The sequence below is a fragment of the Ranitomeya imitator genome, chromosome 8 (genome assembly GCF_032444005.1).
Source record: "Ranitomeya imitator isolate aRanImi1 chromosome 8, aRanImi1.pri, whole genome shotgun sequence".
Taxonomy (NCBI): domain Eukaryota; kingdom Metazoa; phylum Chordata; class Amphibia; order Anura; family Dendrobatidae; genus Ranitomeya; species Ranitomeya imitator.
The window spans coordinates 183,194,204-183,265,476 of record NC_091289.1 but is presented as its reverse complement, the minus strand read 5'-3'; the positions used below and the strand labels follow the sequence as shown (position 1 = coordinate 183,265,476).

General features: G+C 45.9%; 4 protein-coding genes across 5 annotated transcripts in view; 2 read left to right on the top strand and 2 right to left on the bottom strand.

Moving 5' to 3' along the window:
* The window catches only part of PIF1 (PIF1 5'-to-3' DNA helicase), an 11,119-nt gene extending 1,905 nt beyond the window's left edge, over positions 1-9,214 (bottom strand). The window contains exons 1-12 of the mRNA XM_069738089.1: positions 9,087-9,214; positions 7,636-8,206; positions 5,989-6,118; positions 5,656-5,781; positions 5,160-5,313; positions 4,964-5,078; positions 4,669-4,775; positions 2,978-3,117; positions 2,579-2,685; positions 1,836-1,923; positions 1,295-1,440; positions 1,028-1,219 (exon numbers count right to left, since the gene is read on the bottom strand). Of these exons, the coding sequence (XP_069594190.1) occupies positions 1,028-1,219; positions 1,295-1,440; positions 1,836-1,923; positions 2,579-2,685; positions 2,978-3,117; positions 4,669-4,775; positions 4,964-5,078; positions 5,160-5,313; positions 5,656-5,781; positions 5,989-6,118; positions 7,636-8,202 (1,872 nt within the window). The 5' untranslated portion in view covers positions 8,203-8,206; positions 9,087-9,214. The remainder of the gene's footprint in view (positions 1-1,027; positions 1,220-1,294; positions 1,441-1,835; positions 1,924-2,578; positions 2,686-2,977; positions 3,118-4,668; positions 4,776-4,963; positions 5,079-5,159; positions 5,314-5,655; positions 5,782-5,988; positions 6,119-7,635; positions 8,207-9,086) is intronic.
* Positions 9,215-12,406: 3,192 nt separating this feature from the next.
* Positions 12,407-17,188, top strand: CFAP144 (cilia and flagella associated protein 144). The gene is made up of 4 exons (XM_069738088.1): positions 12,407-12,957; positions 13,961-14,020; positions 14,418-14,521; positions 15,131-17,188. The coding sequence occupies exons 1-4, from the start codon at positions 12,816-12,818 to the stop codon at positions 15,242-15,244; spliced, it is 420 nt and encodes a 139-aa protein (XP_069594189.1). The 5' UTR covers positions 12,407-12,815; the 3' UTR covers positions 15,245-17,188.
* On the bottom strand, positions 16,149-23,683 carry EBNA1BP2 (EBNA1 binding protein 2). Of its 2 annotated transcripts, none has more exons than XM_069738087.1 (10): positions 23,662-23,683; positions 23,199-23,286; positions 22,871-22,954; positions 21,369-21,532; positions 20,404-20,527; positions 19,360-19,449; positions 19,175-19,250; positions 18,142-18,223; positions 17,235-17,406; positions 16,149-16,366 (listed from the first exon to the last, which is right to left on the bottom strand). In XM_069738087.1, exons 2-10 carry the CDS (start codon positions 23,271-23,273, stop codon positions 16,316-16,318), a joined length of 918 nt encoding a protein of 305 aa, XP_069594188.1. In that variant the 5' UTR covers positions 23,274-23,286; positions 23,662-23,683; the 3' UTR covers positions 16,149-16,315. The 2 variants fall into 2 exon arrangements, with proteins under 2 accessions (XP_069594188.1, XP_069594187.1); XM_069738086.1 differs by having other exon boundaries at positions 23,414-23,672.
* A 58-nt stretch (positions 23,684-23,741) lies between these two features.
* On the top strand, positions 23,742-57,987 carry CFAP57 (cilia and flagella associated protein 57). The gene is made up of 23 exons (XM_069738085.1): positions 23,742-23,853; positions 25,587-25,767; positions 27,157-27,473; positions 27,634-27,920; positions 29,180-29,339; positions 29,429-29,581; positions 29,901-30,040; positions 30,566-30,731; positions 32,475-32,588; positions 32,659-32,871; positions 33,409-33,582; positions 33,824-33,985; positions 36,153-36,308; positions 36,389-36,482; positions 37,223-37,413; positions 39,851-40,024; positions 40,269-40,427; positions 40,605-40,748; positions 41,675-41,791; positions 42,020-42,154; positions 53,982-54,125; positions 54,382-54,517; positions 57,754-57,987. Exons 2-23 carry the CDS (start codon positions 25,611-25,613, stop codon positions 57,936-57,938), a joined length of 3,678 nt encoding a protein of 1,225 aa, XP_069594186.1. The 5' UTR covers positions 23,742-23,853; positions 25,587-25,610; the 3' UTR covers positions 57,939-57,987.
* Positions 57,988-71,273: the final 13,286 nt, after the last annotated feature.

Below are 71,273 nucleotides of genomic sequence, written 5' to 3'. Positions count from 1 at the left end.
CCCCTATGTACAAGAATATAACTACTATAATACTGCTCCTATGTACAAGAATATAACTACTATAATACTGCTCCTATGTACAAGAATATGACTACTATAATACTGCCACTATTTACAAGAGTATAACTATATAATACTGCTCCTATGTACAAGAATATAACTACTATAATACTGCCCCTATGTACAAGAATATAACTACTATAATACTGCCCCTATGTACAAGAATATAACTACTATAATACTGCTCCTATGTACAAGAATATAACTGCTATAATACTGCCCCTATGTACAATAATATAACTACTGTAATACTGCTCCTATGTACAAGAATATAACTACTATAATACTGCCCCTATGTACAAGAATATAACTACTATAATACTGCCCCTATGTACAAGAATATAACTACTATAATACTGCTCCTATGTACAAGAATATAACTGCTATAATACTGCCCCTATGTACAATAATATAACTACTGTAATACTGCTCCTATGTACAAGAATATAACTACTATAATACTGTTCCTATGTACAAGAATATAACTACTATAATACTGTTCCTATGTACAAGAATATAACTACTTTAAGACCGGGAACACACACAGCAAGATACGGCCCAGTATCGCAGGTTAAAAACAAGCTCTGAGTATGTTTAATAATGATAAATGTAATATGTGCAATGTTTGTCTATTCTGAAATTAATAAACGAATTTAAAAAAAAAACAAGCTCTGGCACCAGCACTCCGGAGCGGAGCATGCGGCTGCATAGCAATACATGGAGCTGCACGCTCGGCTCCGGAGTTCCGGTGCCAGAGCTTGCTTTTAACCAGCGAGACTCGGCCGTATCTCGCAGTAGTGTGACTCCGGCCTAATACTGCTCCTATGTACAAGAATATAACTACTATAATACTGCCCCTATGTACAAGAATAGAACTACTATAATACTGCCACTATGCACAAGAATATAACTACTATAATGCAAGCCTATCCCGATCATACCCCCACCTTGTCCTTCTACCCCTCACCTGGTACAGCGCTCGCTCCTTCCTCAGTCTGGCGTAGAATTGGAGAACATAGGGATTGGCAGTTACGGCTTTGGGATCAAAATCCATGACCCGTAGCCCCTCTAAGCTGCGAGCTCTGGAGAGCGCTACATACGCCTGTCCGCTCTCAAACACACGGGACAGCGAGATCTCCACACAGTCCAGCGTCATCCCCTGCAGAAACATCCCGAATCAGACATTGGCCACACAGCAGCACACCGGACGTTCCTTGGGCGCAGGACGACGTACCTGACTCTTGTGTATGGAAATGGCCCACGCCAGCTTCAGAGGTAACTGCTGTCGGCTCAGGAGGACGCCGCCGTGAGCCTTAATAACCCAGCGCTCCGGCTTCATGACCTCCGTGACCCCACACAGGAAACGCACTTTGGGCAAAGCTGAAGAGAGGAACAAGAAGTTCCAATTTGTGAGCAAAAGATGAGAAAATCAAAGAAGACTGAACACAGTAGGTCAGAGGGGATCAAGAAGCCTGGATTTAGGGCTGCAGTGGGGTAACGGACAGTTTAGTGACGAGGCCTCCAGTATGGATAGGACGTGTTCTCCGACCAGAATAGATACATTGTATCCAGTCATTCAAAGTTTAACTGACGCTTTAGAATTTGCAGCGGAATGTCTGTCGGCCTCTCGCTCCTCCTTCCATAGAATCCTAAAAGCACCAACTGTAATCTTCTATCTCAGTAATGGAAGGGAAGGGAGTACAGTCTGCGCTTTAGAACTGGGGGCAGGTGTCACTATTATCTTATGGATTCTCAGCATTTGCTTTATCACTTACGTCTTTCTGTCCCTTCAAACCCAACGATGACTCCTCGCGCTCCGTTCACTAAACCGCGGGCGACGTCCAGATTCTTGGCCAGCATCACCTGCAATCAGAGAATTAAGGGAGCGAAGTCTTCAGACGAAATTGATGAGGCCTTATACTCCAGTCACAACCAGATCTGCGGTCAGTTTTGCCGATTTCCTGTTGGCCCACAGATATTGGATATTCTACTGCTGCCCCCTCTGCTGGTTCAGCATCTGCAGAGCGTGCGCTGTTGCATTGCATGGTGGGAATGATTAGTCACAGTATGGGTCGGGGGGGATTGAGAGCGGGGTCTGTACTGATAATGGAAAACACGGACCCATTCAGATCACATGGTGCATTATGGGATGTTCACCAAACTGACAGGCCATCACAAATTCCAAATGGTACTCAGCAGAATTGTGAATGCTGCTCTGGAGCTGAGTGGAGTAGAAGACACCATCATTACAAGAAGAATATAGTGGGAATATGGACATTTTAAAGGGATCTCCAGCGTCAGTTTCTTTCACACGGGGAGTTGTGTCGGCAGAACCCTGACAATCGTGCACATATCTGCCGTCCTCAGCGCCGCAGGAGACCCTTAAGGAAGACCCTAGAGTAAAGCTCGGATCGTCCCTGCTTACAGTCTGATCTCCCACAACATGGACAACAGAGATTTTAGCATCTGCACAAGGACAAGGCTCCAGCACAGGAAGGGGCCCTCGCCGTCCGCTCACCTGCGCCCCTTTCTTCAGCAGGATCTGCTCCCCGACAGGACACTGCGCGTTCACAGTCTTCACCAGCATCGGGTCACTGTCCAGGGCGTCGTACTTGTGCATCTCCCCTGCAGACAGAACAGAGCGCCATGTATCACTGCAATCAGAGGGGGGATGGGAGGACTGCTCCGCATAGCCCGTTCCTTAAAAGGCGATGCAGACTTATTGCGCAGCCAAAGTTAAAAAAAAAAAAATGAACTAACTGTGAAGGTAACCATGGTAACAGACTACTAACACACTGTGTAGTCAGACCCTGCAGTCATGTGTTACTCCACTATCAAGCAGCAGCCATGATAGTGGCCCACAAAGGGCTGATCAGCATGTGCTCCACCATCAGCTGTATCAGGGTCCCATCCATACCAGGTAGTTGCTGTAATCTGCGCTCGTTCGTCAGGTCAACATCGTCCTTGTGGGTGCAGAGCCGCGTCGCCAGAATCCCGTCCCGTTCGATTTTGTGGTTCCCCGTCAGTAACAGCTGCCTCGTCACCTCTTCAGTGCATCTGATGGCAAAATGTTCAGTGCCCAGTGATATAAAGGGATTGTACAGAATTAGCAAAATAAGACCACTTTCTTCTAGAAACAGCACCACCTTAATCTACTGGTTGAGTTAGGTACTGCAGTTCAGCTCCATTGCAACGAATGGCAGTATCATACACAACCTGTTGATGAGGGTGGCGCTATTTTTACAAAATTCTTAATCTTTTTCAGTCCCTATTAATATAGGCCACAATACAGACTTCACTTAGGGCAGTTAATGGGGAAGTCAACATAGCGAGGCAGCATGAGGATTTATAAACGGACTAGTAAAGCGCTGCTGCCACTGACATGACGGAACAGCCTATGGGTGTGGAGCGAACTTCGAGACAGCTACCTGGAAAATCGTGATTAATAATAGGTCTGTCTGGCTCTAAAGGTTCTACATCATCATAATATTTTGCAACTACAAATCCCAGCATGCCACAAAAGCGAAACGTTGTCAGAGCAAACTGAGTCTTAGCCCTGCAAAATGCACCAGCCGCCACCATGCCCACCAACCCATCTGCCTTCACCTCCTCCAACAATGCACACAGTAACCCGTCCGCCCTCACCTGCCCCCCACAATGCACAGAGACCTGTCAACCCTCACATGTCCCCACAACGCACACAGTGACTCATCCGCCATCACGTACCCCACAATGCACACAGCGACCCATCCACCTTCACCTACCCCCACAATGCACACAGCGACCCATCCACCTTCACCTACCCCTACAATGCACACAGCGACCCATCCACTCTCATCTTCCCCTACAATGCACACAGTGACCTGTCCGTCCTCACCTGCCCCCACAATGCGCACAGTGACCCACCTGCTCTCACTTCTCCTTACAATGCGCACAGGGACACATCCACCTTCACCTACCCCCACAATGCACACAGCGACCCATCCACCTTCACCTACCCCTACAATGCACACAGCGACCCATCCACTCTCATCTTCCCCTACAATGCACACAGTGACCTGTCCGTCCTCACCTGCCCCCACAATGCGCACAGTGACCCACCTGCTCTCACTTCTCCTTACAATGCGCACAGGGACCCATCCGCTCTCACTTCTCCCTACAATGCACACAGGGACCCATCTGCTCTCAATTCTCCCTACAATGCACACAGCGACCCATCTGCTCTCACCTTCCCCCACAATGCACAGTGTGACGCATCCGCTCTCACTTCTCCCTACAATGCACACAGGGACCCATCCACCCTCACCTACCCCCACAATGCACACAGTGACCCGTCCACCCTCACAATGCACACAGCGACCCATCCACCCTCACCTACACCTACAATGCACACAGCGACCCATCTGCTCTCATCTTCCCCTACAATGCACACAGTGACCTGTCCGTCCTCACCTGCCCCCACAATGCGCACAGTGACCCACCTGCTCTCACTTCTCCTTACAATGCACACAGGGACCCATCTGCTCTCACCTTCCCCTACAATGCACACAGGAACCCGTTTGCCGTCACCTGCCCCGACAATGCACCCAGCGACCCGTTCCCCCTCACCTGCCCAGACGAATCGACTGCAGCAGAGCGATGAACTTCTTGTCCGTCTGTCTCCGCACTTCCGTCAGCTCCATGGTCAGGTTGATGCATCTCCTCCAGCTTTTGGTCTGTGGAGCAGCAAGATGCCGGTTATTAGCAGAGAGGCACAAATTGTTACTTTTCAGCTTCTTCCATTTGTCCGTAAACACAAAAGACACTGGACCCCAATGCATCACTTCAGCTCCCGTCAGGGGCAACATTTTGAGGGGTGATGAAACTTTGGAACCTGCCAATTGATGGTAATGAAGATTCCTACCTGGAAGCAGAACTTGGTCTGATTTGAGGCCCGAGTCACTGGTGGAAGTTGCAGAAAGTCTCCACAAACGATGAGCTGGATCCCACCGAAAGGCTCATCCCGCCCGCGGACCGCCCTGCGAGGGACGACAATACGGCTTAGTATTCAGCCTCGACACGACCCACACAGAAACTGCCCACCAGAGCAGCCTCCATACCTGGCGACAGCCTCCAGCTTATCAAAGAACTCCCCTTCCACCATGGAGATCTCATCTATGATCAGCTGTCGGCAGCTTATCCAGTGCTGACGGACCCCCGGCCTCTTGGCCAAGTCTACACATTGTTCCAGTGGAGCCTTCCCTGAACCGATCCCTAAAACCAAGATAAAACATAGGAAAGATCTGACCATAGAAGACAACTACCATCATTCATCATTGCTAAAACAGTAATATAAAAGGCTCCACTAGGGGGAGCAAAAATGTACACATTTAGATGTATGCAAAGAGCTCCCCCTAGTGTTGCTGCAGGTGGAACCAATCTTATCATGTGTCTCTATAGCTGATGCAGGCCATTGTAGATGCCATGAAGACCTTTCAGTGATGCACCAGGATAGCTCCCCCCATAGGCCATCGCAGATATATGTGTGTTTGAGATATATATATTAAAAAAAAACCTCTAATGGATTGATGCACCAGTTATTAGGTTAATTCTCACCTGCAAAGGCATGTAATGTGGTGCCGCCAATATGACAGGCTGCCACCCCGGTACTTGCTGTGGCATAAGTGCTTTTAGGGGGCAGAGCCCCGATAATCCTCTTCAGCAGATAAGACTTTCCTGTGCCTGGAAATAAGGAGAAAGATAATATATTAAGAATGGATCAGAAGTTCACAGATCAAGATATAATAAAAGCCTCCATTCTTCACACTGCAGGACGAATCAAGACAACTAGAAAAAAATATACAAAATAAAAATAATATTTATATCTAAAAGTAGTTGGTGATATATTTCTTTGCTATAAATCAATAATTAGAAGTCGTCTGCACCGACCTGCGCTTCCTGTGAAGAACACATTCTTCCCGCTGAGGACGGTGCTGAGAACCATGGACTGCTCAGTGGAGAGATGCAGCTGGCGGGGCATGGTCAGAGTCGGCTTCTTACTGGGACGGAGCTCAGAAATCTACAAATCAAATACTGAAGTTATGTAAAATACAACATAGATCAATAGATCTACTCACAGCCAATTCTGACCTTTCCTGAGGTCCGAGACATGAAACAGATAGAGGTGACACTATGCACTGCAGTTCTGGAATTCTACTCATCAGACAGTAAATAAATGTACTTGGTGTCCAGTGTCTTGTGTTTATGGAAGAAGCTGAAAAGTAACATTTTAATCTCAGGATCAGTAATGTAATGTATGTACACAGTGACTGCACCAGCAGAATAGTGAGTGCAGCTCTGGAGTATAATACAGGATGTAACTCAGGATCAGTAATGCATGTACTCAGTGACTGCACCAGCAGAATAGTGAGTGCAGCTCTGGGGTATAATACAGGATGTAACTCAGGATCAGTAATGTAATGTATGTACACAGTGACTGCACCAGCAGAATAGTGAGTGCAGCTCTGGAGTATAATACAGGATGTAACTCAGGATCAGTAATGCATGTACTCAGTGACTGCACCAGCAGAATAGTGAGTGCAGCTCTGGGGTATAATACAGGATGTAACTCAGGATCAGTAATGTAATGTATGTACACAGTGACTGCACCAGCAGAATAGTGAGTGCAGCTCTGGAGTATAATACAGGATGTAACTCAGGATCAGTAATGTAATGTATGTACACAGTGACTGCACCAGCAGAATAGTGAGTGCAGCTCTGGAGTATAATACAGGATGTAACTCAGGATCAGTAATGCATGTACTCAGTGACTGCACCAGCAGAATAGTGAGTGCAGCTCTGGGGTATAATACAGGATGTAACTCAGGATCAGTAATGTAATGTATGTACACAGTGACTGCACCAGCAGAATAGTGAGTGCAGCTCTGGAGTATAATACAGGATGTAACTCAGGATCAGTAATGCATGTACTCAGTGACTGCACCAGCAGAATAGTGAGTGCAGCTCTGGGGTATAATACAGGATGTAACTCAGGATCAGTAATGTAATGTATGTACACAGTGACTGCACCAGCAGAATAGTGAGTGCAGCTCTGGAGTATAATACAGGATGTAACTCAGGATCAGTAATGTAATGTATGTACACAGTGACTGCACCAGCAGAATAGTGAGTGCAGCTCTGGAGTATAATACAGGATGTAACTCAGGATCAGTAATGCATGTACTCAGTGACTGCACCAGCAGAATAGTGAGTGCAGCTCTGGGGTATAATACAGGAGGTAACTCAGGATCAGTAATGTAATGTATGTACACAGTGACTGCACCAGCAGAATAGTGAGTGCAGCTCTGGGGTATAATACAGGATGTGACTCAGGATCAGTAATGTATGTATACAGTGACTGCACCAGCAGAATAGTGAGTGCAGCTCTAGAGTATAATACAGGATGTGACTCAGGATCAGTAATGTAATGTATGTACACAGTGATTGCACCAGCAGAATAGTGAGTGCAGCTCTGGGGTATAATACAGGATGTAACTCAGGATCAGTAAAGGAATGCCGCTCTGTCTTGCAACCTACCAGACTGTTCTCGGATGATGCCGTCCTTGGACGTTTCTGTGGACATCGGTTTGCAGCGTTGATTCCACGGTTACTGAGCCCCTTCCCCTTTAAGGGCGTCTGACTGCTGAGTTTTGCTCGCATTTCATTGGCTTGCTCCAAGTCCTTCTTCTGTACAGGACTGATGGTCTCGAACACACGTGGGAGCCCTGACAGCAGACGCATGCGCTCATTCACCGGCTTCTCACTCTTCCCCGCCTCGTGCTTAATCATTAAGATTTTCATAAAGTGCTTCAGTTTGTCCGAGGGGCAGTTGGAGATCAGCAGCTGGACATTATCCGGCTGGAGCACGATGGAGCTCTTCCCATCTTGAATGAAGCGGGTGAAGATCTGGATCTGCCTCAGGATGAAGTTTTGGGGTAACTTCCCATCACTGACCTTCAGCACCAGCTCCCGAAATTCATTACGTCCCAGCGAGGTGAAGGCGTTACGAATGACTTTACGTTTCAGTGTCTGTCCAGATGCATTCAGATATTCGATGGCGACGCTGCTCTGGATCTCCGGGGACAGGTGGTCGGCCAGATTCATCTTCCTGAAAGAGGAGGCAAAGGTTGTCACTCAGCAAGGAGCTTGTGTGTTCTCCCCATGGCCTTGGGGGTTTCCTCCCGCACTCCAAAGACATACTGATAGGGAATCTAGATTGTGAGCCCCAATGGGGACAGTGATGCGGAATATGATGGCGCTATATAAGGGAGTAAAATAGATAAATTGTCCAGTGAGAAATAGGTGGGCACCATGATCAAAAGGAGACCCCCACCACCAACACCAGCTAATAGGGGCAGATCCCAGTAACGCAGTATTTTTCCGCTGTCAACATCCACATCAATCACAGAGTTGTGCTCTGAGGGCTTTACAGCAGCTTCTACCAGAGATGGAAAATTAGATAAGTTACCGGCATTTTATGCTTCATTTGTTGTGGAATTTCTGTCTTATTAAAGGGTCTTTCCAATAACAGTAAGTTGTGGCCTATTGTTGAGGGTCCCACCATTGGGTCCCTATGGATCCTGGGATTGAGGAGACCACCGGCCATTCCCAGCTGTCCGAAAGACAATGAATGAGCGGACGGTGCTGAATATACCCAACCATCACTTCATTCAGGTGGGACACTGCAGAGCCCCGATCTCAGGAACCATTGGAGTCCCAGTGGTGGGACCCTCAGCAGTGGGTCACTCATAACAGTGGAATACCCCTTTAATAATCCAGAAATGCCACTAAAAATAAAGACAAATTAATCAATTACCAAATTAATCCCTGTAAGTGCCGGATGAAAGGAATTTTACTATGACATGTACATGGCTCATATCAGATCTGGTGGCCACAGTGAGCCATTGATGGCGTCACATCCCAGCACTGACAGATACATTACACCCCACCAGTCACTACATGCACAGATCTGCTGGCAGCGGCTTTACCTCGGCTTCTGTACGCGGCGGCTCGCACACTCGGATCAGCCCCGCGGGTCTCGCCCTGTCCCCGGCTCCGCCGCCCGCTGCCGCCTCGTTTCTTTCTCTCTCCGGCTCTGATTCCCCGGATCCCTGCATCAAACGTGATATAAAGTTCAAATTCGCCGGCTCAGATATTCAACCAATCAGAAACTAGACATTTAAAGAATCAACCAATCGCGTTCCAGTGACGTGAACGCTATCGGTCCGTTAAAGCCCTGGATGTTTTGGTCACGTGCTCACTCCTCGGAAGTCGCGGCGTCCATCTTTGTTTAGGGAAAGTCATGGTTGTGTTTAACGTGACAGCTGCTGGCAAAGAAAAAGCACAAATCCTCGTGGCGCTGAGCAGATTCTTGTAGAAAACGCTGCAGACAATCCTTTGTGACTTTCAATGTCTATAAAATAAAAAGATCATGAATGTTGAAAGTTAATTGGGTGGTGGGTGGTGGGGTCATCCAACTCTTTCCAATGTGGGATCAGCCCGAAGAGAACCCAATGGGCCCTGCTCAGTCTGATAACGGCAATGTCTGTCACACCCATGGGACCCGGCAGTTTTTAACAGAATTACAGTGTAAAGTGTTACAAATTTTGCCAATTTTACGCCGTCACTGCCTTACACACCGGGTGTCCGAAAAGCGGTCGGAGCTCAGGCTCCTAATTCACAGCACAGCAGTAGTGTCAGATATTGCTTAAAGGGACACTGTCACCTGAATTTGGAGGGAACAATCTTCAGCCATGGAGGCGGGGTTTTTGGGTGTTTGATTCACCCTTTCCTTACCCGCTGGCTGCATGCTGGCTGCAATATTGGATTGAAGTTCATTCTCTGTCCTCCATAGTACACACCTGCACAAGGTAAGATTGCTGCTGGTGCAGGCATGTGCTACGGAGGACAGAGAATGAACTTCAATCCAATATTGCAGCCAGCATGCAGCCAGCGGGTAAGGAAAGGGTGAATCAAAAACACAAAAACCCCGCCTCCATGGCTGAAGATTGTTCCCTCCAAATTCAGGTGACAGTGTCCCTTTAAAAACGGACATGTGAAGGCGCCTGATGGTGCGTGACACCGACCGATCCCGAGCCATTAAATGGGCGATGACGGACTGTATCTTCATCCGCCTGCCCCCTTTCATGAATTCACCCCAGTCTCACTGCCAGGTTCAGGGCTGTCTACCTGTATTTAATTATATCTGCGTCTTTTAGGCTAGGGTTTTTTTTTTATTTCCACTGGCGTAAAGGGACATCATACTGGGTGCGTGACTGGGCTTATCATACTATATGGGGGGAGCCGTTGGGACATTATACTGTGTAGGGGACATTGGGGTCATCATATTATGTGGAGGGGAGCTGTGGGAGCATCATACTGTGTGGGTAGCAATGGGGGCATCATACTGTGTGGGGGGATTTGTGGAGGGCCATTATACGGTCTAGAGAGATCTGTGTGGGGGTATCTGTTGGGGTCATTATACTGTGTAGTGGCATCTTTGGGGACCATTATACTGTGTGGGGGGATCTGTGCGAGCCATTTTACTGTGTGGGGGGAACTGTGGAGGCCATTATATTTTTTAGGGGGATCTGTGGGGGCCATTATACTGTGTGGGGGGCAATGAGGGCATTATACTGTGTTGGGGATCTATTGGGGCCATTATACTGTGTGGTGGTATTTAGGACGTTATACTGTGTGGGGGCAGAGGGGGCATTACACTGTGTGGAGGACAATATACTGTGTGGAGGCATCTGTTGGGGCCATTACACTGTGTGGTGGTGGTTGTGGGGGCGTTATACTGTGTGGTGGTAGTGGGGATGTTATACTGTGTGGTGGTTGTGGGGACGTTATACTGTGTGGTGGTAGTGGGGACGTTATACCGTGTGGTGGTTGTGGGGACGTTATACCGTGTGGTGGTTGTGGGGACGTTATACCGTGTGGTGGTTGTGGGGACGTTATACCGTGTGGTGGTAGTGGGGACATTATACCGTGTGGTGGTAGTGGGGACATTATATCGTGTGGTGGTAGTGGGGACATTATACCGTGTGGTGGTAGTGGGGACATTATACCGTGTGGTGGTAGTGAGGCCATTATACTGTGTGGTAGTAGTGGGGACATTATATTGTGTGGTAGTGGGGACATTATACCGTGTGGTGGAAGTTGGGAAGTTATACTGTGTGGTGGTAGTGGGGACATTATAGCGTGTGGTGGTAGTGGGGATGTTATACTGTGTGGTGGTAGTGGGGAAGTTATACCGTGTGGTGGTAGTGGGGACATTATACCGTGTGGTGGTAGTGGGGACATTATATTGTATGGTAGTGGGGACATTATACCGTGTGGTGGTAGTGGGGACATTATACTGTGTGGTGGCAGTGGGGACATTATAGCGTGTGGTGGTAGTGGGGATGTTATACTGTGTGGTGGTAGTGGGGACATTATACTGTGTGGTGGTAGTGGGGCCATTATACTTTGTGGTAGTGGGGACATTATATTGTGTGGTAGTGGGGACATTATACCGTGTGGTGGTAGTGGGGACATTATACTGTGTGGTGGTAGTGGGAACATTATAGCGTGTGGTGGTAGTGGGGATGTTATACTGTGTGGTGGTAGTGGGGACATTATACCGTGTGGTGGTAGTGGGGCCATTATACTGTGTGGTAGTGGGGACATTATATTGTGTGGTAGTGGGGACATTATACCGTGTGGTGGTAGTGGGGATGTTATACTGTGTGGTGGTAGTGGGGATGTTATACTCTGGGGGTGTCCATCTCAGGTTTGGGATCTGTATATACAAGTTGTTCTGCGCTTCGTTACTGGCCAACCAGCAAGTCACATAAGCCCGATACTGACTTGTAAGTTTCCAGAATTTGTCAAATTTATTCCATGGTCTCCAAAAGACAAATATTCCGCAGATCGGCCCAAGCACCAGCCTTTCTCAAACAGCGGGATTACTCCCGCACGCGGAACGTTTGTCTTTTGAAGACAACGGAATAAATTCTACAAATTCTGCAGACTTACGAGTGAGTGCCGCGGCTTCTTCTGTTATTTGCAATGTGATGCCAGCTGTAGACCCAGCAGCACAGACTGAGCGCCCATGATGGGGGCACAAGTCGCTCCCACGCTGCCCGGTCCCTGTACAGCACTGTGCACACCCAGCTATTGCTGCAGATAATGATTCTGTGGGGTCGCTGCCGTGTTTATTTGGGCTGATAAATCATCAAAGTGCAGTAATGGCCCCCGGTCGGCCATCTTAGTACACCCATTAATCCCTGACAGATACTCATACACTGTGTGGTGGAGGACTGCACTCTTATACCATTGCTCAGGCTCATGTACGTCACGTGGCTGAAAAATACAAAAAAATGCTTACTACATTATTTAAGATATAAAAAACAAACTCAAATTAAAACGCTTTATTATGTTAAATAAGAACAAATCATTGATGAGTAAATATATAATGAGCGGTTATTATGGCTCCAACAGCGCAGGGAGCCGCTCCCCACACAACCATATATGGTCATACAGTCGCCATAGAAACCTCTCCCGAATCTGACCCTTCTCGCCTCCAGTATCCACCAGCTCAGGCACAGCTGTGGCCAGACCGCGGGGTCCTTGGTTGCTGTGGTAACGGGCCACATCCACTCAGGCGCCGCAAAGGACAGCCTTAACTGTTTCCTTGGAAACAGGACGCAAAACCACAACAAGTAACCCCTAATATGGCGGCCACAGCGACGGGACAGCGCGAGAAAGCTCCGCGGGACGAGGTGTCACTCAACGCCATCCACCGGGAGACGATCCGCAAGGAGAACCGCAGCCAGAGACTGGTCACCGAGTACAGCATCAACCCGCATCACAGGAGTAACGTATCCTGCTGTGCGCGGCTCTGCCGCAGGGTCTGAACTGTGCCCAGGATGCAGCAATACCCAATATGCTTTTTTTCCTGTATTGGGAAAAGGGGATTAATTAAAATGTTGTTTTTATTGTTTTGAATATTAAATAATACTTTTTAATACTTCTCATTATTTTAGTCACAAGGAGACTCGCACCCACAATGCCATAGTAATGTAGTAAAAGTCACAGGCTCCTATGAGGTCCAAGGTCTCGGCTGTCATAGCAACAGATCAGCCCCCCATGATCGTATGGTGCAGGTGAATGATTGGCCACTTAAAGGGACCCAGGGAAGGTGCAGGTAAATGGCCACTTAAAGGGACCCTGGGAAGGTGCAGGTGAATGATTGGCCACTTAAAGGGACCCTGGGAAGGTGCAGGTAAATGGCCACTTAAAGGGACCCAGGGAAGGTGCAGGTGAATGATTGACCACTTAAAGGGACCCTGGGAAGGTGCAGGTAAATGATTGGCCCCACCATGATACCTCAAGCACCAGGACCTGGTTAGAACAGTCATTCTGTGCGAACAAAGTACCTTTAAGTAGTGACAACAGAGACCAACCTCCAGTTGCTGCTGTGAGGCCAGTGCTGGCAGTGTAACACAGCCGGCATTTGTCCTCATGCGCTCGCTCCATAGATCTAATAGTCTGTCACACATAAGGAGTTATACAGGGGATTCCGCCTTGGACGTTGATAGTATGGCCCATAGACGGGGGGTCTCACCTCTGTGGCGCACACATTGATCTGAAGCGTGGAGACCCTCTAGTCCATCTGAGGTCGCCGCACGGGTCCCCGGCTAGATACAGTCTGAGAGATTTATGGCCTATTCTGCGCAGCCTCCTCCCCAGCACGGACCTCTAGTCTCATGATCAGGATGTAGATTTCACCATTTTGATAAATGTGAAGCAAATGTCCCTAAAGACATCTCTCCGACACCATTCTGACCCCACTGTTTTTTTTTTGTTTTTTTTATAGTGCATGCAGTGACAGGGAAGCCAATGGCGTGGCACGAGAACCAGAACGAGACCGCCGACGGTGAGTATTAAAGCTGCTGGTTTCCTGGAATGCAGAAGTCACCAGTTTCTTTACAGATTGGGCTCCATGGGGCAGCGGAAGGGAGCAGGTTTGTCCCCGGTCACTGACCTTTGTTCCTGGGGACACCAACCTTGCAGTTATTAGGCACATCACATCTTCATTGGACCGGGGGCAGGAGGCTCAGGATGGACGTTGCTATTGATTTTACCCTGAAAATGTAATTTAGGGAATTGTGTGATTACAACGTGTAAATATACTGGTGGTGTGTGACTGTACTGTAGCCACCAGTTACGGGAAGAATTGCATTAGGATAGGCAATGTTTCTATTCACTGACAGCCATCAGAGAATGAATATTTTTAATACATTGACTTTTGTTTTCTTTTAACATATGGACAGAAAACTTCCTGAATATAATCCATCACGCAGCTTTGGAACCAACCAAAAAGTATACGGAGCCACAAACCACGAGCCAAGAGATCGGCTGGATAACTCAACCTCTGGTGCGTATGGAACGCCCGACAGGGCCTAAGGGGTTACTCGGTACCGGGTCCGGTCATCATTAAAGGGGTGGTCACAGTGGCAGCGACCCAGTCCGTGGCCGTCCAAATTAAAGGACAGGTCTTTAAAGGGGTTATTAGAAATAAGAATGTTCATGACATCACCTGTGGTATTCGGTCAGAGGTGACCGATGCTGCTTAAAGAGGTCCTCTGGGGAGTGATGGCACTGCAGCAAGGATGGTATGGCTCCTTCCAGGAGCTGCCGCACTATTGGTCTGCACGGCCCCAGCTTTCCTCTCTCAGACTCTGTCTGCTTCCTCTCTCCTCTGTCAGACTGAACTGACTAACTCCTCCTCCAAGCCACAATATTTATCTAGGGAAGCTCCCCTGAAACCAGGTTCAGAGCTCCCCCTTCTGGCCTGCTCTCAGAACAGTGTTTCATGTACTAGTTATCTGTTAAAGGGATCCTTCCTCGCTTCCAAGCATGGCATCTCCCTCCCCAAAAAGAAGGCAACACCATTGTAACAGCCGGTTACCTGGGGAGTTACACGTATCAGCTCAGTTACCGCCAGGACTGAGAGTCAGACATTCACCTCTTTCTTCCCCTACAGATCGGCATTGACTGGACAGACAGGCGGCTGCATTATCATCGCCAGAAGACAGAGATCACAGCGTACATGGAGACGGCGTGGAAACTTAAAGAACAGAGCGTCAATCTGCAGTGAAGGTCCTGCCAGACCACAGTGTCTGGGAATACAGACACATTCACTTTCATTGCAGACCAGAGGTTTCTCACCAGTAATGAGCAGATTCTGATATACAACCTGTAAATACCTGTGCTGTCTATATCCTGTGTGTGAGGGTATGATAGGCTGAGACTTATAGTTCCTCCATATGACCACTTGCATCGGATAAAGCCATGAATATAAATCCTCAGAGTTGTGTTTCCTCCTGTTCCTGTGAAGTATCAGTCTATACACTAGAACTAAATAACAGTCTGCAGAACCCCGTTCTGGGAATCACTGGTGGTCCAGCCAGACGCCAGTGATTAGTTTAATATGCCTTTTCCAATAGTCTGATTAGATTAAATCTTGGGAAAGCCCCATTAAGATTAAAAAAAGAGGGATGCACAGAAAACCAGGGTCGATCTGGTACGAGGAAGAACCAAACAATCTTGTGTAGCCGGTTTCGGTCTTCGAGGGCTGCTCCATTCTTACATAGATTAAACATATTGCTGGGATACATCATTACTAGCAACCACTTCAGCCTTTCTCTTCAGGCCACCCGGCTGTTGAAAGATCTGGAGCCTGTTGCGTTCACTTAAAGACCCCACCACCCCCTTCATGTTTAGGATCCTTGAAAGTCCCTAAACTGATCGGACTTCCAGCGATTCTTATCCTAACAATTCTCCACTTACTGAGAATAGAATCTCTCTTTAAATATGGGAATGGGGAAAAACCTGCAGTATAAAGAATGGAGGAAGAACAGCACCATCTTAAGCTTGCTCATAATGCACCCAGCCCTCCTCACCAGTACCAGCAATATGTAGACCAGCTCCAGTGTTGGCCCTCAGTCACTTGGGGCCCTCAGTGTTCCAGACGAATTTACAGTAAAGTGCTAAAGCAGCTGTAGATTCCACCTGTCGTATTTAATAGAATCATAAAACTTAATCTATAAAAATGGCATAACAGGCGCAGCCGGGCGCTTTATCCACAGCCACGAGAAAGTCTGAGAATATACAGCTCCACCAAAAGGAGATCGGCAGGATGACAATGTCCGAAATCAGCACATCAGTCTCATCGTCCCTTATTCTTCATCTTCTGCCGAACGTTCTTACCCGGTCTCTTCTGCATAAAAAGAGAAAATAAAAAAAAAAGAATAATCACATTTATTATTGTGAAGCACTGCAGCATATAAAGGGTTACACCATAGATGGGTAATAAAAGCCCCCCAGCCACTCTGAAATATAATACACGATGTAGCTCAGGATCAGTAATGTATGTACACAGTGACTGCACCAGCAGAATAGTGAGTGCAGCTCTGGGGTATAATACAGGATGTAACTCAGGATCAGTAATGTAATGTATGTACACAGTGACTGCACCAGCAGAATAGTGAGTGCAGCTCTGGAGTATAATACAGGATGTAACTCAGGATCAGTGATGTAATGTCTGTACACAGTGACTGCACCAGCAGAATAGTGAGTGCAGCTCTGGGGTATAATACAGGATGTAACTCAGGATCAGTAATGTAATGTCTGTACACAGTGACTGCACCAGCAGAATAGTGAGTGCAGCTCTGGAGTATAATACAGGATGTAACTCAGGATCAGTAATGTAATGTCTGTACACAGTGACTGCACCAGCAGAATAGTGAGTGCAGCTCTGGGGTATAATACAGGATGTAAATCAGGATCAGTAATGTAATATATGTACACAGTGACTGCACCAGCAGAATAGTGAGCGCAGCTCTGGGGTATAATACAGGATGTAACTCAGGATCAGTAATGTAATGTATGTACACAGTGACTGCACCAGCAGAATAGTGAGTGCAGCTCTGGGGTATAATACAGGAGGTAACTCAGGATTAGTAATGTAATGTATGTACACAGTGACTGCACCAGAAGAATAGTGAGTGCAGCTCTGGAGAATAAAATAGTGTATGATATATCTATGGTGTCTGCTCTGTGTATGTACTGTAGGTTCCTTCTCTTACATTTGTGTTCTTGCCTCCCTTCTTCCCGGGTCTTTTGCCACCTCGTCCATGTGCTACTTTTGCTCGGAAACCGGAAACATCATTAAAACTTTCCTTTGTGTTCATCTTTGATCCTTTTTTCCTTCCTCCAAATCCAAATTTCTGGTCTTTGTATTTTCTCTTAGCGTTCGGTCTTTGTGTGAGGGAAAAAAAAAAGTCATCCATTAGTTTTACACAAAGACAATCCTATATATTATGTTTTTCATCTACAAGTACCTCACAAGGGGTAAAATATATCTAAACCAGAACCCCCATTGATCGGCCACCTGCGGCTCAATAGCTGCTGTAAAGCCAGAAATACCAGAAAATTGGAAGCTACAGTCACCCAGCAGATAGAAAGCCAAAGCAATGAACTGGAATGTAGGTTGGTGTGCATGCAGCATGTAAGTGCATGTTCACATTGGCCACTAGAGAATGCAATGTAGAAGAACGTGGTCAAATTCTGTACTGTACAACTTGTGGCGCCTCAGGCTGTAAACTACTGAGGCGCCACAAGTAGCAGAGTTATTACAACTAGAGTTGCGCGAATATGTTCGGCTCACACCTTATTCAGGAGGCTATAGCGCTTACCGAAGAAGCTACAGCGGGAACCCGGATGCCTGGAGCGCTACAATAATCGCATGTCCGGCGGCTGTGTGACAGTCACAGTACATGCATGGAGAACCTGTGTGTTGTGACTATCACAGAGCCGCGACACATGCAGCTGTGGTGCCGGACATGCGATTATTGTAGCGCTCCAGGCATCCGGGTTCCCGCTGCAGCTTCTTCGGTAAGCGCTATAGCCCGCTGAATAAAGCGCGAGCCGAACATATTCGCTCATGTCTAAATACAACCTGCAGATATTTTTGTTCGGTCTAGGGACACTCACCCTTTTTTACCCTTCCGTTGTACTCCATCAGATTTCTGTTGATGCTGATCGCCCTCTAGAAAATCCAGCTTATCAGAAAGACCTTAAAAATAAAATAATGTCAAGGATCTGCAGTAGTGAAGCACAGAGATTACAAATAGCATCCATAACCTTATTTTTTGGACATTCTGGATACATTCATTTAAAGAAAATGTTGTGCCTACAAGCACCACTAGGGGAGATCACTGCACGCAGATTTATAGAGCCACCAGTGGGAGCTCACTGCATAGATTTATAGAGCCACCACTAGGGAGAGCTCACTGCTTATAGATTTATACAGACACCACTAGACAAAACAGGTTGTCCACTATTTTTTCATTGTCGACATATCCCTTAGGATACGTCATAAATGATCAGTCGGGGTCTGACACCCAGCTTCCCCGCCAATCCGCAGTCCACAAGGTCAGCAGCCACAACTGCTCAATTGCGGAGCTGCTGCGTCTTTTGGTAGTGGCCGCGGCAGGGTACTGCACATTTGTCTCTTGTTTATTTGAATAGGATGTGGATGTGTCGTACCCAGCCCCTATCAGAAGACTGAGCAGCTCTGCAATCACGCAATTGCGGCCACAGACAAAGAGGACAGCTGATCGGACGGGGTGATGGGCGTCAGACCCCGACCGATCAAAGAATGAGAAGGTGGTGGAGCAAACACTGCTCTCTCCACTTATGTCAGTGGGAGCTTCAAGAACAGAGCATGCTCTCCCCAATCTCATTCTATATTGCCTTTGCTCAAGAGAGGCATTACTTGTGTTGTCAATGGAGCCCACAGAAGTCTATGAATGTGAATGAGCAAAGCCCAGTAATAGGCCTCAGAGTAGCTGAGGTCTTGTGACTCTCTCCACTTTTAAACAGGTTTCAAAAACGTTTGAAAGAACCATAGAAGTTGATAGTTATGTGAATGCCCTGCTGTGTGATACGGGGCCACACTGAGGTCCCACCACCAGGACCCGCATCAGACTCTTCCTGCTCACACTGTGTCCGCACAGATCTTTACCTTTCTGATACTTTTTGATCTGATGCATCATGTTGGATTTCTCCTTCTGTCTCTTTTGTAAGACTTCAACTTGCACCTACAGATGATAGCAGCAAACAAGACGAGTATGAGCAGCAGAATGTCAGACGAGTGCGCACGGACAACAAAGCCTCAGTCACAGCAAGACACCCGGCGCGCACGCTCACCTTCTTCCCATACTTCCTCAGTTGTCTCAGCTGTTTGGCTTTTTCAGATTTCTCCATTGAGATCTGTTTGGATTGAAGTTTCTTCCTGACCTAGAAAACAAAAGGGGGGGGGAAGAAAAAAAAAAATCTGAAGTGGCTGATAACAGGGAGCAATAGAATGAATTAATCTGTTCAGCAATCAGGTCTCTTGTTCCTGTAAGAAAGCATGAGATTTCTACAGGTTAAAGTTTCATCTCGTCCACTACCGATTTACAGAATAAAAGGGGGTGTTGTGTCACAAAGGCACAAGATCTTAAAAGGGTTGTCCATGACCATTATATTCTTTTTTTTCTACCCAACGCTCCTGCCGGCATCACGTTAATTGACAGCTGGCACCCTGCTGCCCATCACCGTGACATTGGCAGTCACACAATGTCAACAGAGCAGATGAGAAGCCGCTGCTCGTCAATGTGACATTTGCTGAAGGAGCGCTCTGTGACAGCTGAAATCGGCGGTGGGCACAACAGATAGGTACGGAGTAACTCACTGCCTGTTAGTTCTTAGACTCAAAGTAACAAAAATGTAATTTATCTTCTTTAAACGTAAACATCACCTATTCCTCGTCATGAATACAGGACATTACAACATCCTCACCACCACGTTATTTCCAGAGATTTTCTCCTTTGCGCAAACAAATCTCAGTAAATAGAATTGTAAACCTTACGGTTTTCAGTATCTCCAATTGCAGCCAGTGATTTACTTCCAAAGTATCAGCCTGGTCACCGCTTGTTATAAAGGGAGAGCTCCGATGCCTGCACAACAATGAGCCAAATACCTGTGTGCCCATCATGTGGCAGATTCTCATCCTCAGGAAGTCAATTAGTAATTTGCCATTCACTTACAGCAAGCAGAAATATTGAAAACTAATAAGAATCAACACAAAATGTAAAGGACTGTTGTGGAATCTTCCATTATACTCTGACTCCGATTTATACACAGAAAGCAAAAATAAAACTCTACGAAACTTCCAAATCTGCTCACACTGTTGGGAGGGGATCCACTAACCTTCTGCATGTGCTGGTCAGTTTTGGCCATCTCCGCAAAATAATCTTCAGGTCGTTTTGTAGACACTTTCAGCTGTTGAAGACGAGGCAAAGCGAAGAGAACTGCAGCCTGAGCCTGGCGGTAACTGAGGACAGAGGACAGAAATTATACAAAAATCACAACAGAAGCTGCACTCACTATTCTGCTGGTGCAGTCACTGTGTACAAACATTACTGATCCTGAGTTACATCCTGTATTATACCCCAGAGCTGCACTCACTATTCTGCTGGTGCAGTCACTGTGTACAAACATTACTGATCCTGAGTTACATCCTGTATTATACCCCAGAGCTGCACTCACTATTCTGCTGGTGTAGTCACTGTGTAGATACATTTCATTACTGATCCTGAGTTACATCCTGTATTATACCCCAGAGCTGTACTCACTATTCTGCTGGTGTAGTCACTGTGTAGATACATTACTGATCCTGAGTTACATCCTGTATTATACCCCAGAGCTGCACTCACTATTCTGCTGGTGTAGTCACTGTGTAGATACATTTCATTACTGATCCTGAGTTACATCCTGTATTATACCCCAGAGCTGCACTCACTATTCTGCTGGTGTAGTCACTGTGTAGATACATTACTGATCCTGAGTTACATCCTGTATTATAGTCCAGAGCTGTAGTCACTATTCTGCTGGTGCAGTCACTGTGTACATACATTACTGATCCTGTACTATACTCCAGAGCTGCACTTCAGCGGTAATCTCCCGGAGTTCCCAACGCCTCCCAGTGTCTGTTGCTTTACATCACTTATTTGACAATAAAAATAATCTGTCTCCTACACTGTCAGTACTCAGCTATGATGGTGGGGTGTCTCTGTAGATCGGCTTGCTGACTGTTTCAGCTGAAATGTGAATCTCTATAGTCCATCCGCGTCCAGACACACGATTAGTCCCCGTCACCGGCAGAGATCACTTACAAGCTCATCTCTCTTTTGAAATCGTCCTCTGCGTCCACATCAGTGTCTTGTGTCTCATCTCTGCTCTGCAGTGCTGGGTCTGGAACAGGGGCCGTAGTTACATCCAGACGCTCCACCCAGGACAGGTTTTTCTTCAGATCCTTCAGACTTTGCTTCAGGCCATTCTGAATCAAAAATAAGATATTATTGCACAGACAGTCCCAGAATTAACATTTGTCCCAACCTCTGAAAACTTTAGTGAACCTAACAGTAGACTCTGGTATTTTACATAGAAATTTTACTAACACAAAAATGTTGTCAAGTTTCAAAAAGTTAAAGCTTGTGTTTGTTATACTCCAGATCAGCAGCGATAACTCTGCAAGCTTCAGAGCATCTCCTGACTGATTAGCCTCTGCACACAGCACACGCTGTCAAAAGACATTGTGGAAATGTTGTCTGTGCACCAGACACTGTACAGTCACCTGCATTACAAGAGCTTAGTCAGACTGCTAGTGCTTATCTGCTGACAAAATCACAGAAACTTTACAATAACTAGCAGAACAGCGAGCGCAGCTCTGGGATATAATATAGGATGTAACTCAGGATCAGTAATGTAATGTATGTACACAGTGACTGCACCAGCAGAATAGTGAGTGCAGCTCTGGGGTAAAATACAGGATGTAACTCAGGATCAGTAATGTAATGTATGTACACAGTGACTGCACCAGCAGAATAGTGTGTGCAGCTCTGGAGTATAATACAGGATGTAACTCAGGATCAGTAATTTAATGTATGTACACAGTGACTGCACCAGCAGAATAGTGAGTGCAGCTCTGGAGAATAATACAGGATGTAACTCAGGATCAGTAATGTAATGTCTGTACACAGTGACTGCACCAGCAGAATAGCGAGTGCAGCTCTGGAGTATAATACAGGATGTAACTCAGGATCAGTAATGTAATGTATGTACACAGTGACTGCACCAGCAGAATAGTGAGTGCTGCTCTGGAGTATAATACAGGATGTAACTCAGGATCAGTAATGTAATGTATGTACAGTGACTGCAGCAGCAGAATAGTGAGTGCAGCTCTGGAGTGTAATACAGGATGTAACTCAGGATCAGTAATGTAATGTATGTACACAGTGACTGCACCAGCAGAATAGTGAGTGCAGCTCTGGAGTATAATACAGGAAGTAACTCAGGACCAGTAATGTAATGTATGTACACAGTGACTGCACCAGCAGAATAGTGAGTGCAGCTCTGGAGTATAATACAAGATGTAACTCAGGATCAGTAATGTAATGTATGTACACAGTGACTGCACCAGCAGAACAGCGAGTGCAGCTCTGAATTAAAATACATGATGCAACTTAGAATATGCATTATGTGATATGCAATGAGTTACATTGATTTTTACTTTGACTTTATGGAGCAGATGTTTATTTTAGTTCTATATAGGTAATTACAGTAAATCTTCAGTGCAGACACCTTTAGCTCTGGATGGATTTGTACCTGGACTCACCACATCATTAGGCGGCTTTTTCTTTGCATCCAGTACTAGATTTAGTCCAGGTTTCAGCTTCCCCTGAATGAAGGCTTCTTGCAGCTACAAGAGAAATAGAGGAAAGTTACCACATATGTAATAACAGATTATAGATTATCTAAGATCTGGTTGATCAAGATTTTAGTACTCAAAAGTTATTCCCCACATCTCATGATCACTGGGGCTCTGGTCTGTGGCCCCCTCACCCGCTTGCGCCCTTTTTCAGTGATCCTGAGAATGAAAAATAGGAGACGCTCTCGCCGGTCTCCCAGTAGGGAACGCAATGTATAACCCCCCATCACAGCACCTCTTTATCTGTCAGTTCTGAAGGGTCCAGGTCAGAGTCCGGCTCCGAGGAGCTGTCCTCATCGTGCTCCAACATGGCGGCTCGTCTCCTATGAGCAATCACAAAGGGTTCGGTCAAATTGGTGGCGACGAGATCTACAGCGATGGAAATCTGTGACTTTACAGTGAGAAATTAAGTGACCCCCCCAGTGAGATATTCCTGAATATGGTACTAACCCCAGAAATGCTGCAGCAATCACTATGTGTTACCAGTCCAGGAACTACAACCACCATCAGGCTACAAGAATGCGCTGATGTACAACTGCAACAAAATCACACTAGGAGAGAAACTCAGCGTCCGCGACTGAGCAACCAAGACATAACCCAGAGTAAATGACTCCGGGAATACTGCAGCGCCTGAGCCCCCCCAAATAAAACCTCTACCTCCCCCTTCCTCAGAAGCAGAACCCGCACACTGCACCCACCGTCCACACGTGGAGACTCCCGGAAGTGTTCTACAGCTCACATCCGCTGACGTCATCATTTCTGCGACCGAAACTACAGGAGCCGCTCAGCCGGAACTACATTGCCCATCATCCTCCGCGGCCGCCCAGCGTTCCACGCGACCGAGCGTCCTGTCGCTATGGTGATTGGTGGTACACAGTGAGCGGAGCCGGGTGAGTGCAGTGCGCGGTCCTGCTGTGTGTGATGATGTTAGACCTCGGTATGGAGGGGTTAAATATACGTATCCCTATGTGCAGGTGTGTGGTGCCGCCCGGGTATATCTGTGTGCAGCAGTGGCCGCGGCATCTAAGGCTCTGTTCACACAGAGGTTATATATGACAGAAACCGCTGCAGAAATCTCTCCTTTCGGAGGAAGTTTGTCTATTTCTGAAGCAGTTTTGGAAGTTTTTTCTTCCTAAAATGTTTTTTTTTTTTTTGCAGCTTTCTGCTTGGACTTCACTTGGTTTGGGGCGTTCTCCATCAGGAGCCAAATAAGGCTACTTTCACAGTAGCGTCGTACGGCGCACGTCGCAATGCGTCGTCGTGCAGAAAAAACCCATCCTGCAAAGTTGTCTGCAGGATGCGTTTTTTTCTCCATAGGCTTGTATTAGCGACGCATTGCGATGTATCGCCACACGTCGCAACCGTCATGCTGCGTCGGACCGTCGGCACCAAAAAACGTTGCTTGTAATGTTTTTTTGTGCGTCGTGTCCGCCATATCCAACCGCACATGTGCGGCCGGAACTCCGCCCCCTCCTCCCCGCACCTCACAATGGGGCAGCGCATGCGTTGTAATAAGGCATCCGCTGCCCCCGTTGTGCTGCGTTGTCACAGGATGCGTCGGTACGTCGGCCCGACGCTAGTGTGAAAGTAGCCTAAAAAGCCAAATAAAAGAAACTCTTGTGAACGGAAGTGTTTTTAAAGTGGTTTCTGGCAGATAATTGTGGAGAAGATTCTCTTAAAAAACAAACCTCAGGAAGCTCCATGTGAACGCAGCCCGAGGTTGTGTTCACACTGAAGGTTTTTTAGAAGATTTAAAAAAAAAGAAAACGCCGCAAAAATCAGTTCAGAGGTGTTGGAAAAACCCTTCCCGTTCATGTCTGGTCAGTCTACTTTACTGTTCATAAGAGTTTTTTTAGCTTTTTTTTTTTTTTTACCTGAAGTGGTTTTGAAAAACTCTTGGTGGAAAAAAAGAGAATACATGTTACCTAATGGAATCTGCTCCAACCAGGCGCTGTCCAATCAGAAAGCTCCAGATGGAATCTATGTCAACTAGGCGCTGTCCAATCAGAAAACTCCTGATGGAATCTGCCCCAACCAGGCGCTGTCCAATCAGAAAACTCCTGATGGAATCTGCCCCAACCAGGCGCTGTCCAATCAGAAAACTCCTGATGGAATCTGCCCCAGTAGGCGCTGTTCTTTGAAGAGGCTGCAAAAAACACTTCAGGACTATAAAAACTCCTTCAAAATCTCTGCAATGACGGAGCGTTTGCTGCAATGGTGACAACTTGTCTAATTTAAATGTCCCACTGAAGCTTTGTGTGAATGTAGCCTAAGGCATCCACCTTTGGGCGGCCGGTCTCTGTTACCCCTGGCCCCCCGTGTCTGCCGTGCTGGTGCTGTAACTAAGCCACAGGATATTGATAAAGCCCAGACGTTTTGTTAATCACAGATTCATCCTTCCACTAGTAAATGATCCAGTGAGTGCTGACAATCCGCAGTATCCGCAGTGCGGCTGCATCTGGTGAGTTCCGAGTTCCTATAATCACCGGATCCTGGACCTGCCCCATCCTTAGTCGGGGTGCCGCCATAGAACATCTGACATTACACTGACTGTACATAATACTCAGGATTAGAGGAATCTGACTATAATAATAATAATCTTCTTCCCGTTTTTCCTCTGCAGATTAACCCTCCGCACTCCTCAATCATGTCTGTAATCGTGGCTCAGTCTCATTATATCTTTGGTCTCCGGTCAAAAGTCGCCAATAACATCTGTTACTTTGATGAACAAAACGTGATCTTCCCGTCAGGAAACAACTGCATAAAGTATAACGTGGATCAGAAATGGCAGAAGTTTATTCCAGGTCAGGGCCTGTGAGGGCACAGCGTCGTCTGCGCCGGTGTTAGGCCGTATCAGCGTATAGCAGCCGGTGCAATGTGCTAATGACGCAATGTCCGTGCACTGTGATCTGATTCTGTCACATGAGAAAATCCCATCAGAGGTGCGGAGGAGACGGAGAAAGTCATTTCTCCATCTCCTCCATTGCTGGTGTCCGTAGTATAATCGTACTGCAGTTCGATGTCCGAGATTCCGATGTTTTGCACTATGTAGGTATAGGCTTGTATGGGTGCGTGCTGCTGACTCGACATGATACCATAAACTCTAGTCTTCACTGCTCTATAGTATAAGATCAGAACGAGCGCCGTCCCATGGAACATCACATAGCGCTCGTCCGAGCTATACACCGGCTATACGCCAGACTGAGCGAGACCTTAAAGGGAGACTCGTCCAAACATGAAAGGGATACATTAGGTGGGCATTCCAAGGGGAAATCCGCAGAATAGTAGGGGGTCACCATAACAAGTGTACACAACATCTAAACACAGGTGGATTTTAAAAGGGATGTCCAGGACTTGGGATGATACCTTAGCAGACCCATTGTCATCTGGCAGCCCCACGATCTCCCCCATCAGAAGTACACAGCGTACAGAGCTGGCGCACCACGGTTATATACACGGCGCAGTAACTGCTCTTCGGTCATGTTGTTTAGCTTCCACTGAAGTGAATGGAGCTGAAATGCAGAACCTGGGAATGGCCACTACGCAGGTTATGTAACTGTGCTGCTCCAGGTCCCGGTTGTCAGACCCCTGATCCCAGGTGTCGGACCCCCACCAATCTTATATTAATAACCTATCCTAACGACAACCCCACTAATCAATTACAGCAGCCTTTCCTGGCATTTATTCTCCATCCTGCACAGGCGTCCCATGTTACCCTGCAGCGGGGGTTGTCTGTCCAATCAACCTCTCATCCCATTCATTTTACCCTTTGATTGCAGAAGTCAAGAGAGACTAAGGTGCAATTAAAGGGGGCTTCCATCTTTCATCAGGTCACTGGGACTCACACTGTTGTCATAGAGACACGGATTATAATGTATTATCACATAGAAATATACTATTATTTCATCAGTTAAAATAAAGATATTTAGTGCAAAAAAATGTATACACAAGGGACAGGTACATTAGAAGTATCCAATACTTTTTCACCTTCCTTCCTACTGCACGGATGAGAGCAAACAGCGTGACCCTGGTGCTAGTTCCCCCTCCCTGGGCTATTAGGATTGGTGCCCAGCACCCATCAGAGAATGGTTCGGGGACCCCTTCACCCTATTGTGGTTTATGGACTTACCCTTTCAGTTCATTTTCCCTCGCTTAGAAGTGTATGTATGACATTCTTGTCTTCTCGTCTTCAGGCTCAGAGAAGAGTCAGGGTATGCAAGCGTTAGCGATCAGCCCCAATCGCCGTTACCTCGCCATGTCCGAGAAGACCCCCGACAAGGCTACCATCACCATCTATGATTTGGCGTCCATGCCATTTAAGAAGCGCAAAGTCCTGAGCGCTACAGACTTTACCGCACACGAGTTTGTCAGCATGGCATTCTCGCCAGACTCCAAGTACCTGGTGGCTCTGTCGGGTTCTCCCGAGTGGCAGATCATCCTATGGATGTGGGAGAAACAAAAAGTGATGGCGACCGTGAGGGCGGACAATCAGAATAGCCCCATTTACCAGGTAAATTCTCCAATTGTCTGATTGGCTCAGTTGTGTCCATTTCCACTGCAGCCTGACGCTCCACTTTATTAGGTTCACATTGTACGAGATCTTCCCTTTATTAGGTTCCCAGGACCTTTAATGGAGCTGGGGAGCTGATTTTTTTCTCCTAATATTGTAGGTGAGCTTCAACCCCCAAGACAATTCCCAGATCTGCGTCACGGGACACGGGGTCTTCAAAATCCTCCGCTATGTAGATGGGAATTTGAAACAAAACTTTCAGAAAGTGGATGCTCACTTCCTGAGCCACGCGTGGCTGTCCGAAGACCGAGTCATCTGTGGAACGGACACTGGGAAACTCTGTCTGTGGGAGTCTGGAGAGCTGCGCTGGGAGCAGAACATCGGGGGGAGAGCCAACATACAACAGCAGCATCTCGAAAAACGGCGAGCGTCTGCTGATGACGGGCGGTAAGATTAACAGTCCCATTACCAAGGCTTCTAAATCCCCTGCAGGAAATGTTATGGAATAAAACACGCAGAATTCTCACCGGTTAAAGGGACACTGTCACCTGAATTTGGAGGGAACAATTTTCAGCCATAGAGGCGGGGTTTTCAGGTGTTTGATTCACCCTTTCCTTACCCGCTGGCTGCATGCTGGCTGCAAAATTGGATTGAAGTTCATTCTCTGTTCTCCGTAGTACATGCCTGCACAGGGCAATCTTGCACAGCGCAGGCGTGTACTATGGAGGACAGAGAATGAACTTCAATCCAATATTGCAGCCAGCATGCAGCCAGCGGGTAAGGAAAGGGTGAATCAAACACCCAAAAACCCCGCCTCCATGGCTGAAGATTGTTCCCTCCAAATTCAGGTGACAGTGTCCCTTTAAGTCCCCACCTCAGTGGCTATGCTGTTGCTGCCTGTATAGCGTGTGACCACTGCTGCCAATCTCAAACCTAACCTAACTGAGTGTTGAGGAAAGTGATTGGCTGCAGTGGTCACATGAAGATTCAGCAATGAAAGTCTGAGCCGGGCTAATTAAAGGGATACTCCATCCAAAGGCTGCCAGATATGCCATAAAGGTCTGATAAGGGGTCGGTTATTGAAACACCAAGGCTTGAATTCGTAAAGACAGGAGCTATGTGTGCCACCAATGATAGACAGTGCGCTGCAGTAAGGTGCACACCTCTTAATTAATTTGGTGCACCTTTCAGCTGCTGCGCGCCACTGCAAATATTTTCTCCACCCAATGTCTCTAGTACATTTTTACCGTAATTTATGCCACTTTTGTAGCATAAATTATAATGGATTTGTTGGCTGCCTTTGGTCACACGACTTTATACACTTTTCAAAAAGTTTACTGAACCAGCAGGGAGTGGCGTAAAAACTCCAAAGTTGGAAAATATTTTCGCAATGTTGAGGTGCGCAGAAATTTTGCGACATTTCAAACAGTATTACTCCAAAAGTCTGTTGAAAACTATTTGATGAATTGGGCCAAAAAGTTCAGTGAAATGATCCACACGTATGTGGCCGCTCTCTGATGGCATCTGATGGCAGCCCTTGGTGGGTATGTACTATGACATTTGGCTTCAGGCTCTGCATTTCTTGAGCACAATAGTTTCATATTATTTTCTATGTTATTATGTTCTTTAATCTGTCTTTTATTGATGAGAGATTAAAGGAATTTTCCGGTAACTGATTATTGATCGGCCTTTGCGTTCTTCTGCAGCACCCTTTCTGCGTTTGGCAGCAGCACCTCATCCCCATTACGCATCAATTCCATTTTGCCCTATTCTAAGGGATTCCTGTGCTCCGGCGGCCCCAGCACTGTCTGCATGTTTGAGAAAGTGGAAGATCGAGAATTTTATAAGAGAGGACGAAACATTAGGGTGAGCCTGACGTGGCTGTGTCCGGTGACCCTTATGGCGGACGGAGGGACATATATTGTACATTTTACGATATTATCTTTCTCCGGCAGATCCCGCAGGATAAGAATAACAATGACCCGGGTCTTTCTGACCAGCAGGAGATTCTGTGCATGTGTCTGAGCCCGTCCGAGGAGACGGTCATCGTCAGCACTGATAGGAGCCAGCTCTACAGCATCGCGCTATCCTCGGCGGACATCACTAAGGTAAGGTGCGGCTGTGCCGTACATATAAGTCCTCATAGTGGTCCTCTTCTGTAATGATGAAGATGGTGCGCCGCGCCTATTGGCATAAAGTGAATCCGGTCATGAAGAATTCCTGACATGCGCAATGTTGTGAATGGGGAACAATCAGCATCGACATCAATATCCAATCGATGCTGCCAGCAATCGAGTCAAGAAGGATGAAGATATTGATGGATATATATTATATAATAATCATCAGACCACAGTCCAATAATGAGATTCTTTTCGGTCCATTTTCCCGCTCCATGAATCACCCCCTGGATATTCACTTGTCTTGCAGGGTGACGACGTTCACTTCGAATACCTGACTGAGCCGTGGCATTCCTCCGCCATCACAGGCCTGAGTGTCTGTATCCGCAAACCTCTGATCGCCACCTGCTCACTGGACCACTCTGTTCGCATCTGGAACTACGAGAGCAAGTACTGTCACTGTCTATATACCCCTCCATGGATTCTGCATGCCCCCTTATAGAACATAAATCTGTTCTACTCTTTTCTTATTACCTATCAACTTATGGAATTTTGTATCAATCTACATAAACAGTTGTGTCACTTTGTGGTCAAGTTATTTATGTTGTATTGTGGTTGGGTTACAGCCTCTATTATATCTCAGAGGTTTATTCCCAGTGACTGCACCAGCAGAATAGTGAGTGCAGCTCTGGAGTATAATACAGGATGTAACTTGGCATCTGTACTTTATTCAGCGATATTTTATGTAGAATTATTCCAAGATATAAAATGTATAATGGTGGAGATAGGTTTGGAGACTGGAGCACAATCCCCGGGCAGTATACAGGGGCAGCTCCTGATCATGTGTAGTTACTGGGCCCAGTTGGTGTATCAGCGCTCGGCGCACACATAACATGGCCCCTGGTTGAGGTTGATATGTTATGGAGGTTTTAGGTGAATTTCATGCTGGAATGATTCTGTCCGGTTGATTCTCAGCTCTCTGGATCTGTACAAGGAGTTCCAGGAGGAGGCGTACAGTATCTCGCTGCACCCGTCTGGATTGTATGTGCTGGTGGGATTTTCTGATAAGTTACGACTAATGAATTTGCTGATTGATGACATTCGGATGTTCAAAGAATTCACAGTCCGCGGATGTAAAGAGGTGAAGCATATTCTGTACATGGTGGCGCACAGTTAGGTTTTAGCTATTATGTTTCTTTTCTTACAGAAATATTTGTATTATATTGCAGTAATTATTTTTGCAAAAGTGACAAATACGTCACCACCTTATTATTTTTAACGGTTACAGTACGTTTCCGAACATATGAATGCACTTGTTTGTGAATCGTCAGCATTTTTGTAGACCTTTTTCAGATGTATGCGGCATCTGATCATTCACTTAAAGGGGTTATCCACATCTGAAAGAAAACCTAAGAATAGATAGAACGACATGGCCTCAATATCATTAGAACCACAAAGACAAATAGACCCCTAAAAATTAACTTGTATTATACAATTAAAAGTGTACTACTCAAAACAATCTTCTAAAAATCCAATTCAAGAAGGTGTAACCAATCGGAGCAGATCAGGGCATAGTCACAAATGAACCAAGGTCCATATAAATGATTAATTACAAGGGCTATTGAGTCCCTAATGATCATCCTACCTGAGGTTGACACCCTAATGTTGGCGATATGGCGCCCCGCTCCACGTCAGTAGTCTTGAAAGCCCTATTAGACCCCTATACTATTTTTAAAAAGCACAATGGTGAAAAGCAAGCACGGTATATATATCCGTAATGGGAAAAAGAGAATAAGGTTCTGCAGAAGACGAGCTGCTCACAAATGTACGTGTCTAGCCCTATACAAGGCTGCATTCATATAAGGCCATGTATCGATTCGGAGGAAATGGTGGCGCCCCTTAGTAAGACGCCACACACAGCATCTTTCTTTGGCCTCATGAAGGACATTGTCATCCTTTATGGGTCCCCTGATGAACCCTGAGAGCTACAGGGCGAAACACGTCGGGATGAAGGAATGGTTTCTACTGACGGCTGATGAGTATCATGGAGTATTAACTCCAGATTAATGGCTGTGATGGACATGTGCCCCTGATTATGGGACAATATCAGATTGTCTAAACACTGTGTGTATAGTTTGCTGAACAGGTTGAGTATCAGGTGTGATATGAGGAATATATATTTGCGACCCGCATTTGATTAGGGCGTGCTGCTTTACACTGACCCATGTTTAGACTCTGAAGGAGTGACCCGTCTGGGCTGTGTCCCGGCTTCTATTTTCTTGCATGTTTCCTTGATTCTCAGAGTTACTTATAGGCACCTTACGTGTGAATTGATGCCTTACTCAACATGTATCACTTTATTTACCAAACATTGAGGCTTTTTTGAAGACTTGGTGTCCATAACTTGTCATCCGAATCGATTGCAATGAATTGGACCTTAGCTCATTTGCCCCGATTGATTACACCTTCTTGAACACTATTTTTAGAAGATTGTTTTGAGTCGTACACTTTTAATTGTCTAATAAAAGTTAATTTTTAGGGGTCTATTTGTCTTCGTGGTTCTAAAATTATCCACATCTACAGATTGATTGAAAGAAAGTGTCAGGATGGCATTAAAAATAGAAACTTTGCATCCATTTGAAAAATGAACATGCTGCAGGTATCGGGTCTGCGGTATTCTTATTCTGTCTTCTATTTTAATTTCTAAGATAAATTCTGAAGCACAATCTGCTTACAACACATGCACAGGGTGATGCGGAAGCGCAGATTTGTGCCAGCGCTCATGTAAAGAGTCATAACGATGACATTAAATTGCTTTATAGTCCGTCCCAGCCACATTCTCCATTCATGGTCCTCTGTGTCTCACCTTACCCTCTCATTACAGTGCGTCTTTAGTCACGGAGGACACCTCTTTGCTGCTGTGAATGGCAACGTTATCCATATTTACTCCACAACAACCTTCGAGAATGTGATCAACCTGAAAGGCCACAACGGAAAGGTGCGTCTGATCCTGATGTCGCCGTCACCAATGCCAATAACTCCACTGAATGCTGCCATTGATGTGACAGGTGCGCTCAGTGGTCTGGAGTGCCGATGACAGTAAGCTGGTATCCTGCGGCCTGGATGGAGCAGTTTATGAGTGGAACTCGCTGACCGGAAAGAGGGAGTCCGAGTGTGTACTGAAGTCCTGCAATTACAGCAGCGTGGCCCTGTCCCCTGACTCCAAAATCATCTTCGCTGTTGGATCTGACCAGACGCTGAAGGAGATTAGTGACTCGCAGGTGACCATGCAGTAGACATAGGCCCTGAAAACTGATACTCACTGAGCAAAATGGTTCACACTGCCCTGATCCAACATCCAGTCCACCGGGGCCGTCTGACCAGGGCGATATTCACTTCTCCAGCTGGTATTTTTGGCCTGCCATCATGGGAGCCTGCAGCATTTAGAAGGACTTTTGACGTCATGACATCACTTTATGATGTTGCATGAGGCCTAGTGATGAGACTTCACTCAATGTCATGATGTCAGAGACCCCCGACATGCTGAGACAGAAGAGAAGGCTACTCTAGTGTGGTTGGCACAGAGCTCCAGACTGGATGCCAGAGCAAAGCAGTGCAAATCCTTAGGATCAACTCTATTAGTAAGGCAGGAAGATTTACCATCTCAATGCCATCATCAGGGACACAGGTCCTGGTGTAGAGAGTGATGGTGATCATGGCCCTGACATCCTGGGTACTAGGAAACGTGACCTGGTGTAAAGGAATTAATATGTATAGAGGTATAGACATCATCTTGTGCTGGTCTCTGTCCATCTCAGGTGTCACGGGAAGCCTCCTCCTTCGATGTGACCTATACTGCCGTTGCCATCTCTCATTCTGGACGCATGGTTTTCACTGGCACGTCCACCGGGACAGTGCGCTCCATGAAATATCCGCTACCTCTCCATAGGGAATACAACGAGTACCAGGCACACGCCGCTCCAGTCACCAGGGTAAGAGGTCGACTTCTGTCCATTGTACGTCATGCAGGCAAAATGTTGCAAACTTTCTAGCTTAGCGTATATGTAGAGAGCATTTCCTGACAGATACCTCCACTGTCTGGGCACATGGCTTCATCTTTTGGCCTTCCTTGCATGAAAGGGACATAAGGTTTTGTTTGTGGATTTCACCCCATTATACTGCATTGTTGAAAGCTGGCATTTTTACAACATAAAGGTCTTGTTTGACTTCCAGCTGATGGTGACATACGATGACCAGAACCTCCTGTCCATATCTGAAGACGGGTGTCTCATGGTGTGGAAAATATCCGACAAAGAAAGCCGAGGTCTGAAGCGGGATAAAGATTTGATATATGCAGAGGAAGTCCTGATTACCAAGTCAGACCTGGAGGAGAAGGTGAGGGATCACGTCATCACCACATACATCTGCTCACTATATCTATTTGTACATCTAGGTGAATGATAGGAGTTATACTTAAATTGATGTGGGCACCAGATGCTGTATAATGCCACGTTCACACGTTCAGTATTCGGACAGTATCTCACATCAGTATTTGTAGCCAAAACCAGGAGTGGGTGATAAATGCAGAAGTGGTGACTTGTTTCTATTATACTTTTCCTCTGATTGTTCCATTCCAGATTTTGGCTTATATACAGTGGGGCAAAAAAGTATTTAGTCAGTCAGCAATAGTGCAAGTTCCACCACTTAAAAAGATGAGAGGCGTCTGTAATTTACATCATAGGTAGACCTCAACTATGGGAGACAAACTGAGAAAAAAAAATCCAGAAAATCACATTGTCTGTTTTTTTTAACATTTTATTTGCATATTATGGTGGAAAATAAGTATTTGGTCAGAAACAAAATTTCATCTCAATACTTTGTAATATATCCTTTGTTGGCAATGACAGAGGTCAAACGTTTTCTGTAAGTCTTCACAAGGTTGCCACACACTGTTGTTGGTATGTTGACCCATTCCTCCATGCAGATCTCCTCTAGAGCAGTGATGTTTTTGGCTTTTCGCTTGGCAACACGGACTTTCAACTCCCTCCAAAGGTTTTCTATAGGGTTGAGATCTGGAGACTGGCTAGGCCACTCCAGGACCTTGAAATGCTTCTTACGAAGCCACTCCTTCGTTGCCCTGGCGGTGTGCTTTGGATCATTGTCATGTTGAAAGACCCAGCCACGTTTCATCTTCAATGCCCTTGCTGATGGAAGGAGGTTTGCACTCAAAATCTCACGATACATGGCCCCATTCATTCTTTCATGTACCCGGATCAGTCGTCCTAACCCCTTTGCAGAGAAACAGCCCCAAAGCATGATGTTTCCACCACCATGCTTTACAGTAGGTATGGTGTTTGATGGATGCAACTCAGTATTCTTTTTCCTCCAAACACGACAAGTTGTGTTTCTACCAAACAGTTCCATTTTGGTTTCATCAGACCATAGGACATTCTCCCAAAACTCCTCTGGATCATCCAAATGCTCTCTAGCAAACTTCAGACGGGCCCGGACATGTACTGGCTTAAGCAGTGGGACACGTCTGGCACTGCAGGATCTGAGTCCATGGTGGTGTAGTGTGTTACTTATGGTAGGCCTTGTTACATTGGTCCCAGCTCTCTGCAGTTCATTCACTAGGTCCCCCCGCGTGGTTCTGGGATTTTTGCTCACCGTTCTTGTGGTCATTCTGACCCCACGGGGTGGGATTTTGCGTGGAGCCCCAGATCGAGGGAGATTATCAGTGGTCTTGTATGTCTTCCATTTTCTAATTATTGCTCCCACTGTTGATTTCTTCACTCCAAGCTGGTTGGCTATTGCAGATTCAGTCTTCCCAGCCTGGTGCAGGGCTACAATTTTGTTTCTGGTGTCCTTTGACAGCTCTTTGGTCTTCACCATAGTGGAGTTTGGAGTCAGACTGTTTGAGGGTGTGCACAGGTGTCTTTTTATACTGATAACAAGTTTAAACAGGTGCCATTACTACAGGTAATGAGTGGAGGAAAGAGGAGACTCTTAAAGAAGAAGTTACAGGTCTGTGAGAGCCAGAAATCTTGATTGTTTGTTTGTGACCAAATACTTATTTTCCACCATAATATGCAAATAAATTGTTAAAAAAACAGACAATGTGATTTTCTGGATTTTTTTTTCTCAGTTTGTCTCCCATAGTTGAGGTCTACCTATGATGTAAATTACAGACGCCTCTCATCTTTTTAAGTGGTGGAACCTGCACTATTGCTGACTGACTAAATACTTTTTTGCCCCACTGTATACTGATGTAAAATACTGACCAAATACTGAATGTGTGACGTGGCCTAATACTGAATTTCTCCTGTGGTGGCGCTGCAGGAAAAAATGAATACGTGCTGTCAGGTTCCCGTCAGACTATAGCTGGTCTCTGGGGGTCTAAGAAGCGTGACATTTTGTGATCTAGAGATTGTCCATGATGGAGTATAGGAGTATATGTCCTTACTTTTACTATACGTCCTTTACGATTACTATACCCTTCATGCCCAGTTGCACGTGGAGCCATATAATATATAATATATTGTATTTGCATCACTGGATATAGAACCAGGTAATGCTGGAGCTGAAGACACGTGTGGAGGAGCTGAAGATGGAGAGCGAGTATCAGCTCCGACTGAAAGACATGAACTACAATGAGAAATTAAAGGAATTAACGGAGAAGTTCATCCAGGAAATGGAGGTTCTGAAAACAACAAACCAGGTATGAAAATTGTGACCCGCACCCAATAATTCTCATCCTCTGATGGAAGCTCAATGATCACCATCATTCCCATCATTCAGGTATTGAAGGCTGAAGCCGAGAAACAGGACCTGAAACATCAGGAAGATGTAGCTGATGTCATAGAAAGACATTCCCAAGAGCTGCAGGATCTAGGTACAGGGTGGTGCATGTACATCAGATATCTGAAGACAAAAGCAGTCACACAGATATGTATTGTTGGGTTTTTTACGTAGATAGAAAAATAGATTATAGATAATAAATAAATAGATAGGTAATAGATAGATAGACTGATAGATAGATAATAGATAGATAGATAGGTAATAGATACATAATAGATAGATACATAGTAGATATATAGATAGATAGATGATAGATATATAATAGATAGATATATAACATATAATAGATAGATAATAGACAGATAGATAATAGATAGATAGATAGATAGATAGATTTTGCCATCACATATCTTTTTGTAGTTTTTGTGAATTCCCTCTAAAATGAGAAGGTCATCTGTAACTGTACATTTGTAAGTATTTTCTCTTTCTTTAAATTGTTTAATTTGTTTTCTTACTTATATCTTAGCTTAGTGACAACCAATATGGCTGCCAGTATAGCCTGGCATCATAGGTCCAGGTTATAGCTCACAGAGAATGATCTAGACTGGATGCAATAGTAGTAAAGCCTCCGATGTGAGAAGTAATAAGTCTGTAAAGGATGGATCTAAACAACAATATTCCCGTCCACTGTTTTTTTTTTTGCGTCTGAGAGAAATCATTGACTTCTGAATGAGTCTTAAGCGCAGATGATGATCTGAGGTTGGAGCTGGTCGTCGTCAGTCATTTGTCCTCTCGTTTTTGGCTGACTTTGGGGATTCCTCACTTTTCTTGTAGAGGCAGCAAATAACCAGAAGTTGCTGCTGGAGTATGAGAAGTATCAGGAGCTACAGGTAAAATCTCAGCGGATGCAGGAGGATGATGAGCGGCAGCTGCATGAGCTGGAGGAGAGTAAGACCCAGGCCTTGGAGGAACTGACCGAACACTATGAGGCTAAACTCCACGAGAAGACGTCTCAGCTTCAGCAGGTGAGGACCCCTTAAGGTACTGTCACACTAGACGATATCGCTAGCGATCCGTGACGTTGCAGCGTCCTCGCTAGCGATATCGTCCAGTGTGACAGGCAGCAGCGATCAGGCCCCTGCTGGGAGATCGCTGGTCGGGGAAGAAAGTCCAGAACTTTATTTCGTCGCTGGACTCCCCGTAGACATTGCTGAATCGGCGTGTGTGACACCGATTCAGCGATGTCTTTGCTGGTAACCTGGGTAAACATCGGGTAACTAAGCGCAGGGCCGCGCTTAGTAACCCGATGTTTACCCTGGTTACCATCCTAAAAGTAAAAAAACAAACACTACATACTTACCTACCGCTGTCTGTCCTCCAGCGCTGTGCTCTGCTCTCCTCCTGCTCTGGCTGTGAGCGTCGGTCAGCCGGAAAGCAGAGCGGTGACGTCACCGCTCTGCTTTCTGGCTGCCCGGAGCTCACAGCCAGACCAGAGAAGCAGAGCGCCGAGGACAGACAGCAGAAGGTAAGTATGTAGCGTTTGTTTTTTTACTTTTTAGGATGGTAACCAGGGTAAACATCGGGTTACTAAGCGCGGCCCTGCGCTTAGTTACCCGATGTTTACCCTGGTTACCGGGGACCTCGGCATCGTTGGTCGCTGGAGAGCTGTCTGTGTGTCTGTGTCTGCAGCGATCCGGATCGTTGTCGGTATCGCTGCAGCGTCGCTATGTGTGACGGTACCTTTACTCTCCTACATACACATTAAGGTACTGTCACACTAGACGATATCGCTAGCGATCCGTGACGTTGCAGCGTCCTCGCTAGCGATATCGTCCAGTGTGACAGGCAGCAGCGATCAGGCCCCTGCTGTGCTGTCGCTGGTCGGGGAAGAAAGTCCAGAACTTTATTTCGTCGCTGGACTCCCCGTAGACATCGCTGAATCGGCGTGTGTGACACCGATTCAGCGATGTCTTCGCTGGTAACCAGGGTAAACATCGGGTAACTAAGCGCAGGGCCGCGCTTAGTAACCCGATGTTTACCCTGGTTACCATCCTAAAAGTAAAAAAAACAAACACTACATACTTACCTACAGCCGTCTGTCCTCCAGCGCTGTGCTCTGCACTCCTCCTGCTCTGGCTGTGAGCGTCGGTCAGCCGGAAAGCAGAGCGGTGACGTCACCGCTCTGCTTTCTGGCTGCCCGGCGCTCACAGCCAGACCAGAGAAGCAGAGCGCCGAGGACAGACGGCTGTAGGTAAGTATGTAGCGTTTGTTTTTTTACTTTTTAGGATGGTAACCAGGGTAAACATCGGGTTACTAAGCGCGGCCCTGCGCTTAGTTACCCGATGTTTACCCTGGTTACCGGGGACCTCGGGATCGTTGGTCGCTGGAGAGCTGTCTGTGTGACAGCTCTCCAGCGACCAAACAGCGACGCTGCAGCGATCCGGATCGTTGTCGGTATCGCTGCAGCGTCGCTATGTGTGACGGTACCTTTAGTCTTATGACCGATAGACCCGTTGATACCAGTGTGGAGGATAAGAATTTCTGACCGACCGTCTTTGTGCTCTCTGGAGATAAGCTACCTTCAGAGATGTTCGACAGTGGCCCTATCATAGGGAACACAGGAGCGCTCAGCAGAGCAGGCGGAGAGTTGGGCGAGATAGTGACCCTCAGTTATCTAAAGTGTATGGGGGCTTAAGGGTTTTCTTATGATAACTATATGTCTAATCATGGGGTCTGGCATCTGGAACCATCTCCAGTATCTAAAACAAAGGACCTACAGTACATCTTGCACCACTCATTATCAGGCGCTGTGTTTGGATTTGCACCAAGTTTAAAGGGGTTGTATCATAAGTTCAAGATATCATGTGAATGGAGCAATGCTCCCATCCGCAGACCACCGCTCCATTCATTGTCTATGTGACTGGCAGCCGCAGCTGAACACAATCGCTATCTGAGGAAATGAAGGGAGCGCTGGTGTGTGTACAGAACTATTGACCCATTAAAATGGAGCTCTCCACAGTTTGTTTTCAGGATCGCTGGGGGTCCTAGTAGCAAAAATCAAGTTAATACCTACCCTGTGGATAGGTAATAATTTGCATATTTTTTTTACTGGAGGGTCGCAGTGCCAGGACGAAATTTGTGCTGTTTCATAAAAGAGTTGGGTTGCATGAAACAGCCAGGTAGATGGCACCTGTCATATAAGAGATGAATGCAGTGACAGAAGACAATTCATGGTAGAAACATTCAGTGACAGCAAACAGAAATGTTGAAAATATGAAAGCAGAAGTTGCTTTAGATCCCCAGCGATCAGGGAGTTAGTGATGGGACTGGACATATCCTATAAGTCAGGACCGACATTTGCAGACGGGGTTGGTGAGAATGCCATCCATGTCTGGTACTGAGGACGATGACGGCCAACGCCACCCGGCCGGAGAATTACAAAACATTTCCCACTTTTCTCAGACTCAGGATGAAGCTCGTCAGCAGCTGAGAGAATTTGAAGAAACAAAGAAGCAGATAGAAGAGGATGGAGACAGAGAGATCCAGGACATCAAGATAAAATATGAGCGGCGACTGCGGGAGGAGAGGGAGAATTCCCTGCGACTGAAGGGGGAGAGTGGAATTATGAGAAAAAAGGTGAAACATTGACATATTATACTGTGCATAAAGTCCGGAGCCAGCAGCAGCTGCCAGGACGATCGTTTGTGTGGATGCAATGCAGAGAGTGAAACCTGCAGAATGTCCACAGTTAAATCCACAGAAAGAAATGAACAATTTTGTGCAGATTTTTCCGCTGCAGATTTGAATTTGTTGAAATATCTGAAATCTAACCGTGCAAGGAAATGACAGGTGTAATCCTCTTCCATGTCTCCCGCTGTAGTTCAGCAGTCTACAGAAAGACATTGAGGAGCGGGCGGCAGACATTGAGAAACTGAAGACGGAGGAGCAGAAGCTGCAGGGAGTGATCAAGTCTCTGGATAAGGACATTCAGGGGCTGAAGAGAGAGATTCAGGAGAGGGATGAGACCATACAGGACAAGGTGAGGCCTGGACAGCAGATGATGAGCAGATTTCCCCAGCGCGGTACAGGTAAGAACTCTGCGCACTGCCAATGAATGGAAACTGCTCACACAGGTTGTCATAATGAGTCGCCGGTGTATTGAGGTCGTTTTAGGAACATTTTGGAGCTCACATCTCGATATCTCTGGGATTTCCAGGAGAAGAGAATCTACGATCTGAAAAAGAAGAATCAGGAGCTGGAGAAATTCAAGTTCGTTCTGGATTATAAAATCAAGGAACTGAAGAAGCAGATCGAGCCGCGAGAAAACGACATCAAGGAGATGAAGGAGCAGATCCAGGAGGTGACACAGCACCGACCATCTCCCTTCAGATGATCAGGAAGCAATTATTTCCACTCCTCTGTTTGGCTAAAACCAGCATTTTTTTTATCTTAAATACATGTATTTTAGAATAAGCACATTTTTTTGCTTTTGCAGTTCGGTTTCATTAAAAAATGTTCCATCGCTTGGCTTTTACAGGCTCTTTGTTTCCCTGCACATTGCTGGTTGCAGAATGAGTTAACTGAAAATCCATCAGTGAGCTCGTTCTCACGGGGAGTTTCTAATTCATTTATCTTTTTTTTCTAAGCTCCTCTCAGCTTAATATATCACAACATCAAAGATCAGCTCAATTGTCATGTGACCATGAATCAGCACAGAGTTCATAAAAAGACAGAGTTCCAGACTCCCCATTAGGACAAGCTCACTGATGGATTCTCGGTTAGCTCATTACGCAGCCATGAATGTGCAGAGATGCAAAAAAAAGCACGTAAAACCCAAACTGTGCTACATTTTTGCATGAAACCTATTTGCACAAATTACTTTTAGCCAAAAATTCATCCGTTTAAGTACAATATGAAAATGTTCCCGAAGGTATCCATGTCCTTTAAAGGGATCCCCCACTTTTTATACAATTTTGTTTTATTGGAAAGGTCCGATAAAGATAAGTTAATCAAACTTCTGGCACCCCTTCGTGATTATCTATAATTTGGGGGGAAACATGACTAGTGTTTAATTTCTTGCAGCGCCTCTATTGGGGAAATGAAGCATTGCATTCTCAATTATCCATTCGGTTTAACCCTTTAGATACCATGGTCTATATTGACATCTAAGCATATAAGGGGCTCCTTCTGTCACCCCCTTCAGTTGTGAGATGTCATGTTTTTTTATTCCTCCCCATAATATTTGATATCAGAATAATTGTCTATTTCTGATGGTCTCTGCATCAGATGGAGGCAGAACTGGAGCGTTTCCATAAGCAGAACACACAGCTGGATCTGAACATCACAGAACTGAAGCAGAAGCTGAAAGCCACCGAGCGGGAGATGCAGAAGGAGAGGCAGAAGGTGAGGATTACATCTAGACCCCGTACTCACATCATGTGCTCTACTCCATTCACATCCAAAGCTGCGTACAGAATATCTGTTAACTCTCAGGCTCCAGATTGTCACATTGCAGCACTAGCAGTAACCAGTGGTGTTTACAATGATGGCGGGTTTTCTTCTCTAAAGATTTGGATATAAGATCCCTGGATCCCTCATTATCATGTGACGTGGATTCTGCCCTGTCCGCAGGTCCGTGACGTGGAAGCCTTGGTTAAACGCTTCAAGACCGATCTGCACAATTGTGTCGGATTCATCCAGGAGCCTAAAAAGCTGAAGGACAATATCCGGGAGCTGTATACAAAATACGTGCAAGAGAGTGACGCAGTGAGTCCACATAGACATATCTCCTATATAGGGGTCTGTATACTGCATATATATCTCCTGGACTGGGGTCTGTATACTGTATGTATCTCCTGTACAGGGGTCTGTATACTGTATATATCTCCTGTACAGGGGTCTGTATACTGTATGTATCTCCTATATAGGGGTCTGTATACTGTGTATATCTCGTGTACTGGGGTCTGTATACTGTATATATCTCCTGTACAGGGGTCTGTGTACTGTGTATATCTCCTGTACAGGGGTCTGTATACTGTGTATATCTCCTGTACTGGGGTCTGTATACTGTATATACTGTATCTCCTGGACAGGGGTGTCACGATATGGTATGAAATATCATATAAGTTTAGTTGCTCTTCAGCTCATGAGGTGGGCTAAACCCCCCCTTCACTAGCTGACTCTCCTTGTTTCTCTCTGGGCTACAGACTGTATGCTAGAAGGGGGTTTTATTGCCCTGGGGTCGTAAATTCCAGGCTCAGAGGAAAGTCCCTCACCCCTCCCACCTTCACCAGTTAGAACTGGAAAAGTGGCTCCAAAAATTCATGAAAGATTCTTTGTTTAGTTTTTGTTAGATATTAGGCAAACGATTTAAGCTAGAAATACGAAAATATATATTCGTATCCTCACTCGGTGTATCTACCCATCCCTTGAAACTTGGGCTTCTAACTCCGTCTGGTAAAGAAGTAGTGTTTTCTCTGTAAATATGTATCCCAGATAGGACATATTTGATCTCATTAGAATGCTCACGTTAATCCGAGATGAATGATAGGTTGAGTCTGACTCTGTCATGTTTTGTAGCGAAGTTATAGCAAGTAGATAAATTTAAGATTGAAGTACTCAGAATGTAGAGAGAGGAGGGTCTGGATAAGCCAGCCCTTCTGTGATGTCAAAGCCTTAAGGTATTAAGTTGTGGCAGGCTCCCCAGCTCAGTCTCTCTGCTTGATTTCTTCTTCTGGACTTCTTGTTCTATTGTCCTGGAAGAGCTGAGTACATCCCATGGACTGGGATGTATGGAAACTGCACTAGCCTGGGGTGTCCGCCATGCTTTTAACATGTGAGTGTTATCTTTTCTCATTTATTCCCTTTATGTTATAATTACCCATGTACATATTTGCAATTGTCTCATTTATAACATCTTTATAAAATATTTTTGATAAAGCACTGCCTAATTTTTTATGGGATATAATATTATATATTAGTCCGTTCTCCTGTTCTAAACCGTACCCTAAGTCTCTTGAAGGGAAAATACGCTACTGTTACTGTTGTGTTGGGTTAGCTTCGGACCCGTTTAATCGAAGCTGGTACCGATACCGATAGTGTGCAGACTTTTGGGTGATGCTGAAGCGGCTGCGGGGTTAATAATTATTGTTCCTGCCTGAGTGGGAGTAGTTATCGCGTCGCTGCAGCGTGCCCAATAGCCAGTACATAGCAGGCAGCCTTTCTGGCGACTAATTACCCAGGGTGCAGTACCTAATCTGACCTGAGAGTAAGGGGGGCGCCAGAGAACTGCAAGTGTTAAGTGGAACTGTAAGCGGGATATACATAAATCCCTGCAGTTTGTGGTATATTGAAAGCAGTGGGATACCTAGAATAAGCCCCTGCTGTAAACTAAGAGGTCAATAGCCTTGTGTGTGGTTTTTCATCACATCGTGGAGTGGAGGGATAACTAAGATAAGCCCCCCTGCACATGTGATAGCCGTCTGTTGGCCTAAAGTCACCTCAATCCGTGACGTAGGGGTGACGGTCACGGTGTGAATCCTGACCCATTGGTGACAGCGGTCAGGGGAATCGTGACAATTGGTGGCAAGGCGGTGGGATATCTTAGAGCATTAGTGATTTGGTTTGAGTAATCATTCCTCTCACTAAAAACTTGCAGAAAGTTCTTGCGAGGACTCTTCGCAAATAAGTTTGGAGAACGAACTCAGTGTTTTATTAGTCTTGAGACAATTGCGTACTGGTAATTATCCCCTCCCTTTCTCTTCGTTTTTCTATCCTATCTTTTATTTGGCAACCATGGTTGTGCTGGGAGAAACCTTTTATGAGCAGCAGATCAGAGACACCCTTGTTGCCTTATGCAAGACACAGCACATTGACTTTGCAAGCAAAAACAAAGCCCAACTGGTCGCAGATCTGGTGCAATGGGAAGCCGCTCGAGACCGCTCTCAGAGCGCAGAGGCCGCAGAAGCCAGCACCAGCGAACATGGTGCTGCAGCAGAGGTCCAACCACTGAATGCTGGCCCTGTTAGCAATCCGGGCGAATTGGACCCCCACCTGCAGGCGGCCTTGGAAGAACTCCCCACTGATGACCATGAGGGACGCCTACGGCTGATTCAGCAGTATCGGCAGGAGGCCCGAGCCGAACGAGAGGCCCAGCGAGAGGCTGAGAGAGCCGAGCGGGAGGCTGAGAGAGCCGAGCGGGAGGCTGAGAGAGCCGAGCGCCAAGCCCAGCGAGAACATGAACTGGAGATGCTCCGGCAAGGGGGGATGCCCTCCACCGCCCAGAGACGTGAGCCCAGCAGCGCTCAGATACCTAAGCCCCGGCCAGATCACTTCCCTGTTATGGAGAAGGACGGGGACTTGGACACTTTTCTGCGGGCCGTTGAGAAAGCCTGCAGACAGTACCGGATGCCTACAGATGAATGGGCACGATACCTGACACCAGGGCTGAGAGGTAAAGCTCTGGAGGCGTTTGCTGCCCTCCCTCAAGAACAAGATGGTGACTATGAGGCCATCAAAAAGGCTCTGATAGCCAAGTACCAGCTTACACCCGAGGTGTACCGTAGAAAGTTCCGGACCCTCCAACGTGGCCCACACGACAGTTACAGTGATGTGGTGCATGGACTGGGGACCCACTTTGACCAGTGGACCCAAGGACTGTCAGTGACCACCTTTGTACAGCTGCGAGACCTGATGATCAAAGACCAGTTCTTTCATCTTTGCCCAGCTGAGGTGCGACAGTTCGTGATGGACAGAAAACCCAAAGACGTGACGAAAGCAGCGCAGATTGCCGATGCCTATGAGGCCAACCGTAGATCGGAAGTGCGGAAGCCAGTCACCACCAGCTGGAGAGGGGGTAAGCCTGCAACCAACGCCAGTACCCCTGCCAGCCAGCACACCAGAGGTCCTGGCCCTGTGGCCAACAACACCAGACCTACCACCGAACCTCGCCAGTGTTACTACTGCAAGCGGCCTGGGCATATCAGTACCTTCTGTCCAGACAGGCCGAAGAACCCCCCAGCCAAGGCCCCAGGGCCTAATGCAGCAGTTCTTTTGGTGGGTGGTGTGGTTGGGAGGGTGTGTGACAACGTACAGCCCGTCACTGTGGGAGGCCATGTTGCTACAGGCCTCAAGGACACCGGGGCTGAACGAACCCTCATCCGACCCGAACAGGCGGCCCCTGAAGAAATCATTCCGGGGAAAACCCTAACTGTCACTGGGATTGGGGGCATCAGCTGTCCCTTACCGATGGCCCGGGTTTATATTGGGGTGCTGGGAGCGGGGTGAAGGAAGTGGGGCTGTCGGATAATTTGCCCACTGATGTTTTGTTGGGGACTGATTTGGGGAGGATGTTTGCATACTACGTCACTGATACCCCTCCCCAATCTACTAATAAGGGTAACGTTAACCCTGATGATGATGATGGGAGATCGCATGTGTTACCTGACCATGCTTTATCTTGTAATGATGCATCTAATAACCATTTTTTCCCTAGGATTGATGGTGAAAATGTTGTACCTGTGCCAGCTGAACCTGATAATGATTTTTCTGTGAAGGTTAATGTGTCCATAGGTACAGGCGTGCCCAGCCACGTCGCTCTGCGGAGTGAGACGGCTGAGGAACCCCTAACAGGGGCAAGTGTCGGTGCTACAGGAAATGGGGAGATGCATGGGAACCGTGAGGAAGGTGATGCCATGAAAGTGACCAGTGCCACCGAGGAAGGTAACTGGCCCATAAGTAGCACTGCCCCTGAAGTGTTGGGGGTGGATGGGGAGGTAGAGCCCATAGCAGCGCCGGCTGATGGGACTGTAGAAACCCCCAGGGAGACAGCCTACGTAGCTGCTGTCACCCGCAGTCAGAGTGCCCGGAACGCAGATAACTGTCTGCCTTCCGGACCCTCCTCAGTCATTACTGTGACTGAACCAGAGGTGGACCCAGAGCAGGTCCAAGAGGGTTCCCGTGGGAAAGGGACCCTGACATCGCTTCTGGCTTCCCCTAGCCAGGAGTTTCAGGCCGCTCTGCACACAGATGCGAGCCTAGAGAGTTTGAGACAACTCGCCGGGACGCGCTTCTCCGAGACTGATAAGGAGAAGGTGTTCTGGGAACAAGGAAGGTTGTACCGGGAGACAGTACCCGGAGAATCACAAAAGGAGTGGTTGAGGGAAAGACAGCTGGTCGTCCCGCAGCAATTCCGTGGTGAGTTGTTGCGGATTGCCCATGAGATCCCGCTAGCTGGACACTTGGGGATCAGCAAAACTAAGGCCCGGCTGTCTCAACACTTCTATTGGCCTAAGATGGGGACAGATGTGTCAAACTACTGCCGCTCCTGTATAACTTGTCAAAGAGTGGGGAAGGCGGGGCCTGCTCTTAAGGCTCCCCTGATCCCTTTGCCAGTGATAGAGGAGCCTTTCCAGAGGATCGCGGTGGACATTGTGGGCCCGCTGGCCGTCCCCAGCAGCTCTGGAAAGCAATACATCCTTACTGTGGTAGACTACGCTACCCGGTACCCAGAGGCAGTAGCTCTGTCCTCAACTAGGGCAGATAAGGTGGCAGATGCCCTGTTGGCCATCTTTTCACGTGTAGGGTTTCCCAGGGAAATGCTTACTGATCAAGGGACCCAATTTATGTCTCGCCTAATGGAGGCTCTCTGTAAGAGAATGCAGGTGAAGCACCTGGTATCGAGTGCGTATCACCCACAGACCAATGGCCTGTGTGAACGCTTCAATGGTACCCTCAAACAGATGCTACGCATGCTGGTTGAGACTCAAGGGCGCGACTGGGAGCGTTACCTCCCACACCTGCTGTTCGCTTACCGAGAGGTTCCGCAGGCCTCGACGGGGTTCTCCCCCTTCGAGCTCCTGTACGGCAGGCGAGTTCGGGGACCCCTTGGGTTGGTAAGAGAATCCTGGGAAGAGGAGCCGAACCCTTCTGAAGTGTCCATAGTGGAGTATGTCATGCGCTTCCGTGACAAGATGCAGACCTTGACGCAGTTGGTGCATGACAACATGACGCAGGCTCAGGCTGATCAGAAGCACTGGTACGACCAGAACGCCCGGGAGCGGACCTACCACGTGGGTCAAAAGGTGTGGGTGCTGGTCCCCGTACCAACGGATAAGCTTCAGGCCCCCTGGGAGGGCCCGTACGTCATCCATCAACAGCTCAACCCGGTCAGTTATATGGTCACGCTTGACCACGCTCGGGGTAGGCGAAAGGCCTTTCACGTCAACATGATGAAGGCTCATCACGAACGTGAACCTTTCGTCCTACCGGTCTGCAGCTTGCCCGAAGACGGTGAGGAAGACACCCTCCTGGACTTGCTGGCCCAAGCCAAGGCCAATGGGTCCATCGAGGATGTGGAGGTAAGCGCCTCGTTAACTGAACCCCAGCGGGTGCAGTTGCAAACCACCCTGGAACCCTTCCGGGTTGTGTTCTCCAACCGACCTGGGAGGACTCAGTTAGCAGTCCACGAGGTGGACACCGGGAATCACGCCCCACTACGGCGAACACCCTATCGAATCTCTGACCAGGTGCAGCAGATTATGCGCCAAGAGATCGATGAGATGTTACACCTGGGGGTGATTCGACGGTCAAAGAGTGCGTGGGCCTCACCTGTAGTTCTCGTGCCAAAGAAGGACCGGACCACCCGGTTCTGCGTGGACTACAGGGGGCTCAACGCCATTACAGCCTCTGACGCGCACCCCATGCCGCGCATCGAGGAGCTGCTTGAGAAGTTAGCTGGCGCAAAATATCTGACAATAATGGATTTGAGTAGAGGATACTGGCAGATTCCCCTGAGCCCCGAGGCGCAGGAGAAGTCCGCCTTTATCACACCCTTTGGACTGTACGAGTCCACGGTCATGCCCTTCGGCATGAAGAATGCCCCTGCCACTTTCCAGCGGATGGTCAACCTCCTGCTTCAGGGACTGGAGACGTACGCCGTGGCGTACTTGGATGACATTGCCATCTTCAGTCCCTCCTGGAAGGAACACCTGCAGCATCTCGAGGAGGTGCTCAGGCGAATTGACCAAGCAGGACTGACTATCAAGCCGGGAAAGTGCCAGATGGGCATGAGGGAGGTTCACTACCTGGGGCACCGGGTAGGCGGGAACACCCTGAAGCCAGAGCCTGACAAAGTGGGAGTGATCGTGAACTGGCCCACTCCCGTGACCAAGAAACAGGTGATGTCCTTCTTGGGCACTGCAGGGTACTATAGGTGCTTCGTACAGCACTATAGTAGCCTGGCAAAACCTTTGACGGACCTCACCAGGAAGAAGCTACCCCACATCGTCATCTGGACAGATGGCTGTGAGGGGGCCTTCCAGGCGTTGAAAACCGCACTGTGCAACGCCCCTGTGTTGAAAGCAGTCGACAGCAGTCGACCGTTCTTGGTGCAGACCGACGCCAGCGAGTTTGGCCTTGGTGCTGTGCTCAGCCAGGTTGACTCGGAGGACCAAGAGCACCCCGTGTTATACCTGAGCCGGAAACTTTTGCCGAGGGAAGTGGCCTACTCCACCATCGAGAAGGAGTGCCTGGCCATAGTCTGGGCCCTGCAGCGCTTGCAGCCCTACTTGTACGGTCACCCCTTCACTGTGGTGACCGACCACAACCCTCTGCGCTGGCTAAATGCCATGTGTGGAACCAACGGCAGGTTGCTACGCTGGAGCCTTGCCCTTCAGCAGTTTGACTTCACCATTGAACACAAAACGGGCAGGGAGCATGGGAATGCAGATGGACTCTCCCGCCAGGGTGAACCTACTGAGGTGCCCATGGAGGCATACCGTGGGGTACTGCCTCCCTAGCGCACACCAAAAGGGTGAGGTGTCACGATATGGTATGAAATATCATATAAGTTTAGTTGCTCTTCAGCTCATGAGGTGGGCTAAACCCCCCCTTCACTAGCTGACTCTACTTGTTTCTCTCTGGGCTACAGACTGTATGCTAGAAGGGGTTTTTATTGCCCTGGGGTCGTAAATTCCAGGCTCAGAGGAAAGTCCCTCACCCCTCCCACTTTCACCAGTTAGAACTGGAAAAGTGGCTCCAAAAATTCATGAAAGATTCTTTGTTTAGTTTTTGTTAGATATTAGGCAAACGATTTAAGCTAGAAATACGAAAATATATATTCGTATCCTCACTCGGTGTATCTACCCATCCCTTGAAACTCGGGCTTCTAACTCCGTCTGGTAAAGAAGTAGGGTTTTCTCTGTAAATATGTATCCCAGATAGGACATATTTGATCTCATTAGAATGCTCACGTTAATCCGAGATGAATGATAGGTTGAGTCTGACTCTGTCATGTTTTGTAGCGAAGTTATAGCAAGTAGATAAATTTAAGATTGAAGTACTCAGAATGTAGAGAGAGGAGGGTCTGGATAAGCCAGCCCTTCTGTGATGTCAAAGCCTTAAGGTATTAAATTGTGGCAGGCTCCCTAGCTCAGTCTCTCTGCTTGATTTCTTCTTCTGGACTTCTTGTCCTATGGTCCTGGAAGAGCTGAGTACATCCCATGGACTGGGATGTATGGAAACTGCACTAGCCTGGGGTGTCCGCCATGCTTTTAACATGTGAGTGTTATCTTTTCTCATTTATTCCCTTTATGTTATAATTACCCATGTACATATTTGCAATTGTCTCATTTATAACATCTTTATAAAATATTTTTGATAAAGCACTGCCTAATTTTTTATGGGATATAATATTATATATTAGTCCGTTCTCCTGTTCTAAACCGTACCCTAAGTCTCTTGAAGGGAAAATACACTACTGTTACTGTTGTGTTGGGTTAGCTTCGGACCCGTTTAATCGAAGCTGGTGGCAGTGATACCGATAGTGTGCAGACTTTTGGGTGATGCTGAAGCGGCTGCGGGGTTAATAATTATTGTTCCTGCCTGAGTGGGAGTAGTTATCGCGTCGCTGCAGCGTGCCCAATAGCCAGTACATAGCAGGCAGCCTTTCTGGCGACTAATTACCCAGGGTGCAGTACCTAATCTGACCTGAGAGTAAGGGGGCGCCAGAGAACTGCAAGTGTTAAGTGGAACTGTAAGCGGGATATACATAAATCCCTGAAGTTTGTGGTATATTGAAAGCAGTGGGATACCTAGAATAAGCCCCTGCTGTAAACTAAGAGGTCAATAGCCTTGTGTGTGGTTTTTCATCACATCGTGGAGTGGAGGGATAACCAAGATAAGCCCCCCTGCACATGTGATAGCCGTCTGTTGGCCTAAAGTCACCTCAATCCGTGACGTAGGGGTGACGGTCACGGTGTGAATCCTGACCCATTGGTGACAGCGGTCAGGGGAATCGTGACAAGGGGTCTGTATACTGTATGTATCTCCTATATAGGGGTCTGTATACTGTATATATCTCCTGTACAGGGGTCTGTATACTGTGTATATCTCGTGTACTGGGGTCTGTATACTGTATATATCTCCTGTACAGGGGTCTGTATACTGTGTATATCTCGTGTACTGGGGTCTGTATACTGTATATATCTCCTGTACAGGGGTCTGTATACTGTATATATCTCCTGTACCGGGGTCTGTGTACTGTGTATATCTCCTGTACAGGGGTCTGTGTACTGTGTATATCTCCTGTACAGGGGTCTGTATACTGTGTATTTCTCCTGTGCAGGGGTCTGTATACTGTGTATATCTCCTGTACAGGCGTCTGTATACTTATATATCACTTGTACAGGGGTCTGTATACTGTATGTATCTCCTGTACAGGGGTCTGTGTACTGTATATAGCTCCTGTACAGGGGTCTGTATACTGTGTATATCTCCTGTACAGGGGTCTGTATACTGTATGTATCTCCTGTGCAGGGGTCTGTATACTGTACAGTATATATATATATCTGTGCAGGGGTCTGTGTACTGTATGTATCTCCTGTACTGGGGTCTGTATACTGTATATATCTCCTGTGCAGGGGTCTGTATTTATTGCTTACATAGGTCTTTATATATCTGCTTTATAGGGGTCTGTATTTATCTCCTGTATAAAGGGCTGTATACTGTACAGGTCCTTCTCAAAAAATTAGCATATAGTGTTAAATTTCATTATTTACCATAATGTAATGATTACAATTAAACTTTCATATATTATAGATTCATTATCCACCAACTGAAATTTGTCAGGTCTTTTATTGTTTTAATACTGATGATTTTGGCATACAACTCCTGATAACCCAAAAAACCTGTCTCAATGAATTAGCATATCAAGAAAAGGTTCTCTAAACGACCTATTACCCTAATCTTCTGAATCAACTAATTAACTCTAAACACATGCAAAAGATACCTGAGGCTTTTATAAACTCCCTGCCTGGTTCATTACTCAAAACCCCCATCATGGGTAAGACTAGCGACCTGACAGATGTCAAGAAGGCCATCATTGACACCCTCAAGCAAGAGGGTAAGACCCAGAAAGAAATTTCTCAACAAATAGGCTGTTCCCAGAGTGCTGTATCAAGGCACCTCAATGGTAAGTCTGTTGGAAGGAAACAATGTGGCAGAAAATGCTGTACAACGAGAAGAGGAGACCGGACCCTGAGGAAGATTGTGGAGAAGGACCGATTCCAGACCTTGGGGAACCTGAGGAAGCAGTGGACTGAGTCTGGTGTGGAAACATCCAGAGCCACCGTGCACAGGCGTGTGCAGGAAATGGGCTACAGGTGCCGCATTCCCCAGGTAAAGCCACTTTTGAACCATAAACAGCGGCAGAGGCGCCTGACCTGGGCTACAGAGAAGCAGCACTGGACTGTTGCTAAGTGGTCCCAAGTACTTTTTTCTGATGAAAGCAAATTTTGCATGTCATTCGGAAATCAAGGTGCCAGAGTCTGGAGGAAGACTGGGGAGAAGGAAATGCCAAAATGCCTGAAGTCCAGTGTCAAGTACCCACAGTCAGTGATGGTGTGGGGTGCCATGTCAGCTGCTGGTGTTGGTCCACTGTGTTTCATCAAGGGCAGGGTCAATGCAGCTAGCTATCAGGAGATTTTGGAGCACTTCATGCTTCCATCGGCTGAAATGCTTTATGGAGATGAAGATTTCATTTTTCAGCACGACCTGGCACCTGCTCACAGTGCCAAAACCACTGGTAAATGGTTTACTGACCATGTTATTACTGTGCTCAATTGGCCTGCCAACTCTCCTGACCTGAACCCCATAGAGAATCTGTGGGATATTGTGAAGAGAAAGTTGAGAGACGCAAGACCCAACACTCTGGATGAGCTTAAGGCCGCTATTGAAGCATCCTGGGCCTCCATAACATCTCAGCAGTGTCACAGGCTGATTGCCTCCATGCCACGCCGCATTGAAGCAGTCATTTCTGCCAAAGGATTCCCGACCAAGTATTGAGTGCATAACTGAACATTATTATTTGATGGTTTTTTTGTTTGTTATTAAAAAACACTTTTATTTGATTGGATGGGTGAAATATGCTAATTTATTGAGACAGGTTTTTTGGGTTATCAGGAGTTGTATGCCAAAATCATCAGTATTAAAACAATAAAAGACCTGACACATTTCAGTTGGTGGATAATGAATCTATAATATATGAAAGTTTAATTGTAATCATTACATTATGGTAAATAATGAAATTTAACACTATATGCTAATTTTTTGAGAAGGACCTGTATATATCTCCTGTACAGGGGTCTGTATACTGTATATATCACCTGTATAAAGGGCTGTATACTGTATATATCTCTGTGTATAGGGTCTGTATATATCTCTTGTATACAGGGCTGTATACTGTATATTGTATATAGGGGTCTGTATATATCTCCTGTATAAAAGGCTGTATACTGTATATATCTATATATAGGGGTCTGTATATATCTCCTTTATAAAGGGCTGTATACTGTATATATATATGTATATTGGGGTCTGTATATATCTCCTGTGCAGGGGTCTGTATACTGTACAGTATATATATCTCCTGTACAGGGGTCTGTATACTGTATATATCACATGTATAAAGGGCTGTATACTGTATATATCTCTGTATATAGGGTCTGTATATATCTCCTGTATACAGGGCTGTATACTGTATATTGTATATAGGGGTCTGTATATATCTCCTGTATAAAGGGCTGTATACTGTATATATATCTGTATACAGGGGTCTGTATATATCTCCTGTATACAGGGCTGTATACTGTATATATCTGGATATAGGAGTCTGTGTATATCTCCTGTGCAGGGGTCTGCATACTGTACAGTATATATATATCTCCTGTACAGGGGTCTGTATACTTATATATCACTTGTACAGGGGTCTGTATACTGTATGTATCTCCTATATAGGGGTCTGTATACTGTATATATCTCTGTATATAGGGGTCTGTATATATCTCCTGTATACTGTATATATCTCCTGCATGGTGCTCAGTATCACATCCATTACATAAACAGCTATTCACTCCAGTTAATCATTACATTATACACAAGACTCCGGATTGCTCCCAGCACCGGCAGTAGCTGAGAACGTGATTTTCATCCTTTTTCCTGACTATCTCATCTTGGTGCCCATCAGACGTCTCAGTCCGCAGTGGAGCCATAGAGCAGGGCATCTTCTTGTAAGTTTCGTACTTCTCCTTCCTTCCAGGCAGAGATTGTGGGCATCGATGCGGACATCCAGCGGGAGTTTGCCCGGCAGCGGGAGCACTTGGAGCGCAGCCTTAGCACATTACAGAAGAAGCTGGTGAAGGACACAGAGATCCACCGTGCTGATAACGTCCGGGTGATGCAGGTAGAGGCACCACATGATGGAGATCCGTCAACAGTACATGCATTTCCCTGTCTGCCCTTGTCCCTGGGGCTGTGATCACATGATGCATTGCTTTGGCCTCAGGGACTTGTGATTTTCTGCAGCATTTTATGATCGCTCTTTTACTCCAATCCCATCCACTACAATGTGACATCTGGCTGCGGAGGTGAAATATTAGAACTGTCCATGTGACCGCAGCGTGCAGGTGAGCCCACCGTCTCTGCTTTGTCTTGTGCAGGAAAATGTAACACTGATTAAGGAAATTAATGAGTTACGTCGAGAGCTGAAGATCAGTCGTACAAAGGTCCATGACCTGGAGGTGGCGCTTGGGGTAGAAAGGAAGAACCGCAGGAGTAGCCTGGCAGACTCCAAAGGTGATCATTCCTCTGTAATACTGGGCCGGTGGACACGCTGCTCCATCATCACACAGCCACTCACAGGACAGGAGATCATTGCTGGAGGCACAATGGACTGGCAGAGACTTAGGCACAGAAAATGTGATCACAACCCCGTGCCGATCTGTAATACACCCCATAGTCTTCTGTAAGGGTTCACAGTGCAAAACTCCACACATTCCTGCCATCTCCCCAGTAACTCACAGAATGGTCAGCGATTGTGATACATTGTGGGAAATGTAAGACTTTAGGGAAAATATACAACCATGTAGTGTAGCAGAGTGCAGCATAGTACGCCAGAGTGCAGCATAGTACGGCAGAGTGCAGTATAGTACGGCAGAGTGCAGCATAGTACCGTAGAGTCCAGTATAGTACGGCAGAGTGCAGCATAGTACGGCAGAGTGCAGTATAGTACGGCAGAGTGCAGTATAGTACGGCAGAGTGCAGCATAGTACGGCAGAGTGCAGCATAGTACGGCAGAGTGCAGCATAGTACCGTAGAGTCCAGTATAGTACGGCAGAGTGCAGCATAGTACGGCAGAGTGCAGCATAGTACCGTAGAGTCCAGTATAGTACGGCAGAGTGCAGCATAGTACGGCAGAGTGCAGTATAATACGGCAGAGTGCAGTATAGTACGGCAGAGTGCAGTATAGTACGGCAGAGTGCAGTATAGTACGGCAGAGTCCAGTATAGTACGGCAGAGTGCAGTATATTACGGCAGAGTGCAGTATAGTACGGCAGAGTGCAGTATAGTACGGCAGAGTGCAGTATAGTACGGCAGAGTGCAGTATAGTACGGCAGAGTGCAGTATAGTACGGCAGAGTGCAGTATAGTACGGCAGAGTCCAGTATAGTACGGCAGAGTCCAGTATAGTACGGCAGAGTCCAGTATAGTACGGCAGAGTGCAGTATATTACGGCAGAGTGCAGTATAGTACGGCAGAGTGCAGTATAGTACGGCAGAGTCCAGTATAGTACGGCAGAGTGCAGTATAGTACGGCAGAGTGCAGTATAGTACGGCAGAGTGCAGTATAGTACGGCAGAGTGCAGTATAGTACGGCAAGAGTGCAGTATAGTACGGCAGAGTGCAGTATAATACGGCAGAGTCCAGTATAGTACGGCAGAGTCCAGTATAGTACGGCAGAGTGCAGTATAGTACGGCAGAGTCCAGTATAGTACGGCAGAGTGCAGTATAGTACGGCAGAGTCCAGTATAGTACGGCAGAGTCCAGTATAGTACGGCAGAGTGCAGTATAGTACGGCAGAGTCCAGTATAGTACGGCAGAGTCCAGTATAGTACGGCAGAGTCCAGTATAGTACGGCAGAGTGCAGTATATTATGGCAGAGTGCAGTATAGTACGGCAGAGTGCAGTATAGTACGGCAGAGTCCAGTATAGTATGGCAGAGTCCAGTATAGTACGGCAGAGTGCAGTATAGTACGGCAGAGTCCAGTATAGTACGGCAGAGTCCAGTATAGTACGGCAGAGTGCAGTATAGTACGGCAGAGTCCAGTATAGCACGGCAGAGTCCAGTATAGTACGGCAGAGTCCAGTATAGTACGGCAGAGTGCAGTATATTACGGCAGAGTGCAGTATAGTACGGCAGAGTGCAGTATAGTACGGCAGAGTCCAGTATAGTACGGCAGAGTCCAGTATAGTACGGCAGAGTGCAGTATATTACGGCAAGAGTGCAGTATAGTACGGCAGAGTGCAGTATAATACGGCAGAGTCCAGTATAATACGGCAGAGTGCAGTATAGTACGGCAGAGTGCAGTGTAGTACGGCAGAGTGCAGTGTAGTACGGCAGAGTGCAATGTAGTACGGCAGAGTGCAATGTAGTACGGCAGAGTGCAGTGTAGTACGGCAGAGTGCAGTATAGTACGACAGTGCAGTATAGTACGGCAGAGTGCAGTGTAGTACGGCAGAGTGCAATGTAACACAAAGGAGTGCAACAAAGTGCAGCAGAGTGCAGTATAGTACAGCAGAGTGCAACACAGTATAGCCTAGCAAAGTTCAGTTTGGTACTGCAAAGTTCAATGTAGTGCAGAAAAGGACAGTATAACACAAAGGAGTGCAACATAGTGCAGTGTAAAGTAGCAAAGCATAGTTTAGCAGAGTGTAAAGCAGTGCAGAGTGTAGGGGCATATTCAGACGTCCGTATGAATTGGTCCGAGATCAGACCGTAAGCACAGACTGGTCACGAGTCTTCTGACTCGAGCATGACCACGTCATATATTTCTATGAAGCTGTCTTGCTTGGGTTTGGAGATCCGCGGCCTGTCTGTGCACTGCAGTCGGATCTCGGACTAAATTATACAGACATCTGAATGCGCCCCTGTGCAAAGCAGTGCACTATAGTGCAACTGTGTGCAGAGTGCAGTGTATTGTGGCAGAGTGCAGTGTATTGTGGCAGAGTGCAGTGTACTATAGCAGAGTGCAGTGTATTGTAGCAGAGTACAGTGTACTGTGGCAGGGCGCAGTGAATGGTGGCAGGGCGCAGTGTATGGTGGCAGGGCGCAGTGTATGGAGGCAGGGCGCGGTGTATTGTAGCAGAGTGCAGTGTATGGTGGCAGGGCGCAGTGTATGGTGGCAGAGCGCAGTGAATGGTGGCAGGGCGCAGTGAATGGTGGCAGGGCGCAGTGTATGGTGGCAGGGCGCAGTGTATGGTGGCAGGGCGCAGTGTATTGTAGCAGAGTGCAGTGTATGGTGGCAGGGCGCAGTGTATGGTGGCAGGGTGCAGTGTACTATAGCAGAGTGCAGTGTATTGTGGCAGAGTGCAGTGTATTGTAGCAGAGTGCAGTGTATTGTAGCAGAGTGCAGTGTATTGTAGCAGAGTGCAGTGTATTGTAGCAGAGTGCAGTGTATGGTGGCAGGGCGCAGTGTATGGTGGCAGGGCGCAGTGTATGGTGGCAGGGCGCAGTGTATGGTGGCAGGGCGCAGTGTACTATAGCAGAGTGCAGTGCAGTAGGGTGTAGAGTGTTTTAGGGTCTCATACCCAATTGCTGTAACAATGTAGCAGCAGAACTGTAAATGCAGCTTTGAATGTGATGGCAGTGTTAGTCTTCAGGATGTGAATACAGTGCAGGACATGCTGTGGTAACAGAACTGTGATTGCAGCTCTGAATGTGACTGGAGTATGATAGCTTGCTTTACTTCATCCTATCTGCTGTGTTGTCTGATAAGATATGCGGACATTAGATTTGCTGTGTTCTCTATAACAGGGTCTTCTATCAGCGATCCGCATGCCTCAGGGGTGCTGCGGCTAAATATCGAGGAGGAAACAGCAAGGATCATTGAACTTCAGAAACTGGAGATTAAACGCTTACACGCCGTGCTTCAATCACAGGATGTGACGGCAGGGATCAGACCGTCCTCGGTGGGGAGGCTACCGTCACTCACCACCTGATCGCATGGCAGGTGTAATAATAACCCAATAAACAGTCATCCTCCCATCATTCATGTGTCTCATACAATCTTTCTTTCTCCACATGACGGATATGGAATTGGTTTCCTCACTGAGGTGTAGCTGGACATCCTAGACCCCGCCATCGTCATAACCGTCAGCACAGAGACGTTACACAGAGCTGATATACATCACACTATCTAATATATAAAGCTGAATGTGTGTATGTGTGTGTGTGTGTGTGTGTGTGTGTGTGTCCGGGATTGGCATCTGCACCGTCGCAGCTACAGCCACAAAATTTTGCACAGTCACACGTCTGGACCCCGAGAGCGTCATAGGCTATGTTGTGAGGCGCTTTCCAATTCACCAAACAATTTTGCCCCTATCTACATAATGGAGGAAAAAGTGAAAGGAAAAGTGTTGGAGGCAAATTGACAGCTGCCAGATGTGAACAAGGGGGACTAAAAGAATGAGAGCGATGGCGCCAAAGAGTATATACCGTACAGTTGCTAAGGTGGGGCCCCGACATGGGATACTCACCACACACGGGGATATGAACACACACACAAAATGCGCCACACACTACCACGTGCTTGAACACATATACCACCCTCAGCACACATTTCACCACACATACACCAACCTCGCCACATAAAAGTCAAAACACAAAAGTCGCCGCTCAAAACTTGCCACGTGCAAAATTCGCCACATGAAAAACTTGCCACATGGAAATCTCGCCACACGTGCAAAACTCACCTCATGGAAAACTCGCCACACGCAAAACTTGCACCCACGGAAAAATTGCCACATGCACAAAAGTTGCAACACATGCAAAAGTTGCCTCACACAAAACTTGCACATACTCAAAACGCACCACACATAAAACTTGCCACGAGCAAAACTCGCCATGCGCAAAACTTGCTGCACACAACTTGCTACACTAACCTGTCACATGCAACTCGACACACAAAAAGTTGCTACACGCATGTCGCCACACAAAACTCATCTCACAAAAGTCGCTACATGCATGTCGCCACACGCAACTCAACACACACAACTTGACACATTAAACTCGCCCTAAAACACACACAAGTCTGGTATTATCCTTCAAAAATAAAAACCTGATTAATAAGCAGACAAACTACAAGAGCAACAACTGTACCATATAGCAAATCCGGCAGCTGTCAGTCACATGACCTGTCTATTATGTGTATGTGTGAGCTAATATATACTGTCAGGGGGAGGGCTTCCTGTTGGCTGGGGATTTATCAGGCTGACAATTTAGCTTACAAATACTGAGGTAAAAATACTGAGGAAATAACGTGTTAACGAGGTCTAATACAGGAGATCACACAGGTATATACTATATACAGGGGAGATGACACACAGATATATACAATATACAGGAGAGATGACACACAGGTATATACTATATACAGGAGAGATGACACACAGGTATATACTATATAGAGGAGGAGATGACATACAGGTACATACTATATACAGGAGGAGATGACATACAGGTATATACTATATACAGGAGGAGATGACACACAGGTATATACTATATACAGGAGGAGAATACACACAGGTATATACTGTATACAGGGGAGATGACATACAGGTATATACTATATACAGGGGAGATGACATACAGGTATATACTATATACAGGAGATTACATACAGGTGTATACTATATATAAGGGAGATGACAAGCATGTATATATTGAGGGGAAAATGAGAGGTGTGAGGTGAAAATGAAAAGGTGTGAGTACAAAATGAGAGGAGTGAGGGAAAATAGTGGAGTGATCGGAAAATGACAGATGTGAGGTCGAAATGACAAGTGTTAGGGGGGAATGAGAGGAGTGAGGGAGAAAATTAGAGGACTGAGGGAGAAAATGAGAGGTGTGAGGGAGAAAATGAGAGATGTGAGGGGGAAAATGAGAGGCGTGATGGGAAAATAAGAGAAGTGAGGTGCTATAACTAACCACAGATAGGCAACGCCGGGCTCTTCAGCTAGTATATTTATATATTGAGATGTCGCCATTTACATCATTCAGGATCACATGATTAAAAAAGTTCACACATTGACACAACGTCTTATACCACTGCTTTCTTAAGTTCACTGTTACTTATATGGCTATAATATTGTTTCCCATCCTGTGACTGTCCAACTATTGCAAAACTACAATTCCCATCATGCCCTGAAGATTTTCTTTACAAGTGATGTAATTATAAAGTGACGAGTGGCGGCGTTGTTTTAGCGCAGGTCTTTTCCTGGACAATGCTCTTTTGAGGGTATGTGCACACGTTGCGAATTCTCTGCGGATCCGCAGCGTTTTTTGCAGTGCAGAAACGCTGCAGATCCGCAAGTGATTTACAGTACAATGTGGATCAATGAGAAAAAAAAATGCTGTGCACACTTTGCGGAAAATCCACTGGGGAAACGCTGCGGTTTAAAAGTAGTAGCATGTCACTTCTTTTTTGTGAATCTGCAGCGTTTTTGTACCCATTCCATTATAGAAAACTGCAGGGGTAAAAACCGCAACAAATCCGCAAGAAAACCGCAGCAAAAACGCACAAAAAATGCTGCGGAACCGCACAAAAAAAACGCGACAAATCCGCAGGTGCGTTTTCTGCCAGGAGAAGCAGAATCCGCACCAGGAATTCCTAAGCCTAATCCGCAACGTGTGCACATAGCCTAAGTGCTCTGATCACATCAGCCTCATCTATCATTTAGAGGAAATGTTGCAGTGCGTGTTACTTTGTAGCTGTGAGATTTTTTTCTGAGTGTACGATTCTCTCAGTCCCTCACCCACAGATGGTACGTAAGTTTTTACCTTTCATTAATCATTAGAAGGAGCCTCGGGAGCTGTTTTCAGGCTGGAATCACACAGGTAGTTTTTGGTGCAGTTATTTTTTTACCCAAAGCTAGAAGTGGATTTCAGCAGGAAGAAGTATCAATCAGTCCATTATACAATATTTCCTCTTGATCTTAAATCCACTGCTGGTTCTGGCTCAAAAAACTGCAGAAAAGCTGTTTGTATGATATAGAAACAGAACTGTGAATGCAGCTCTAGGATATGATATAAAAGAGCAGAACTCTGAATGTAGCTTTAGGATATGATATAAAAGAGCGGAACTGTGAATGCAGCTCTAGGATACGATATAAAAGAGCAAAACTGTGAATGCAGCTTTAGGATATGATACAAAAGAGCAGAACTCTGAATGCAGCTCTAGGATACGATATAAAAGAGCAGAACTCTGAATGCAGCTTTAGGATATGATACAAAAGAGCAGAACTGTGAATGCAGCTTTAGGATATGATACAAAAGAGCAGAAATGTGAATGCAGCTCTAGGATATGATATAAAAAAAAGAGCAGAACTCTGAATGCAGCTCTAGGATACGATATAAAGGAGCAGAACTGTGAATGCAGCTCTAGGATACGATATAAAAGAGCAGAACTCTGAATGCTGCTTTAGGATATGATATAAAGGAGCAGAACTGTGAATGCAGCTCTAGGATACGATATATAAAAGAGCAGAACTGTGAATGGAGCTCTAGATGGGAATACAGTGTACAAGATAATGTAAAAAAAATGTAATTAAAACCTGTAATTACAGAATAAAACTCCAAAAAAAAAGTTGCATGCTCAAGGCCCTTTGCAATGTGTTTTTCTGGTGTTTGCATAAAAAACCCATATAGAGACTCCAGCGTATTTTAAATGCAATGTGATTTTTTTATGTCATTTATATTTCTGTTTTAGGTATTTTTTTAATTTAGTGTCACTATGAGAATAAGAACATGAGAATAACTTAAAAACACCATAACAAGCATGCTGCATTACACAAAAAAAAGACTTATTTTCAATTTCATTATACTAACATCTGTTGGAAAAAAAAACGCTATTAAAAGCGACAACGAAAAATTCCACAAAAGAAATGTAAAAAATCTATAGTTTCCCTAACTACCATTCATGTCAGTTTTGAGCCACTGCTACTTGTTCTCCTTCTGGGGTCGGACATATAGGGGGGAGCAGACATAGCACAGTATCTGGGCCCTTTGCAGTCCATTAGCTCATGATAATGCAGAGTTCCACCTCATCAGTCATAATAAGAGGCAGACTGTGAGAATTATGGATCCGTCAACAGCAGCATGTTAATTGTCTCTAGATCAGACAGATTGCTTTAACTAAAAACTGAGCACAAATTGTAAAATAAGTAATGGAGAGACATTCCCTGTAAAGCCAGTGTCACGTGGATGTTCACAGGTCGCAGAGGCGGCTCGCGATGATTTCATCGTTGCCTGTTATTTAGGCAAATGTGAGACTGTAATAGACAATGCACTGTATGTGGACAGCGATGCCGGCGGACAATGTGATATTGTGGCACCATGAACAATGCCCGGCTTGTAGAGCAGGTGCCAGGAGTCCCCGGTAGAGAAAACGTCACTTAAGAATTATCAGCCCCTTGTGCTTTATACTGAGATGGGGAGCCTATTACATGGTGCACCTATGTGCCATATATAGTGCCAATCCTAGTGTACCCCCCATAAAGTGCAGCTTAGAATGTGACCCCCATACAGTGATTGACTTTGTGTCCCTATACTGTACAATCCATAATATACTGCCAAACAGTCACAGTGTGCCCTCATACACTACCAGCCCTTACTGTGTCCTCATACAGTACAACCTCCATGCAGTGATGTAGTCTGACCCCATACAATATCAGCCATAGAGTCCCAACTCTAGTGCTTCCACATACTGTGCAATTCGCTGTGTGCCCCCAAACAGTGCCATTGTGTGCCTTCATACAAACTCATAATGTGCTCTTACTCAGTGCCAGCTATAGTGTGTCCTGCACAAAGTATAACCCATAGTGTGCCCCATACAGTGCCTGTCATAGTGTGCCCCACACAGTGCCTGTCATAGTGTGCCCCACACAGTGCCAGTCATAGTGTGCCCCACACAGTGCCAGTCATAGTGTGCCCCACACAGTGCCAGTCATAGTGTGCCCCCATACAGTGCCAGTCATAGTGTGCCCCCATACAGTGCCAGTCATAGTGTACCCCATACAGTGCCAGTCATAGTGTGCCCCATACAGTGCCAGTCATAGTGTGCCCCCATACAGTGCCAGTCATAGTGTGCCCCCATACAGTGACAGTCATAGTGTATCCCATACAGTGCCAGTCATAGTGTACCCCATACACTGCCAGTCATAGTGTGCCCCCATACATTGCCTGTCATAGTGTTGCCCCAGACAGTGCCAGTCATAGTGTGCCCCCATACAGTGCCAGTCATAGTGTGTCCCATACAGTGACAGTCATAGTGTGCCCCAAACAGTGCCTGTCATAGTGTGCCCCCATACAGTGCCAGTCATAATGTGCCTCCATACAGTGCCTGTCATAGTGTGCCCCATACAGTGCCAGTCATAGTGTGCCTCCATACAGTGCCAGTCATAGTGTACCCCCATACAGTGCCAGTCATAGTGTGCCCCATACAGTGCCAGTAATAGTGTGCTCCAATACAGTGCCAGTCATAGTGTGCCCCATACAGTATCAGACATATAGTCCCAACTCTAGTGCTTCCACATACTGTGCAATTCGCTGTGTGCCCCCAAACAGTGCCATTGTGTGCCTTCATACAAACTCATAATGTGCTCTTACTCAGTGCCAGCTATAGTGTGTCCTGCACAAAGTGTAACCCATAGTGTGCCCCATACAGTGCCTGTCATAGTGTGCCCCACACAGTGTCAGTCATAGTGTGCCCCACACAGTGCCTGTCATAGTGTGCCCCACACAGTGTCAGTCATAGTGTGCCCCACACAGTTCCTGTCATAGTGTGCCCCACACAGTGCCTGTCATAGTGTGCCCCACACAGTGTCAGTCATAGTGTGCCCCACACAGTGCCAGTCATAGTGTGCCCCATACAGTGACAGTCATAGTGTACCCCCATACAGTGACAGTCATAGTGTACCCCATACAGTGCCAGTCATAGTCTGCCCCACACAGTGTCAGTCATAGTGTGCCCCACACAGTGCCAGTCATAGTGTGCCCCACACAGTGCCAGTCATAGTGTGCCCCATACAGTGCCATTCATAGTGTACCCCCATACAGTGCCAGTCATAGTGTACCCCATACAGTGCCAGTCATAGTGTGCCCCATACAGTGCCAGTCATAGTGTGCCCCATACAGTGCCAGTCAGTGTACCCCATACAGTGCCAGTCATAGTGTACCCCATACAGTGCCAGTCATAGTGTACCCCAGACAGTGCCAGTCATAGTGTACCCCATACAGTGCCAGTCATAGTGTACCCCAGACAGTGCCAGTCATAGTGTGCCCCCATACATTGCCTGTCATAGTGTGCCCCATACAGTGCCAGTCATAGTGTACCCTATACAGTGCCAGTCATAGTGTGCCCCCATACATTGCCTGTCATAGTGTTGCCCCATACATTGCCTGTCAGTGTTGCCCCAGACAGTGCCAGTCATAATGTGCCCCCATACAGTGCCAGTCATAGTGTGTCCCATACAGTGCCAGTCATAGTGTGCCCCCATACACTGCCTGTCATAGTGTGCCCCATACAGTGCCTGTCATAGTGTGCCCCCATACAGTGCCAGTCATAGTGTGCCCCCATACAGTGCCTGTCATAGTGTACCCCATACAGTTTGAGATGAATGCCATTTACATAATCAGCGAGGTTTTCTCCAATGATAGAATTGACAGCCATGTGACCCCGGCTTCACCCCATTATCCAGGAGGTGCTTTATCTATTAGTTCTGCTCTTTTACATTCCATAATGATTCATCACCTTGATTATCACCCTGTATAGTGTAATACTATGTCTGTTCTCTCTTCTGTCCTTGTCTTCCATAGCAGAGGCCAACCACTACAACTTTCAGCATGCCCAGACCACAGGATGAGACCTGTGACTTAGGCTACGGTCACACTATCAGTATTTGGTCAGTATTTTACATCAGTATTTGTAGCCAAAACCAGGAGTGGAACAATTAGAGGAAAAGTATAATAGAAACATATGCACCAATTCTGTATTTTTCACCCACTCCTGGTTTTGGCTACAAATACTGATGTAAAATACTGACCAAATACTGATAGTGTGACCGCAGCCTTATACTGAGTCCTCACATATCCTGAACTGTGCTGAAGACTTTCTGGTTTCATGTAAATAAGGTTCATCTTTCATATAAAGTTCCACAACTTCTCTATATTCTTTGCTCTGCAGATCCTCACTCTTTGTTAAGATTTTGCTTTCGGTCGGTGATAGAAACATTCTTGTTTAGATCCATAGACAAAAACCCTGCAGAAAACTAGAGCACTAAGAGTAATTGTTAGGCTGGAGTAACACTGCCGTATAAAATGTCCGAGTGCTATGCGATAAAACAGTGCACTGCATTCAGGTGACATCCGAGTGCAGCAGTGCGATGTTTCACAGGCATCCATGGGTGCGAGGGACCCGAATTATGCATGCAATTGCAGCATGCTGCATTTTTATTTTTTTTCCGTGAGCACACAATCATAGAATAACATTGGTCCGAATGCCAACCGATTTTTTATCAGATTACATTAGTTTGATTTATTCGCAAGTGTGACGAGCCCTAATAATTGCTTATGTTTGAGTTCTGGGAATGTTTTCTGCCTCTAGATGTAAACGATAACCAGAGATCTTGAAAATGATGAAGAATTGAAACACAAAGTAAATGGAAGGAGACGAGTTCTATCCAGGATGTTTAGAAGGAGTAAACACAAGTCCAAGTGAAAGAAGAGTAAAAATGTATAATGCATAAAGGCCTTGGCCGGTGCCCAGAGCAGCAGGTGGAGCAGACTCTTCACCTGGAATGTTCCTGCCCTTCCCGTCACTGCAGCCGCAGCCAATCCCCGTCCAGGACTCTGCCGAAGAGGAAGAGATAGAATTTCCACCTGTGAATAATAAACAAAAGCGGAGAATCCTGTAAGACGGGGACAAGATCAAGACAAGGAGAAGAAAGGGGCACATGACCCAGGAGCCGTGTGGATGTTGAGGTGGGTATGAAGTTCTGCGCTGTACATGTCAGCAGAGGTCCAACCCACATAGGGCCCTTCCTGAGGCAGGGAACGACTAATGGGCTATTATAACATATGGCCCCCGCAGCCGGTCAGCATGTAAGGGAATGGACTGCGACGACAATAGATGGAGGGGGCAGAGGTTGCAGTTACAACTGGGTCTCCGGGCATAAAGGGGGTCCAAAGGGCCATAAAGAAAGACGGCCATACCACAAATTCTACATATTATACCTGTTGCTGAAAATCAACAGAGGAAATAAGAAAATCTAGCTGAATATTCACATTAATTCCTGCCAATCAGGAAAGTGGAGAATGTAATGGTTTACGCCATTCTTCTAGTATCGGTATTATTGTTCTGCACAGGGAAAGCTGTAAATCCCGGGGAAAATGCGTCACTGGATCCTTCTTACAGTCATTCCATATAGGAACAAGGAGCAGTCCTAAGTCCTGACCAGGGCCGCTCACTGCGCACCTCTGTTTATCACCGAGTCCATTGTACCTGGGGACTGAGGTTCTGATCTTATCTGCAAACCAAACCCGATCCAGGCAAACAGCGAGCTGCGCCCTGAGCGAGGAATGCAGGACGTTCAGCATTCAGGACATTGTAGACTGCGGCTATAAACTGTAATTCTGCTGACGGCGATGATGGGGTTTTCTCCCCGCAGCATACACCACTGGGCAGATGCAGTACAGTACCTTGCAAAAGTGTTCGGCCCCCTGGAACTTTTCAACCTTTTCCCACATATCATGCTTCAATCATAAAGATACCAAATGCAAATTGCTGGTGAAGAATCAACAACAAGTGGAACACAATTGTGAAGTTGAACGAAATTTATTGGTTATTTAAAGTTTTTGTGGAAATTCAAAAACTGAAAAGTGGGGCGGGCAATATTATTCGTCCCCTTTACTTTCAGTGCAGCAAACTCACTCCAGAAGTTCATTGTGGATCTCTGAATGATCCAATGTTGTCCTACATGCCTCATGGTGATAAATATAATCCACCTGTGTGTAATCAAGTCTCCGTATAAATGCACCTGCTCTGTGATAGTCTCAGGGTTCTGTGTGAAGCACAGAGAGCATCATGACGACCAAGGAACACAACAGGCAGATCCATGATACGGTTGTGGAGAAGTTTAAAGCCGGATTTGGATACAAAATGATTTCCAAAACTTTAAAAATCCCAAGGAGCACTGTGCAAGCGATCATATTGAAATGGAAGGAGTGTCATACCACTGCAAATCTACCAAGACCCGGCCGTCCCTCTGAACTTTCATCTCAAACAAGGAGAAGACTGGTCAGAGATGCAGCCAAGAGGCCCATGATCACTCTGGATGAACTGCAGAGATCTATAGCTGAGGTGGGACAGTCTGTCCATAGGACAACAATCAGTCGTACACTGCACAAATCTGGCCTTTATGGAAGAGTGGCAAGAAGAAAGCCATTTCTCAAAGATATCCATAAAAAGTGTAATTTAAAGTTTGCAACAAGCCACCTGGGAGACACCAAACATGTGGAAGAAGGTGCTCTGGTCAGATGAAACCAAAATCGAACTTTTTGGCAACAATGCCAAACAATATGTTTGGTGTAAAGGCAACACAGGTCATCACCCTGAACACACATCCCCACTGTCAAACATGGTGGTGGGAACATCATGGTTTGGGCCTGCTTTTCCTCAGCAGGGACAGGGAAGATGGTTAAAATTGATGGGAAGATGGATGGAGCCAAATACAGGACCATTCTTGAAGAAAACCTGTTGGAGTCTGCAAAAGACCTAAGACTGGGACGGAGATTTAAAAATCAAAAAAAATGCGTTAAACCGCACCTTACACCCATACGGCCTTAATAGGCTTAGTGGCGCACGTCACTGCCAGGGGGTTAGCCCAGCTACAAAGTCCAATCCATAACAAAGAAGAAGACAGCGCCACACCGGTCAGTGAAAAATGACTTACAGATTTAATCTGCCATCTGCGGCGACGTTTCGGTACAATGACCTTTATCAAGCTTGATAAAGGTCATTGTACCGAAACGTCGCCGCAGATGGCAGATTAAATCTGTAAGTCATTTTTCACTGACCGGTGTGGCGCTGTCTTCTTCTTTGTTATGGATGGGACGGAGATTTGTCTTCCAACAAGACAATAATCCCAAACATAAAGCAAAATCTACAATGGAATGGTTCACAAATAAACGTATCCAGGTGTTAGAATGGTCAAGTCAAAGTCCAGACCTCAATCCAATCGAGAATCTGTGGAAAGAGCTGAAAACTGCTGTTCACAATTGCTCTCCATCCAACCTCACTGAGCTCGAGCTGTTTGCCAAGGAAGAATGGGCAAGAATTTCAGTCTCTCGATGTACAAAACTGATAGAGACAAGCAACTTGTAATCGCAGCAAAAGGTGGCGCAACAAAGTATTAAGTATTAAGTTAAAGGGGTTGAATAATATTGCACGCCATTTTTGAATTTCCACAAAAATTTTAAATAACCAATAAATTTCGTTCAACTTCACAATTGTGTTCCACTTGTTGTTGATTCTTCACCAAAAATTAACATTTGGTATCTTTATGTTTGAAGCAAGATATGTGGGAAAAGGTTGAAACGTTCCAGGGGGCCGAACACTTTCGCAAGATACTGTAACTGAAGCTCCTGGGTCCAATGCAAAATCGCAAACAGCCCCCCACTACTACCACTATGTGCCATTTATAATACCCTAGTGGGGCCATTACATCCTCTCAGGTAAGGAGTAAGGTGCGACTACCACCTCTGCACCCTGGCAGAATACAGGCATCATGGGCAACAGGAAGGGTGATGTGGAACTTTCTGATCAACAACAATGTATCAGATACATTGTAACAAAAAACTCATTTCAATAATCTGATTATAGTCATTTATAAACCTGTACCACTAAAAGAAACAAGATGTTCATACCTGGTTAACAATATAATATTGTGGGCGGTATTATAGTAGATATATTCTTGTACATAGGAGCAGTATTATAGTAGTTATATTCCTGGACATAGGGGCAGTATTATAGTAGTTATATTCTTGTACATAGGAGCAGTATTATAGTAGTTATATTCCTGGACATAGGGAACAGTATTATAGTAGTTATATTCTTGTACATAGGGGCGGTATTATAGTAGTTATATTCTTGCACATAGGAGCAATATTATAATAGTTATATTCTTGTACATAGGGGCAGTACTATAGTAGTTATATACTTATACATAGGGACAGTACTATAGTAGTTATATTCTTGTACATAGGAGCAGTATTATAGTAGTTATATTCTTGTACATAGGAGCAGTACTATAGTAGTTATATTCTTGTATATAGGGGCAGTATTATAGTAGTTATATTCTTGTACATAAGGGCAGTATTAGAGTAGTTATATTCTTGTATATAGGGGCAGTATTATAGTAGTTATATTCTTGTACATAGGAGCAGTATTATAGTAGTTATATTCTTGTATATAGGGGCAGTATTATAGTAGTTATATTCTTGTACATAGGAGCAGTATTATAGTAGTTATATTTTTGTACATAGGAGCAGTATTATAGTAGTTATAGTCTTGTACATAGGAGCAGTATTATAGTAGTTATATTCTTGTACATAGGAGCAGTATTATAGTAGTTATATTCTTGTATATAGGGGCAGTATTATAGTAGTTATATTCTTGTACATAGGAGCAGTATTATAGTAGTTATATTTTTGTACATAGGAGCAGTATTATAGTAGTTATAGTCTTGTACATAGGAGCAGTATTATAGTAGTTATATTCTTGTACATAGGAGCAGTATTATAGTAGTTATATTCTTGTATATAGGGGCAGTATTATAGTAGTTATATTCTTGTACATAGGAGCAGTATTATAGTAGTTATATTCTTGTATATAGGGGCAGTATTATAGTAGTTATATTCTTGTACATAGGAGCAGTATTATAGTAGTTATATTTTTGTACATAGGAGCAGTATTATAGTAGTTATAGTCTTGTACATAGGAGCAGTATTATAGTAGTTATATTCTTGTACATAGGAGCAGTATTATAGTAGTTATATTCTTGTATATAGGGGCAGTATTATAGTAGTTATATTCTTGTACATAGGAGCAGTATTATAGTAGTTATATTTTTGTACATAGGAGCAGTATTATAGTAGTTATAGTCTTGTACATAGGAGCAGTATTATAGTAGTTATATTCTTGTACATAGGAGCAGTATTATAGTAGTTATATTCTTGTATATAGGGGCAGTATTATAGTAGTTATATTCTTGTATATAGGAGCAGTACTATAGTAGTTATATTCTTGTATATAGGGGCAGTATTATAGTAGTTATATTCTTGTACATAAGGGCAGTATTAGAGTAGTTATATTCTTGTATATAGGGGCAGTATTATAGTAGTTATATTCTTGTGCATAGGAGCAGTATTATAGTAGTTATATTCTTGTATATAGGGGCAGTATTATAGTAGTTATATTCTTGTACATAGGAGCAGTATTATAGTAGTTATATTTTTGTACATAGGAGCAGTATTATAGTAGTTATAGTCTTGTACATAGGAGCAGTATTATAGTAGTTATATTCTTGTACATAGGAGCAGTATTATAGTAGTTATATTCTTGTATATAGGGGCAGTATTATAGTAGTTATATTCTTGTTCATATGGGCAGTATTATAGTAGTTATATTCTTGTACATAGGAGCAGTATTATAGTAGTTATAGTCTTGTACATAGGAGCAGTATTATAGTAGTTATATTCTTGTACATAGGAGCAGTATTATAGTAGTTATATTCTTGTACATAGGAGCAGTATTATAGTAGTTATATTCTTGTACATAGGGGCAGTATTATAGTAGTTATAGTCTTGTACATAGGGTGCAGTATTATAGTAGTTATATTCTTGTACACAGGGGCAGTACTATAATAATTACCATCAAGCTCCATTATGAACATTATTAAATATAATTAATAGTTTCTTCAATCTCTGTACGGTCATCAGTTAGGATTGTCTGTGGTGATAGGTGTTTAGTATAACACATATTACGTTCAGTGTTACACCATAGGTCACCGCTATATAGTTGTTGTACAATCATTTATTAAGTATTTTAGCCGAGACCTATATATGACTTTTCTAGTATACCCGGTGGCACTTTTGGATCTGAGCAGGGCAAGATTTGCTTACATAGAAATAGTTCTTGGATGACGGATGCCAGCATAGGAACCTATCTGTGGTCATGAGTCTTTACGGTCATGTGTACAATGGTGTAGTTGTTGGTGCAG

Excerpts from the sequence above, each read along its gene's own strand:
- CFAP144 (XM_069738088.1), top strand. The coding sequence starts at position 12,816 with ATGGCGGCCACAGCGACGGGACAGCGCGAGAAAGCTCCGCGGGACGAG. Across the intron at positions 14,021-14,417 it reads CCAGAACGAGACCGCCGACG|AAAACTTCCTGAATATAATC; the intron begins GTGAGTATTAAA and ends ACATATGGACAG. Across the intron at positions 14,522-15,130 it reads GCTGGATAACTCAACCTCTG|ATCGGCATTGACTGGACAGA; the intron begins GTGCGTATGGAA and ends CTTCCCCTACAG.
- EBNA1BP2 (XM_069738087.1), bottom strand. The coding sequence starts at position 23,273 with ATGTTGGAGCACGATGAGGACAGCTCCTCGGAGCCGGACTCTGACCTG. Across the intron at positions 18,224-19,174 it reads GATCAAAAAGTATCAGAAAG|GTCTTTCTGATAAGCTGGAT; the intron begins GTAAAGATCTGT and ends TTTATTTTTAAG. Across the intron at positions 17,407-18,141 it reads CAACGGAAGGGTAAAAAAGG|ACCGAACGCTAAGAGAAAAT; the intron begins GTGAGTGTCCCT and ends CCTCACACAAAG.
- CFAP57 (XM_069738085.1), top strand. The coding sequence starts at position 25,611 with ATGTCTGTAATCGTGGCTCAGTCTCATTATATCTTTGGTCTCCGGTCA. Across the intron at positions 29,340-29,428 it reads AGAGAGGACGAAACATTAGG|ATCCCGCAGGATAAGAATAA; the intron begins GTGAGCCTGACG and ends TTTCTCCGGCAG. Across the intron at positions 37,414-39,850 it reads AGACGTCTCAGCTTCAGCAG|ACTCAGGATGAAGCTCGTCA; the intron begins GTGAGGACCCCT and ends CACTTTTCTCAG.